This window comes from Opisthocomus hoazin, chromosome 7, assembly GCF_030867145.1.
Source record: "Opisthocomus hoazin isolate bOpiHoa1 chromosome 7, bOpiHoa1.hap1, whole genome shotgun sequence".
Lineage (NCBI taxonomy): Eukaryota > Metazoa > Chordata > Aves > Opisthocomiformes > Opisthocomidae > Opisthocomus > Opisthocomus hoazin.
This window is the reverse complement of record NC_134420.1, coordinates 71593065-71661595: the sequence shown is the minus strand read 5'-3', so window position 1 is coordinate 71661595 and position 68531 is coordinate 71593065. Positions and strand designations below refer to the sequence as shown.

The 68531-nt window shown below is 48.5% G+C and overlaps 4 protein-coding genes across 7 annotated transcripts in view; 2 read left to right on the top strand and 2 right to left on the bottom strand.

Annotated features, from left to right (window-relative positions):
* ERO1A (endoplasmic reticulum oxidoreductase 1 alpha) overlaps positions 1–14629 on the bottom strand; it is a 22515-nt gene extending 7886 nt beyond the window's left edge. Inside the window, exons 1-9 of the mRNA XM_075427190.1 lie at positions 14519–14629; positions 7299–7418; positions 5407–5490; positions 3373–3411; positions 2808–2884; positions 2645–2718; positions 2050–2170; positions 1244–1281; positions 10–21 (exon numbers count right to left, since the gene is read on the bottom strand). Of these exons, the coding sequence (XP_075283305.1) occupies positions 10–21; positions 1244–1281; positions 2050–2170; positions 2645–2718; positions 2808–2884; positions 3373–3411; positions 5407–5490; positions 7299–7418; positions 14519–14629 (676 nt within the window). The remainder of the gene's footprint in view (positions 1–9; positions 22–1243; positions 1282–2049; positions 2171–2644; positions 2719–2807; positions 2885–3372; positions 3412–5406; positions 5491–7298; positions 7419–14518) is intronic.
* Positions 14630–16508: 1879 nt separating this feature from the next.
* Positions 16509–30356, top strand: PSMC6 (proteasome 26S subunit, ATPase 6). The gene is made up of 14 exons (XM_075427186.1): positions 16509–16648; positions 17373–17452; positions 17792–17831; positions 18038–18090; positions 22903–22970; positions 23387–23501; positions 24445–24532; positions 24703–24764; positions 24862–24985; positions 25337–25398; positions 26430–26550; positions 26641–26721; positions 28715–28786; positions 29880–30356. Exons 1-14 carry the CDS (start codon positions 16522–16524, stop codon positions 29996–29998), a joined length of 1212 nt encoding a protein of 403 aa, XP_075283301.1. The 5' UTR covers positions 16509–16521; the 3' UTR covers positions 29999–30356.
* A 3421-nt stretch (positions 30357–33777) lies between these two features.
* On the top strand, positions 33778–53561 carry STYX (serine/threonine/tyrosine interacting protein). 3 transcript variants are annotated; one of them, XM_075427187.1, is made up of 12 exons: positions 34853–34980; positions 35122–35164; positions 44720–44752; positions 45604–45657; positions 46778–46875; positions 47559–47619; positions 48985–49021; positions 49565–49604; positions 49693–49743; positions 51206–51278; positions 52265–52358; positions 53074–53561. In XM_075427187.1, exons 1-12 carry the CDS (start codon positions 34946–34948, stop codon positions 53145–53147), a joined length of 693 nt encoding a protein of 230 aa, XP_075283302.1. In that variant the 5' UTR covers positions 34853–34945; the 3' UTR covers positions 53148–53561. The 3 variants fall into 3 exon arrangements, with proteins under 3 accessions (XP_075283303.1, XP_075283302.1, XP_075283304.1); XM_075427188.1 differs by lacking the exons at positions 34853–34980; positions 35122–35164 and adding an exon at positions 33778–34034 and having other exon boundaries at positions 53074–53560; XM_075427189.1 differs by lacking the exons at positions 34853–34980; positions 35122–35164 and adding an exon at positions 34990–35061.
* Positions 53562–57979: 4418 nt separating this feature from the next.
* On the bottom strand, positions 57980–65874 carry GNPNAT1 (glucosamine-phosphate N-acetyltransferase 1). Of its 2 annotated transcripts, none has more exons than XM_075427185.1 (6): positions 65792–65874; positions 62009–62196; positions 61240–61302; positions 60448–60575; positions 59910–59971; positions 57980–59475 (listed from the first exon to the last, which is right to left on the bottom strand). In XM_075427185.1, the coding sequence occupies exons 2-6, from the start codon at positions 62178–62180 to the stop codon at positions 59328–59330; spliced, it is 573 nt and encodes a 190-aa protein (XP_075283300.1). In that variant the 5' UTR covers positions 62181–62196; positions 65792–65874; the 3' UTR covers positions 57980–59327. The 2 variants fall into 2 exon arrangements, with proteins under 2 accessions (XP_075283300.1, XP_075283299.1); XM_075427184.1 differs by lacking the exon at positions 65792–65874 and adding an exon at positions 62986–65686.
* Between the last annotated feature and the right edge of the window lie 2657 nt (positions 65875–68531).

Here is a 68531-nt window from a genome sequence, read left to right as displayed (position 1 = left end):
GCCACTCACCTCCATCGTCTCCTGATGAAAAAAAAAAGCACGAGTGGTGGAGGGAGAGAAAAGAGGAGATAAAAATTACACATGACCAAAATTAAACTCCAAAACACAAGCATTAAGATTACTCTGTTAATCTGCTCTGACAAGAGAACGAGCCTCTCCAGGGAGGTTTAGAAATGTTCTGAACACAGAAAACATCATCTCAAACCGCAGCAGTGAACACGCCAGACGAGCAATGCTCCTGCATACCCTGACCAACACAGGAGGGATTAATACTTGCCAAGGAAGTAAAACCACCAAACAAGTTGAAGCAGAAACCAGAAAACATGGGACATAAATGCCTACCTCTGGCAGAGATCTCCTGTAGGACCTCTGACAGGATACTCAAAGACCCCATCCCTGCTGCTTGCAGTTTATTAGTCACTCGCAACAACTCTTGCAGGTATCAGGTCAGACCCTCTATTTTCATGTCCTCCTGCTTCCTCATCTGCAAAACAGCAGTCCTCCCCTCTCCCCTCAACATACCTGTGTTATTTCATTCTGCTCCTGCCCTAAACAACAGAGGTGGTCACGGGAAGCACCGATATTATAAAGGACGTTGCACATTTCCTTCACCGGTGCTGCTCCTGAGGTGCCACTCCTTTGCACGAGGGTCAAGGGAGGGGGAAAGCACCTACACAGCTCAGGGAAAACCAGGAGATCACTCCAGAGCGTACTGCTGGAGCGGTGTTCGGGTCAAACAGAGGGAGTGAGGCTGATGAAGTTCTAGATGTCTGAGCAAGATGGGGCATCAGGAGACAGGGGCTCTGTTCTTCAGCAAGAAGCTCTTACGCTTCCAAAACACTTCCCTACTTTCATTTACACTGTCTAGCCTCTAGGGCAGTCTCTCAGTGGAAACCACACAGTAAGAGGATCCCAGCCAGGTTCTCATTTCAGTCCATCACAGATGGTTTGGCATTGCCGAGTACAGTAACCAGGGACCTGGGAAGAGCTCAGGGTTCAGTCCTGCTCCCAGGCCCTCCAAAGCTCACATTTCTTCCAGGAGTGGAGGATCAGACTTCCTTTCTCCATGATGGAAGCTAGCAAACCACACTTCCAGGTGCCCTTGCGTTAGCCATAAAATTCTACACTGGATCAAGAGCTACAACCTATTTCTCATTCAGTAGAAGTAGCTCGGAGAGCGTTTACTGTTCCTGGAGCTAGGATCAGTACACTACTAAACCACTTAGTGAGATAAATGACTCACCTCTACCAGATGCCAAAGGCCTTTTTACATTCTGAGGCCTAAGAAGAAAAGAAAAAACATTTAAGTAAGATATGTAAATAAGTGACTGTCTCCTTGCTGTGCAGAAGCACAGCGCAGCAGCAGCAGTTACTTCTCTGCAGTCAAATAGCCTAAGGAGTTCTTAGATCTCTTCAGTGCTTTAGCTTTGCTCAGACAGAGAAGACGTAGAGCAAAATGTAGCTTTCTCTTTTTTCTTTTTTCCTCTTCTTTCTTTAGACAGCACACCTAGGAAAACCCAAGTGTCTACACAGGTACCAGTGGACATTATCCCACAGCCTTGGTGTAACGCAACACACTGGTATGAATGGAGAGGAAATCCCTAAAGAGATCACAGTAGGCAACACTACAGACCAGTGCCTTCCAGTACTGTGCATCAGCCCCAGGGGCACCCACAGCAGAGTTCAAATCAGCACACAGACTGGGGAGAGAGCTCACATCGCCTGCACCATGGCCAGGGAGGACAGGACTGCCTGCCCAGGACCACATCACAAGAGAGATACGCCCCCCCTGCCAGGCAGCTGCTGTCTCACCACGCTGCAGGGCTTGCATTGGGAGCCTGCCCTGGGGCAAGCTGTGGTCCAAAAAACAGCCACGGTGGGCTCGCGGGGCAGCCACATGGCTTGTCCCCTCCTCTGACAGCCCGCTCTGCACAAGCATTGCGGCAATGACAGGAGGATGAGGATTAACGGAGCAGTTAAAGCACATGAAGCCCCTCCGCAAAAACCAGTGCCTGCAGCCTTGTGGAACCTGTCTCCCAAAGCACCTACTTGAAGCAGTTTTCTTCATAAATACTGTTCCAAATTTTCCAGGCATCCGGTCCTTTGTAGCCCGTATAGCGTTCAGGATTCAGGAGTAAATCCACGTACTCCGCATCAGGAGAATAGATGTCTGCAAAGCAGAGTGCTGGGTCAGTGACAAACACTTCTGAAGGAAAATGACATCTTCCAAGGCTGATCCAGCCACCCCTTGGCATACTGAACAGCCTGGCCAGCACAGAGACCAGCTCATCCCTCTCCGGAGAGGCAGGCACATGCTATTTGCTACGCATCAAACCACTGCAGCGGGGCAAAGCTCTCCGGCCTTCAGAGCTATCGGAGAGCAATGCCACTGATGGCAAAGCAAACTCTGAACGTGCTGCATCCAAGCTGCTAACTTGCCAAACACAGCAAGACCCTGACCAGCAATGCAGCTTTGTCAAAAATATTTGCATCACATTATTTTTCAAAATACTGAGGACAGGGAGGGTGGAAAAAAGAAGAAACGCTACATATACTCCAGGCTCGCTGAAATATTACACATTGGCCTGAAAGCTCTGCACAGGTGCTAAAAATCCCATCACAAGCCTTGTCAGATCAAACATACCATCAGCTTCGCAAAAGCTGTCTGAAGAGTCATCGTGCCGTGTCCACTGAAGCACTGCCTGCTGGGTTTCCTTGCTGCAAAGACAGTGGAAAACTATCACAAAGAGCACTGATACTAGGTTTCCTTCAAGACAAGTAAGGATTGTGGAAAAGAGAAGTCAAACCTCAAAGAGCCATCAACAGCTCCGAGTCTCTTGGCTTCTTCACATTCTTCAGCAAGGTTACTGGCTTCTTCTGAATACTGGGTTGAAAAGCAAAGGGGTGGGGAGAGAGGAGGATTAAAAAGCAGTTTTTCTGCTGTTATAATTCTGCTTTTAATGCACTAACCAGTTTAAGCATCACAAACACTTTTGTGATTCATCCCACCCTGTATTTCCACAGGATGCCTGCAGATATCCAGCAGCTTATGCAATTGTGATGACTGCTGCAGGGACTCACAGCAGCCTCTGGCACTGCTGTAGGAGCATTTTGTGTCTGATGACACCTGCTCTTGGAGAAGCCTCCTGCAGAAGGAGGAACTGCTCTACCTTAGTGGAGGGGAATACCCGACTTCAGGACAGCCACCTCAAAGGCTCTACAGCACGCCAAACACTTGAAGAGGGTAAAAATTCAGCCACAAAGTGCATCCCGACAAATACCACCCATCTGATTCAGGCACCTTTTGTCAGCTGCAGTGGCATGAAACCGGTCCTATCAGCAGCGTAATTTTGTGCACGCAGGCACACCTACCTTGTAACTTCCAGATCTGATTCCACCAGGAACTTCGTCCTGAAAGACAAAATTGAGCATGTGCTACATGTGGAGCTGTTGTGGCCTTTCAGCCTAATCCTGGAGACGGATTAGGAAGGGTACCACAGTTTCTAGAAGTTCGCAGAGTAATCAAAGCGCTCAGCTTGGCTGACAACACACCCAATTTGTGGCTCCTCCACAGACTAAGGTTAAGCAATGTTCTTGTCTTTTATTTTGATTTTTTCGCAAGACTCCTCAAAAGGTCAGCCGCCTTTCACAGGTGCTCTGTCAGGTTATGTTTTGCTTACCCAAGCATGCGGTTGGGGAAGCCAGTATGAACTTCAGAGGAGCTGGAGTTGTGTCTCCTCAGCCGATGTCTGGCATCCCACCTCCCGGTGATGCCGGTGCTCCTGGCAGGAGCCCCGGCACCTCCTCAGATATTGCATCTACCAGCCCCTGATACACGTCATCCAAAAACTTCTCTTTTACCACTCCATCACATGATGTCAGGCTTGCCAGCCCCAAACAACCCGAGCAGCAACCACAAGACAATCAGACCCTAAATTCTCCTGAACTTCCATTTCCTCCATCAGTAGGAAGGCAGTAAAACCACTGCTACGCTGCAGGAGCGAATACTGTGATGGCAAGCAGCACAGGCAGAGAAAAATTAAGCAATGAATAAGAATCATTTTTGTTGCTTTCAGAATTAAATGGACCCAAATCAAAATAATTTAAAACAGCAGTGACACAGTCAGTTCTTAAAATAAGAACAACTTCTAGCTACTACTAATGTAATCGTGACATTACTCCTTCACATTGGTCATATTCACTACCAAAACCATCCTTTTTAAGGAAAAAAGTATTTAAACAAAATTTAGGGTTATTTTGAGGAGAAAAAAAAAAAATCATTAATCCATTTTGGGTCCATAATAGGTGCTTTTTGAAAACTAGGGAAGGAAAGGACACTTCCTTGAGGGACAGGGTAGCTGCTGAGAAGACAAATGAATTTAACACACATATCAGAACTTACATAACAAGTGACGTCCACACACTCCCCCACACTAGATTGCTTAAAGGTGTCATATCTGCTTAGGTACTTATTTCAGCCAACAGCTACACTACATCAGGTTACCACAGAGTCACCAGATGACGGGGACAGACACCTGCTTCACTGCAGCATACTTTAAATTGTACATGAAAGCAAACCAGCGTGTTGGAAAAACGCATGCGGGCAGGGTCAGGAAGCCCCTCTCGCTGAGAGCACTCATCGCACCGTCGGCATGGCAGACCCCTGCGCACCATCGGCATGCAAACTGCTCTGGAGACCCAGGAACGAGAGTGCCAGACAGCCTGTTGCTGGCTGCCAACCCACAACGCCAGGCTGGATGGCATTTTCACCACCTCTACCAACCCAGCAACCAAGTTCCGATTCACTCGCTTTCTCATCGCCTTCTTTTCAGGCAGACACCTGCAGTCAAGGTGATTTCTTTTAGCTCCACAAATAAAGCGCTTTTGTCCAGGATACAGGGACAAGAGTGTTTGCTTTTGTACTGGGAAACAGAGGACTCTGAAAGAGCCATTTCACGTAAAAAGAGAGGGCTGGAAAGGGCCTAGTCAAATGCATCAGCCAAAACTGCAACTCACAGTGTAGCTCCTGGGCCAACAGGGTGAATATCCCAGCAATTAACACAAGAGGCATTTCTTGTAACAACAGTGGATTTCCCCCAAAACCATCTCACTACTACCAGAAATAAAGAGGGACCAGGACAAGCTTTTGGCCATTCATGGAGGGTCAGCTAGTAAAAGTCTAGCCTTGCTTGAAACTTTCAGAATGTAGCCTTTTGGCCTTTCTCATGGATACCAGCATTACTGCCCCTAAGAAAGCTCCATCAGAGCCACAGTCCTGCTGTAGCTGCCATAATGAGAAGAGTAGAGTACGTCATAAGAGAAAAGTATGTCATTTGCCCACTTCTTCCTCTAGGTCTGCAAAGGCCAACTATAGAAAAGAGAGAAAAGAATGGATTTGGTACTTACAGATGGGCAGGGCTTTACGGCACAGTCTCTTATTCCACAGTGACTGCTGTCATTCCAGAAAGGACAAGGTTTGTTTAGGTTTACCTGCAAATAACATATTATCCTATTACACATTTCCTCCATGCAACCAAGCCAACCTTCCACACCACAGATTACCAACACACACCTTCCGCGCTGCAGTGTGAGACTTCAGATAACCAAACTCAGGGCACAGTGAAAGTGGAAACAGACGGCGTTATTCACCTTACACAAAGCTGCTCACGCGCGTCCATTTGCCTCTCACATGAGACGTGTGTGCCCGTGCAGCCTGGCCAGGACTGTTTGTGGTAACACAGAAGATGGGACACATCAGCCACCGATTCCTAACCACGTGCTGAGGCTCCTGTTGAGCTATGACAAACCGGCTTTGGGCCACGTCCTTTGCTGGCTCCTTTAGGAGCCAGCAGTGACTATGGGACAAGCTCTGGCCTTGCAATATTGCTCACTATATTCTCCGTGAATCTCAGGGGAAGTTTGCTCCCCGTTGATTTTGTTTCCTTGTTTTGGGCATCTTACGACTATAGCCTGCCAGTTGGTCAGATAAGCACGGAGAGACTGGGCCTTGCTGCCATCCTCCTGCGGCCAGAGCGCAGGTCTTCTGCTGTCAAGTCATCTGCGTTCTGGACTTGGTGGTGTTCAAGCCTTCTGGGCTTGATGGGAACAAATAATTCCTTGGTGTTTACATGCTTGACCGCTATCGCTCGTGTCCTTGTTATCAGTACAGGTTATTCTTTTAATCCTTGCTTTGCTGTTTCTCCTGATACCTTCACACACAGACATCTCTGTTCACACTTCATTCACACCAATCTTAATATTTCTGTTACGAATCCCAACACCAGTAGGGGAAAGGACATTAACTTCTTTAACAAATCCTAGCCTTTCTTTTCTGTGAGTTGGTATCAAGTATCATCCTTCCAAAACAATTAACATTTAACAAGATTTTGTGAGTTTGGTAGAGAGGGAGAGCAGGGAAAGGCAGCTCTATCCCACTGATTTCATGTACAGGCCAGTTCTAGTTCACAGCGCAGTGAAGCCGGGAACTTTTTAAATGGTTCTTACAGAAAAGCGAATACTTGTTTTGTCTGTGGAAACAATCAGGCAACAGTCACTGTTGAGTATCTGTATTCGACAGGTGAAATACTGCCCCATAGCCCAAGCACACTCAAACAAACCCCACATTTACTCCTGCAGTGTCACTGACTGGGAGCAGAATCCATCTAATAACGATGGTCTGGCAGCAACAGCCACCAACTCACCTGACTGCTTGGTAACTAAACCAGGCTTTCCACGTCGATGGGGAGACACTAAGAATACTCTCACTATGCAGTATGGATCCCCAGTCATTGATATTTGAGACCCGGCTCAACAAAATAAGTCATTTCAATGGTCTACTGCATAAGTTCTTAAGAGGGAAAAATGCATAAGAAAATATTAGGAAATTAAGCATTTCTTTACCAAGAAGGTCAAACACTGCACCAGGCTTCCCGGAGAGGTGGCCAATGCCTGTCAGTGTTTAAGAGACATTTGGACAATGCCCTTAAAGACATGCTTGAACTTTTGGGTCAGCCCTGAAGTGGTCAGGTAGTTGGGCTAGATGATCACTGTAGGTCCATTCCAACTGGAACGATTCTATTCTCTATCTTTATAAACAAGCAATTTATTTCAGAAGCGTGTTGTATCATATGAAGATTCTCCTGACAACAGAGTCACACTGACTGCATTGCTAAAAATCAGGATTAAAATGGAGGTATCTCATTTTAAAAGGACCAGCAATAACTTCAAAGAATATTTTTTTTAAATAAGAAGCAGCAACGTACAAAATTAATGCAATAATTCTTGTATGATAAAATTACCTTGTAGTATCTAAAATAGTCACTTTCCAGAAGTTTGTTCAGTCTAGGAAAAAGCTTGTAGTTGTTGAAGGCATCAATGGTTTCTATATCACAGGTGCAGTCATCTAAATGACCAGTAACCTGTTGGATAAAAAGAAAGAAACAACCAAATATGAACAACTTAGCCAGTACTTTTTAACACTGCAGACAATAAAACAATTCACAATTTTATTTATTTCTACCAGAGAGTCAAATAGTTAAGTTTAACCAGAATTAAACAACATTAAACCTGACTGTGCTGAACTGGCAGAGAACTTCTGAAGCACCTGTTAGGATGTGTCCTGTACTTGCTGCCTGGGGATGGGCAGTTTTATTTGGAAGCACTTTTCCTCTAACACATATTGCTATACTAGAAATCACTGATGTCAGGTAATGGCATCAGATGGACACTTTCATCTCTTTGAAAAGCAGAGATGACAGACACATTCAGCCAGACTGCATCACACACACATACAAAAACCACACAGCCCTTGTCCACGCATCAGTCAGTCACACACACGTTTCAAATCCCGCAAGACACTGGATGTCGGGTGCTGTGACAGCCGTGAGCCGCACACGCGGCCAGCTCAGGCTCCCGTTTGAGACCAGACTTCTCAGTGCATCGCTCCTGTAGGATGGCATACAGCTGAGAGCTGGCGTTTGCATAAGGGACCAGTTAGGCAACAATAATGCCACCGAAGATCACAGAACTCCAAGAAAGTCCTTGTCATTACCAACTGCACTGCAGCCATTTGTTTGGCTTCATCAAAACCACAGCAACTGCAACAGTCTCCCTCCTCGCCTCAGAGAGCCATTTGGCAAGAAAACATTTGGTCTAAATCTGATGTAGAAAGCCAACACTTCTTGCATCATCCTGAACAACTCAACAAGCTGTGTGCAAGCCCTGAAGAAAAAAAAAAAAAAAAGAAAAACAATGTAGCACTAATTCAGCTATGGCTTTCTGACACGTAGATTACTGTCTGGATGACAGAATTGCACAACACAGCAGTAGCTTTGCTTCCCCCACGCCCCCTGACGAGTATGTGGGGAAATCACCCTGGCCAAAACCATTACTACTCATTCGTTCTCAACAGCACACGGCGGGGATCTTTCCTGGATGTTGATGTAGCAATGCAAACACCTGGCAAGCTGCCATTACCCAGTATCAGATAAATTCAGGGTGTTAAGATCAGGCAGTTGTTTTAAATCAATATTGTTAATTTACGAAGCAAAGAATGGGATGTTTGCCACAGATCACGATAAGAAACCCTCTTGTCACTTCTGTTCCAGAAAGCCTACGAACTCCTGGTAGCAGCACAGAAACGATGCAGCCCACGCTACTGTTCGAGGGGGTTATGTCCAATCTCTGTCTTCGCTCTGTGCACGAGCAAGCTGGAAGCGGGGACAAGCAGAACAAGCCTGGAAACATCGGCATCGGCAGCTCCCGTGGAGTGTGACAGAGTGCATTGCCGAGCGGTGCCATAAAAGCTCCCCACGACAGGCCAGGAACCAACAGGCAGATGGGGAATGCCCGAGACCTACGAAGACGCTGGATTGTGTTTAAGCAGCTCCTCCTTTTCGTACTTTTAAAGCACTCAACCAGCCTAAGCGCTGCCGAACACTGTGGGACAGCAAACAGAAGCAGCTATCACCCCTCCTGCAGGAAAGGCAGCAGATGACCAAAGTCACAAGCACCTCGGCAGTCAGACCCAGGAAAGTGAGTAAAAATCTGCAAGCCTCGAGAAAAAACCTCCCTGAATCCAAAGCAAAGGTGCTACTCCAGCCTTCGCAAAGGGGCAAGACTTCTGATGTACGGAGAGAAAAGAGAGCACCACGTGAGAAACGTGAGCCACCTGCCTTGACGCATTTCCGGGGAGCCCTCTGATAACTCAGCAAGAGCTACACATCAACTGAAACAGAACCACTATAATTACTACTGTGGAAATGAAGCTCCCTGCCCTCCTTCTGAGGGGGAAGGCAGAAGTGGAGCACTTGTCCTCAGAGCGCACAGTCAGACACAACGGAGAAGAGGGGAGGAAAAATAGCCTGGATTAAGCACAGAGCACCTTAAAGGCAAGAGCAAGTTTCTTCCTGCCACCCTGGACAGAGGGGGAAGGAATTCCGGCTCTGGACGCAGACCACTCCATAGCAGGAACTGGTACTTTGGAAACAGCTTTTTTCAAAAGGGCTTTGATATTTCCAACTCAGTCACGCTGACCTAAGGGGGAGTGAAGGGAAATTCATTAGAGCGTGTTAGAATGGCCAACTCCACTTGAGCAAACCATTTTTGTTAAGGCACCGCAATCTGGAGGCTCACTTCTACATCCAGTGTTCACACCGAAGCCCGCTGCCTCATCCTCACACATGCACTGTATTCTGTCAGGCATTTTGCATGGTAATGAAGATGAACAGCACAGCAATTAAGCTTTCCACTAGCCTGAATCACCCCTGTAAAAAGACAGCAGCAATTTGCTAATCCAGTTACCCAATTTAAAGCTGTTTCAAAAAAATGTTTTTAACAAAAGCAAACCAAACAAACCACAACAAAAACTTAACAAACCACAACTTTTATTTCCTGGAAACCTGGCATCCTATCGATTGGGTCTCAAAGCGGCCTACGAAAAGATTTGTGGATACAGCTGCCCTCTGTATCCACGCAAGACAAACAAGCCATTCCAAGGGAATGACATCCCTGTAAGAGGTGACATCAAAGCACCCAGCCAGCCCTCAGCTAACAGCGCGCACCACGTGCGCCAGGCCTGTCCTCGCTACGTCTAGCGACCAACTGAAGCCAGAACCAACCGGTCAAAATGTCATCCTGAAAACGATCCTGGGTGAAGCACCGCAGACGCTGCCACAATTTTCAGGAGTAGATGGGGGTCATGCTTTGGAGATCTCAAAATATCCGCTGCTTGGTTTAGAAGAGCTCTGGTGGGAACATCAGCCGCAACACCACCAAGAAGATGCCTGTTGGGGTAGCACAGGCAAAGGGGAAGCGCATGGATAAACCTGAGCTCTGCTCAAGTCAGAGGGAAAACTCCTTCTTCCTCCAAGAATTTCAGTCAGACTGTGCAGAAACGGGCAATCTCCCTAGCGGGCACACGGCCAACGAGGTACCGCTGGCCTGCTCACCTCCCTGCTCTGCCTCCCGAGCCTCCAGGCTGCTGAGAAAGCAAGCTCAGCCAGGCCTGGTGGCACCACCTGTACGCACCCAGCCTACCAAAGGGGTACAGAAGACAGCATCAAAAGCCAAGTCTCCTCAGAGCCCAAGATGAAAGCCCCCATGATGCTACCACCAAACAGCACTGACCCACTTTAAGACACAGTGAAGTATCAGACCACCTGGCAGGGCATGGTCTTCATCCCAGAAGCTCCCACTTGCTCCGTGACCGCCTGCCACCCCAGAACCTGTTTCTTTCAGCCCTGTATGCAGCCAGAGACTCACTTGTTTTGGACTTCAATTCCTGCTGTCGAAGCAGTTGAGTTACAGCATGTGTCAAACATGCCCTGCAATGGGTGGTGCCTTAAAACACTTTCCCCCCACCTCCCCACAGCATTTATCTAAATCTTCAGCCTGTAATAATTAGAACAGTTAAGATGAAACATAAACTGATCCAGCCCCAAACATGTGCCATGTGCTTGCTGGCACCTGTGAATCACCGAGCTGAGCGGCAGCAACGGGTTGCACTCCACCCAGCAAGGGCGTGAGACTGTCGGGCAGGGCTGGGTTTTCCCCGTGTGAAGCGATGCAACGGAGCCGCCGGGACAGACGCGGCACAAGTGGCTCCGGCTGTTGAGTAAGCACGGAGGAAGGCGTTCGGCTGGCCCTGCACAACAGCCGCTCTCAATCCCTTAACGCTGATGTACCTGCCTTGTGTACGTAACACAACTTGAAGTGCCACCACACGCAGACTCAGCATAATCCTTGGGTCTGGCCTTTGCTTCATCTTCCTTCACCTCCATCCCAGGCCCCTGTCAGTCTGCTCTCTCCACCTCTTTCTGCTTCCCCCAGCGTCAGAGAAACATCCTTTGGACAGTGGATTTAGGGCTTTCTTCTGTTGCTATGGGCTCCATCCCAGACCCATACACCACCATCTACTGCACAGCTGGGCAGGAAAGAAGGCAAACTCTTCTCTGCATATCCCACTTGCAGCGACAATAGGGCACAGGGCAGGGAACACTACAGTGGCTGAGGAGTTTCTTTCAGCCTGTACCAACCTCACTGGCAGCTGCCTTCTCTTGCAGAGAAGCCACACCAGTCCCAGGCTGATGGCAAGCTGATGCTCTCCCTGCAGCCCTCACAGAAGCTTCCGGCAGTCGCCCTGCACAAGTCATTTGTGGCTCTGCCCGCCTGTGGCACTCAGTCCAGCTAGGTCTCCCTTCCACCCTCACCAGCGCACTGGGAGCGGGTACTGGCAGCCAGGCGAGAACAGTCGTGCCCAGTATCTGCCCAGGAAGCAGTATATACCCCCCCAGGTGCTTTTTTCACCCCCATCTTTTGCCCAGAAAACAAGGACTGGGGCTTCCGGAGCTCATGCAGAAGCAAACCTCACATGGGAGCCTCCGGATGGGGTTAAACCACAGAGGCTGAAGTGCTGTCAGATGGCACCTCCAAGCACCTGCTAGCAAGGAAGGAGCTGCAGCTGCTCTGCACTTGGAAGCTGCCTCCCAAATCATTGCACAGGGATTAGGAACTGTGCTAGGTACAAATTCCTGCCCCGAAGGCTGGTGGGTGAACACCACTTCAGTAAGAACACAAAAGAGGCTTGAAAGTCTGTGGAGGTAACAGTGAGGTAACTCAGAGCCAGCCTCCCTCCTAATGACAACGTACTGACCACAGAAATGCCCATGAAGGAAACCAGCCCTCTACCAGACCAGAAACCTAGCCAAAATCCTGGTCTGCCAAACACCTGCAGCACCAGTCTGTAAAAAGTAAACAAGCACTAATTACTAGGAATACAGATAACTGATTCATGGCTGACTAAAGCATTAATGCAAACATTAATGTCTGGGCGGAGGACAAGTTGTAAAGTTTGAAGGAACTCTGATATTGAAATGTTATTCAGCGCTAATGAGACAGACTGGAAAGCCTGTCCAGAATTACGGCCTGCTTAAGTCAGCGTTTGAAATCGTGCTACAGCAAGTGCTCTCAAAAGCAGCCCTGTCCCAACACGGGCTGATAGACAAGTCAAAGCTCTTCCATTCACCCTGCGTCAAGTTTCTTGATCTGACAAGCCGATGAGACTGCAAGAGACGGTTCACAGGAAGAAACCAAAAGCTATGCCCAGACCTTCAAGTATATAAACAAAGGAGGGTAAAACATACCATTTAAGGCTTGCCCTATATTTTACTTGGTGGCAAATAAAAACCACCAGACCAGTTCTGCACAAGATGATCAGTAGATTATTTTTTGCAAAAAGAGAAGGCAGCCCTCGGGTGTGTTTTTAAACGGTTAAGCGGTTATTAAGGCTAAGAAATGCTGCCCTACATAACAGCTTTCCCAAAGGCAATAAAGTCTGGAAAAATCCTGAACCTGGACATTTGCACTGAAAACTAAACCAAACCATACACTACTCCATAAACAAGAAGCATGTTGCAACAAACTAAGAGTGTACAAAGTACATCAGTTCCTCCTAGTCAAGGTAAAAAAGCCTGCAAGCCATTACTTTGCCAGAATGCCAGTTCGTTTAGTGGTTCGGGCTTCTTATTCCACACTACACTCCTGACTCCGACTTCACTCCTTAGGAGACAAACTTCACTGCTAAGCAGGAAGCATACAAGCAAAAACCCTACAGAGATAGGGAACTGAAATGTGTGCTTTTTGATTCTTTATCAGCATAGCCTGTAGTCACCATTTCCACATGAAAATGAAGCGTCAAGAGCCACCCAGAAGCCAAATGCACAATTGCATTTGTCTTTTTTCTCCACTCCCAGCTTCTGACTCAAACTTATGCACTGCATTTTTAATACAGCAAGAACATGCTCTACAACAGCTTCCTTTTTTTTTTTTTTAAAGGCAACAAAACCAAAGCACTAAATACATTCTACTATCTTCACTCCTTGATCTCGCAAATGTGCTTGTGCAAAGTTAAGTCAACAGGAATACACATAGCGACCGTTCCCCCAAACCCAGCTGCCTGGATTCATTTCTTGGTTGACCATCCCCAGTTCTCCCATTACTGCACATCAACAGCGGGTGCACCAAGTGCCAGACGGTAACACACGTGGCAGATGAGCAAGGCGAATTAACCCTGGAAAAGCTTGAACGAGCTAGGCAGCCCAGCTCACCCCCGGGCAGGGCAGGGTACGGCAGCAGGTGCCACATTTTCCCGGGAGTTGCAACAACAGCAAGGCAGACCTTCAGGAGAGGTCAAGGCCAGGTTGGATGGAGCTCTGAGCAACCTGGTCTAGTGGAAGATGTCACAGAATCACAGAATGTTAAGGGTTGGAAGGGACCTCTGCGGGTCACCCAGTCCAACCCCTCTGCCGAAGTAGGGTCACCCAGAGCAGGCTGCGCAGGACCTTGTCCAGGCAGGTCTTGAACCAGAGAAGGAGACTCCACAACCTCCCTGGGCAGCCTGTTCCAGCTCACGGCAGGGGGGTTGGAACCAGCTGATCTTTAAAGTCCCTTCCAACCCTGACCATTCTATGATTCTATGAGAGGGGACGAGGCACCTCCCAGACATTACAGTCACACACATCCCACGAGAGGCACGTGTGGGCTCAGGGAAGAACTGGTCCCCTAGCTGAATCACAGAATGGTGAGGGCTGGAAGGGACCTCTGTGGCTCACCCAGTCCAACCCCCTGCCGAAGCAGGGTCACCTACAGCAGGCTGCACAGCACCGCGTCCAGGCAGGTCTGGAATATCTCCAGAGAAGGAGACTCCACAGCCTCCCTGGGCAGCCTGGGCCAGTGCTCCGTCACCCTCAGAGGGAAGAGGTTCTTCCTCATGTTCAGACGGAACTTCCTCTGCTTCAGCTTGTGCCCATTGCCCCTAGCTGAAACGCTCACCTTTCCTGCTCGGGGCAGGGAGAGCAGAGAGTTAGGCAGACAAGGAAGCGGGCAGAAGCCACCCTCCGAGTCCCTTCACTCTAACCACCCCCCAGCAGATTTCCCGACGCCCGCAGCCGAGGGCACGGGAGGGTCTGCCCACCCCAACCCACGCAGAGGAACCGCCGTCCCCCCCCCCTGCAGAGCCCACCTGGCAGAAGCAGCGTCTCTCGGCCGCGCCGGGCGGCCCGCGGGGCACCACCGGCAGCAGGAGGGCGGCGAGCCCCAGCGCCCGCAGCAGCGTCCCGCAGCCCGCCGCCATCTCCCCTCGGCTCCCCGCAGCCCCGCCGCCGCCGCCGCCGCCGCCTGAAGAAGCCGCGCACCGCCCCTCGCCGGGGGCGCGGCCGCCGGGCTACGAGCCGCCCCGCACGCAGCCCGGCCCCGGGAGGAGCGGCCGGTTCCTCGCCGGGTAGCGGCCGGGTTCTCGGCCGCCGTGACTCACCGGGGCCCACGTCCGCGGAGGGGGGAGAGCCAGGGGGGCTCTGACGCCGGGGAAAGCCGGAGTTACACGCCTGATGCTGCGACTGTTGGGCTGACCCCTGCTTCTACTTAGGAACGTACTGGGTGTATGTAGATATGTTTAAGTCATTAGGCAAAATAATTAAAGCCAAAGCAAGGCTTGCTCCTTAGTGGATAATTAGGATAGCTGTAGGATAAGAGGCTCCTAAGTAATTCTCCTCTGGACAGCTCAGCCTTGGGAGGGCAGATGCACCAAGAGGGCAACAAGACCTGAGCAAAACAACCTGGAAGGACACGGCATACAGGATCTTAGAACTGGGTTTGCACAGAAACAAAGGTCAACCAGCGGACACCGTGATCAAGAGGATAAGCCTTCATCTGAAGATCCCTGACAACCACCCAGAGCCACCAACAGACACACGATATTAACATATGCTAATTAGTTCTTGGAAAAGCCATGAATATGCTAAACATTTCTCAGAAATATAATGAATATGTATATTGTGATTGTATTTAACCTGAAATGAAAAGGTGTTTGACACACACAATTGGAGGAGAGACCCCCTGTGTGTCCAGCGCTGCAATAAAAGAATCAGAGAATGGTCAGGGTTGGAAGAGACCTTAAAACTCATCTGGTTCCAACCCCCCTTCCATGAGCAGGGACATCTTCCACCAGACCAGGGTGCTCAGAGCTCCATCCAACCTGGCCTTGAACACTGCCAGGGAGGGGGCAGCCACAGCTTCTCTGGGCAGCCTGGGCCAGGGCCTCACCACCCTCATGGGGAAAAATTTCTTCTCAATATCTCATCTAAATCTGCGCTCTAAGAGCATATATATATGCCCTTAATGTAATAGAATACCTGCTTAATCATCTTCTGACTATTGAGTCTTTAACTTCGGTTTTTCCTGGCGTCACGTCTCCAGCAGCCAGGCTCTGTGGCCCGAGTTCTGCCTCCTGCGCCAGCACAGCAAGCGGCCCGGGGGAGAGAGGGGCCGGGTCCGCTGGCAGAGCCCCAGGTGTCCCTGGCCTGCTCCGGGGCAGGTGCCGGGTCACGGGCACCCTCCTTCCCTGTCAGGGGGTGCAGAGAAGGGCCCCCAGCCTGTCGTGACCTCCGCTCGTCCCCCGTCCCCTCATGGACCCACAGGCCCTGTCCCGGAGGCGCGTCCAGGTTCTCCCGTGCCCGCAGGCCGCTCCTCAAGCCATGAGCTCCTATCAGCCAGCACCGAAACCAAACCCTTGCCGGTTCAGTCAGCGGGGTTTGTAACCCGGCTGTAAATAATCTAGTGGTTTGTCCTTTGCTTTGCGAGCTCGCCGACGGCCCGAGCCCGGGGGAGCTGCCTCTGACAGGAGCCCTGGCACGAGCCCTGAGGAGCGGAGCCGCGGGGGGGGACTCCTGAGGCGGCTCGGCTGGGCCGCTCTCCGTGCCAGACACCGTGCTGCACGGCCACACGCACCTATAGAGCCGTATAGAGCCGTATAGACACTTACAGACAAACACGGGCACGGCCTTCGGACGCGGGGCGGGCGGGCCCGCACGACGCCCAGCGCTCGGCCGGCCGTTCCCGCCTGCGGCAACGCGCATGCGCGCCGCTCGGCCCGCGGGCTCCCTCCGCGGCGGCAGGGGGCGCTGCGGAGAGCGCGGGCGCGCGCGGGGGGCGGGGCGGGGCGGGCGCGCGGCCCTGCCCCCGGCGGCCATGGCCCTTCCCGGCATTCCCTATGAGCGGCGGCTGCTCATCATGGCGGACCCGAGAGACAAGGCGCTGCAGGACTACCGCAAGAAGCTGCTGGAGCACAAGGAGATCGACGGCCGCCTCAAGGAGTGTGAGCGCCCAGACGGGGGGTGGGAGGGCCGCTCTCCGCCGAGGGATCGCCGCCGCCCAGCGATCCGGGGAGCCCTGAGGGGAGCCCGGCGACAGCCGCGCCGCTGCCCCGAGCTTCGTCATGGGCCTGACCGGGCCCCACGGGGCAGCGCCGGCGGGCCGGGCTGAGGGGAGGGCGGGCGGGCGGGGGCCGGGCCTGGGCCCCGGCGGTCGCGGCGGCCGCGGGCAGCGCCGTGGCTGTTCCCCTTTCCCCTGGGGAGAGCCCCGCGGGGCAGCCCGGGCCCCCGCCTTGCGCTGGGGCGGGCGGGAGGGTCAGGCCCTGCCGCCTCCGCGCCCAGCCGGGCCGTTCTTCCTCGACCGCTTCCCCCGTGGGGTTTTTCTGCCAGCTTTTTATCTCCCTGTCGCAAACGGCCGCTGTTACATCGCTCTGGCGGTAGCATGTGGCCGCCGTATGAAAGTCAGTGCTCTACAGAGGCATTGGTAACTTTAAATTTGGGCTTTCTGAAGGTTTTTAGACGCTTTCCGCAGAATGTTTTCACTCATGGGAGAGGCCGCTGCGTTGAGGGTGTGCAGGCTGCGGGGTTGCTGAGCAGGGCTCCGCTCTGCTTGGGGAAGGTGACGCTGCGGGTGCGGAGCTCCCACCGCTGCTCTTCCGCTGGAAAACGGCCTGCTCCCCAGTTCACGGGGGATCGACAGCAAAACCCTGTGTGTCTTTCCTCTTCTAGTAAGAGAACAGCTGAAAGAGCTCACCAAGCAATATGAAAAATCAGAAAACGACCTCAAGGCCTTGCAGAGTGTTGGGCAGGTACGTAAGAGAAACGAGGTCGTACATCCCGTGGTGGTGGCTGACGGTGAACTTGCTGGGAAGTAGCGTTTAAGTCCATTTTTTGTGTCGAGAAAGAGTAAGTGGGAATGGTACAGCTAACAGAAACAGGTGCCTTACCGTCAGGAACAGACACACCAAGCATACAGGTTAGAGAGGTTTTCTGTGCTTGTCCTGGCTGACAGAGATGTGCTAAAGAAATAGAAGTGCTGGCAAACAGCGTGAAGCGGGAGAAAGAATTTCAATGTCCCAAGACATGTTAAATGTTGTTTTGCAATGGTAAGTCATCTGTAGGCTAATAGTGCGTTTATTCTTTTTCAGATTGTTGGTGAGGTTCTCAAACAGCTCACGGAAGAGAAATGTAAGTACGCTGGACTGCTGCATCCTTTGAAATCTTGACAATAAGCTTTTGTAGTTAAAATCTAGCTGAAGATTTGGGGGAGTAAAGAATTAGAGTATTGGTGATCTGAGTGTTGGCAGAAAAATATAATAGGTAGTTCAGAAGCATAATTCAGATCGGTAAATCAAGTAAATTTCTTTTTTTTTTCTTTGATCTTCTCTCTCCAGTCATTGTGAAGGCTACAAATGGACCAAGATATGTTGTTGGCTGTCGTCGTCAGGTAGCTGATCTGTGTGAATATTTGTTAGAAGTTTGCTTTGGTCTTGAATATTAGCCTTGCTTTTCATAAGCTGGGTCCTTGGTGGGATGAAGCATTTTCTTCTTTGAGGTGTATATGACTATTTTATGCTGTTATCCACTTGCCCTCTCCCTTCGTAGCTGGTAGGAGCGTAACTTGCTAGTAAAGACAAAGCAGTCCAAAATGTTCCTGGACCCTTGCACGTGTTCTGTTCTTTTCATTGGGTGAAACTCTGGCTTTCTGCCTGATTTTGAACTCTCTGAAAATTAATCATCGCTATGAAAATTAATCAACTATCTAAGGTCTCCCTTGCTCTGTTGTGAACACAGCATATGACCTTTGCTATCATAGTGCTGAGCTTTAGATTTAATGTTGTTTAACTATATATCTTTATGTATTGTTTTCTAATGCTTTTACACTCCAGTAAATAATTATGGTAGGCAGGGCTGCTGCTCTAAATGTTCTGAGGGATTTTTATTTGTCCTTAATGATCTTAAAAAAAGCCTTGTCACTTCTGGTCTATGAGACAACAGCTTTTTTAGCTACACCAGCTTCTGTAGAAGTCAGACACTTTAATACAGAACCTTGCTTATAGCTTGATCCATCTCCTGCTGTAGTCAGCAAGAACCACTTAGGTACTCTTTGCTTTTTATTTTTTTACAGAAGTATAAGGAGTGTAGTGCAGATGTGGTTTAAAAACTGCTTGTTGGTTAGCTGAGCACTGAATGTGACCCACTTACAGTAATTAAAACCCGTGGATTGGCTGTTCCCTACCAAAGCTGCCTGTTAGGTAGGAACCACCATACTCAGTGAAAGTGTTCTGCGACTGCGGAGCCGTCGGGAGAGCAAAACCGAATCTTTAGTTAGATTTTATTACACTTATGCCTAACTTTTAAAAATGAAGCAAAGAAGAATATGCATGAAATGTGAGACTGTAGGAGATCTCTGAAAAGAGAAAAGCGATGCCTGGGAAGGATCATGTATCCTGAGAAGGCAGCAGCGTTTTACTTAGTTGTTTTAATGCACAAGTAAGTGTGAGGTCTTTTAATAGCTGTGACCTCTCGGTGCATCTTGAACTGATTTCTTCATGGTGGATAAAGGTAACTCCTGTTGAGCTTTTAACACATCATGATCGTAGTGTGTTCTCCTGTATTATGGAAATTGTGGTAAGTAGAAATTCTTTCCGTAAAAGGGGCACAAGTGTAGTATTGATGTTGGAGGTGGCTTTTCTTTCTCTTTCTGAAGAGAAACCGATGTTCATTACAGATTTTTGAACTCTTACTCATTCTATGTAAAGAAAGAAAATGTGTTTGCAAGACTGACATGCAAATGCTTTGCGTACCCAGAATCTCTGGATTATCTTGAGGTTTGCACGTGGAAGTTAAACTGAAGAACTCCAACATACAGAAGTTAACCAACTCTGTTTAGATTATTGATCCTGAATGGTGCTGTGGTGGCTGTAGGAGCTGAGAGGCAACAAGCAAGTGGCAGAGCGGGGAGCCTCCTGTACTTTGAAGGATTTAAGAAGAGGGGGGGAGGGGGGTGTCTACCTGTCAGGAGTTCCTGATGAAGGCCCACAATTAACAATACTTAGCAGTAAGCAGTGAGCAAAATTCTGCTTGAGGGTAGGAAGGCTCTGCAGAGGGATCTGGACAGGCTGGATCAATGGGCCCAGGCCAACTCCATGAGGTTCAACAAGGCCAAGTGCTGGGTCCTGCCCTTGGGTCACAACAACCCCAGGCAGCGCTGCAGGCTTGGGAAGGAGTGGCTGGAGAGCTGCCCGGCGGAAAAGGACCTGGGGGTGCTGGTCGACAGCCGGCTGACCATGAGCCAGCAGTGTGCCCAGGTGGCCAAGAAGGCCAACGGCATCCTGGCTTGGATCAGGAATGGTGTGGCCAGCAGGAGCAGGGAGGGGATCGTGCCCCTGGACTCGGCACTGGTGAGGCTGCACCTCGAGTGCTGTGTTCAGCATTGGGCCCCTCACTCCAAGAAGGACATTGAGGGGCTGGAGCGTGTCCAGAGAAAGGCAGCGAGGCTGGGGAGGGGTCTGGAGATCAAGTCTGATGAGGAGCGGCTGAGGGAGCTGGGGCTGTTCAGTCTGGAGAAGAGGAGGCTGAGGGGGTACCTTCTCGCTCTCTACAGCTCCCTGAAAGGAGGTTGGAGTGAGGTGGGTGTTGGTCTCTTCTCCCAGGTAACCAGTGATAGGACGAGAGGCAATGGCCTCAAGTTGTGTCAGGGGAGGTTTAGATTGGATATCGGGAAAAATTTCATTACTGAAAGAGTGGTCAGGCATTGGACCAGGCTGCCCAGGGCAGTGGTGGAGTCCCCATCCCTGGCGTTTAAAAAACATGTCGACGTGGCATCTGGGGACATGGTTTAGCAGGCATGGTGGTGTTGGATGGATGGTTGGACTTGATCTTAGAGGTCTTTTCCAACCTATGATTCTTGCAGTAAATATTCTCCTATGGTGTTGACACTGTTAATGATTTGTGTATGTCTCAGTAAGGGTAGACCTGTTACAGAATCACAGAATGGCAGGGGTTGGAAGGGACCTCTGGGGGTCACCCAGTCCAACCCTCCTGCCTAAGCAGGGTCACCTACAGTAGGTTGTAGAGGACCTTGTCCAGGTGGGGCTGGAATATCTCCAGAGAAGGAGACTCCACAACCTCCCTGGGCAGCCTGGGCCAGGGCTCCATCACCCTCAGAGGGAAGAAGTTCTTCCTCGTGTTCAGACGGAACTTCCTCTGCCTCAGTTTGTGCCCATTGCCCCTTGTCCTGTTGCTGGGCACCACTGAAAAGAGCTTGGCCCCATGTTCTCCTTTTAGACACAAACTGTTTGGGAAATGTGGGTGTTGGTAAGTGTGTTTGTTCACATAGTATATATACAGATATGCTTGACTTTCCTTGTACCAGTGTGATATATTTTTGCTTGCATAAAACAGCTGCAGGAGCTGCTAGTATTGAAAAGCTCTTGAAACACGTAATTTTAAGATTCATCCCTTTCAAGATGTTATGATGTGAACTCGCTATTTTCTTTCACCATAGTGAACGAAATGTTTTTCTGGAACATAAGTATACTCAATTCTGCTTTGGGGTGCGTGAGGTAGTTGTGAGAGGTTCTGTGTTTAAAGAAGAGATAAATGCTAAGGCATAGGTTGTGCTTGGATGAGCCTGGCGTTGCAGCATGTACTTTCAAGTTTATTCTTCAGTAAAAACACTCTTTGATCTTAAAAGATCCTTGATTGATAGCAGAAACTAAAAAACCATACCCATGATTGTTTTCAAATTGTCAAAGTATCAAGGCAGATAATTTCCCATGGAGTGTTTCACGGACTAGAAGAGCTAGTTTTTGGTCAAAGTCCTTGTGGCTGCGCTGTGCTGCTGAGGAAGGGGAGCGATGCTGTTTAGATTGAAACAAAATTACTTCCCTGTCTAAAGTGCATTTCCTGAGGAATTGAAGGTCGAGTGGTTTCTCTTTGTTTTCTTCCCCCTGTAGAAGAACTTAAATCTCTTGGGCAGTGTTGAATCTGATAGAATTTCAAGCTTTTACAGATTGCTTAAGATTAGGCAGCTGGTAATTAGGTCTTATGAGTGACCCCAGTAATGGAGGAGTGACAGCTTGATCCTGAATGCTGCTGAAGAGCCCATGTGGGCAAGGGACCTTGCTAATCCCCCAGCAGGGGTGATGGGAAGCTTCAGGCAGTGCTTGCAAGCAGTTGTCGAATTTCCTGTTGCTGTGTTGGTAAATCTCAGAATAAATAGGTTTCATAGTCTTCAAATTTAAAAAAAAATAAAAGAAAAAAGAAGAAATTAGAGTGGTGAGGTAATCTCTGTGATCGTTGTTCAAGGTTGTGTTGTGCGAGAGGTGGGACTGCTCCCCTAGACCGGGTTTCTTAGTGAGGAACGCAAGTTAGTAGTTTTAATTCCAGCAGAAATTAGCAGGTGGAACTGGAATAGAACAGCTGATGTATTTTAAAATCTCATAAAAACAGAGTAAGCAGACAAAAACTGCTGAGGCAGATGACTAGGGCATCTGAGGTAAAGGATAGCAAAAGAATAACAACAACTGGAACTGGCTGACTTTGAAGACGGGAGCATATAACTAGATACGTGAAAATATGCAAATGGTGGAGGGCTTGCAGAAAACAAGTTAGGAACATCTGATCACCCTTTCTGGCAGTCCAGAAATGGGAAAGCAATTGAGCAGAAGGGTGTCAAGTTCAGACTCAAATGGGCAGGCTGCTCTGGGTGTCCTTAAGGGAGGATTGCTTACTTGTTCTGAAACACCTGATTCTGCCCTGTGTCTAGCAGAGGGGAGGATCGGATCTCTCGCTAACCCAGTCAGATTGACAGCAGTGAAAAAAAAAATTAATCATGGTCTAGAAAATAGTATTTATTTTCAAAAGTGGCGGAGGTAAGGTAATGGCTTGCTGCTCAAGATCTCTTTCAGGGTTAAAGAAAATTCTTCCCGTGGTGTGGTTTAGATTTGCTGGTGTCCAGTTGTGACAACGAAACAGGTTCACTGGCCTAGGTCAGCTCCTAAATAGCTTCTCCCAAAAATCGTGTTCTCATGAAACAGTGGGCCAGCTTTTTCCCAGGCTAAAAGCATTCCCAGAAATGGTGGTGATGAGGATGTGGTGCTTACTAAATGATCTGCTTGGCATGTAGCTCGGTAGCCTTTTATTCTTCCTTTGTGCGATTGAGCAAAGAGTGCAAGCTACAGTGAACGTCTTGGCTAAAACCAAACATTGTTTTGGAGCGTGGTTCTAACAGAAATACCTTCTTTGTGACTAGCTTGACAAAAGTAAGCTGAAGCCGGGGACAAGAGTTGCTCTGGACATGACCACTCTAACTATTATGAGGTAGGTTTCTGCTCATCATGTAAAGGGGGAAAAATAGTGATCTAAGTAGATTACACAAAGGTTTGAATAGTCAATTCTGTAGTAGTTTGTAAATGTTTTCTGCAAAGCGATGCTTAAGTAAGAGCAATTACTTTGAGAGAAGACTTATGTGTCTATTATATATGGTTTAAAAAGAAACTGATTGTTCTTTAAAAAAAATCAGTTACAAATTGGCATTTTTAGCAGTTTTTCAAGCTTTTGTTTGGTTTAAAACTTGAAAAAGTTTGCTAGGGTTTATTCTATTTTTTCAGCAAATACACTTGTCTTGTTATAAAGGTGGGAGGAGAAGAAATCATTTTCATACTTGCTCTAAAATTTAGTTCAGTAACTTTGTAAATGTGTCTGCAGAATGATAAATGTCTGCTCGACTCTTCCAGATATTTGCCAAGGGAAGTGGATCCACTGGTTTATAATATGTCCCATGAAGATCCAGGGGATGTTTCGTATTCTGAGATTGGAGGGTTGTCGGAACAAATCAGAGAGCTGCGAGAGGTATGCAGTGTCTCAGAAACACTTATCAAATTGTGGGATGCCTTCTGAGCAAAGTTTCTCGGTGCAAAAATGTCTTGGTGCTGTTTGTCCTAAAATATCATGAGAGAGGAGGTTAAAGGATCCTATCAGATGAGTGATTTCTGTGTTTTATTAACTTAAGACTACATTTTCCTGTACTGGAAGATAACTTCAGAAGCGTTTAAATGTTTTCCAGCTTTGAGATTGTCTTTGTGGCAAACAGCAGTGTGGTTGTGGGCGCTGGTGCGCTCATACAGAAGTAACCCTGTTAGTTTGGGTCTCTGTGCGAGCCTGCCCAGGGATGCGGGTGTTTGAAGGCGAGCTCCGGCTGCTGCGAACCAGCTGACTGTAACGGAGGTCGCTTGTGCGCTGTGCGCACACCTTGCAGTAGCAGAGAGAGGTTATTCTAAACACCAAAGCCCAGTTCTCAAACTGGGTTATAAATTATCTCTACTGTTACGGGAGCTTGCATTGAGATTCAAATGAATAAAATCCCCTGAATAAGAGGATTTGAAGGACGCAAGACCCTTTAGGCTAAGGGAGTGCCAGAAAGTCAAGTGGAAGTGCGTAACTGGAATTGACAACCAACAAACCAAACTTGAATTTTGCACAAAAATGAAACTACTAGAGTGGCTCTGAGTAGTTGTATCACGACAGTAGCAGAACATGGTTTGAGCAAAGAGTGTCAAGAGAAACAAGCCACTGCTGAGCTGAAGGCTGAACAGCAAGGGCAGGATTGTGGATCGATCTGTTAGATCAACCTGATGTTTTCTTACTTAATCGTTTCTCATACAAAATGTGCTGCACAGATAAATAAGAATACAGGTATTGGGAAAATGGGCTGGTAAGTGTGCCATTAGCTTCCAGGGGTTGGTGATCTATTTTGAAACTCGGAGTGTCAGTGTGTTTGTCTGTCTCTTCACAGGTAATAGAATTGCCGCTTACAAACCCAGAATTATTCCAGCGTGTGGGAATTATACCTCCAAAAGGCTGCTTGCTCTACGGCCCCCCTGGTGAGTCTCATGAAAGGGCAATGAATGCTTGGTTGTCACTTTCAGACTGTGCCAATAGCGTTGTTTGTTTCCTTTTTTCTTCTTTTATTTTTTCTCCTTTTTTTTTTTATAGTTGCTAGCGTGCAGGGTTGGGTTACTAGTTAAACAGCTTCAATCTCTTGTCCGTCCAGGTACAGGGAAAACACTTTTGGCGAGAGCTGTTGCTAGCCAGCTTGATTGCAACTTCCTAAAGGTAGTGTAATTTTACTCTTGCCCTCATAGACGAGCACACATGCTGAATTTCTTTGCACCCTGGTCTCTTCATTCATGTGTCTTTTGCCTTTCAAAAGGTGGTGTCAAGTTCGATAGTGGACAAGTACATTGGTGAAAGTGCTCGTCTGATCAGAGAGATGTTCAATTATGCCAGAGATCATCAGCCGTGTATCATTTTCATGGATGAGATAGATGCTATTGGTAAGGCTGATGGCATGGAGGATGGCTAGGGTCTCCTTTTAATGTTGAAAGTAGCTATAAAGCCACCGTTTGTCTTCCTGAGAGTGTGCATGCATGTTTGTTCAGAAGAAACCTAACGGACAAGTGGTTCATTTTCCTCCTGGAGCTACTGCAGCTAGCTTAGAACCATACCGGTTCGTATCTGGCTTGAGTATTTTCGACTGTATGAAAAAACATTTTAAAATATGTGCATTGAACTCTTTAAACACCCTCGCTTTCCCCCATTTCAAAAGGGATACCTAATTTTATTCAGACTTAGTATTATATGGAGGTGAAAATAAAGCACTAACTTAGGAGTTTGGTATGCTGCAGGTGGTCGCCGTTTTTCTGAAGGCACCTCAGCTGATAGAGAAATTCAGAGGACTCTGATGGAGGTGAGTGTCTAAACCCCAAGTATGTACTGCACAGTGCACATTAAATAATACTACAGGTGTGAGTTGTTACACTGTGATCCGACTTGGTAGAACTCTAAGTTAAGAACCTTAAGCTAAAGGTGAACTAGATGCTGCTTTTACAAAAGACAGCTGCACGTCCGGAGAACTCAGCCATGAATTGAACTTGGAGACTAATTGAAAGAATCTTTAACATTGCTAAAATTATTTGGGCTATTTTCTCTTTTTACTGTGACTTGACTTTGCTGCTGCTTACTGCGTCTTCTGTGGAGGTTTGGAGGGCTCCCTCCTTCTTAAAGCGGGGAAAATGGAGCTTGTCTCTTAGTCCTGAAGTGTCTTGCTCTAGAAAATATTAGAACCATTACAGTTCGAGTTGTAAAAACTAGAAGGAGAAGTAGTTGTACGTCTTTGTTTCTGTACTAATTGCTCTGGTAAACCAGGTTGTGTGAAGAGAATTTTAAAAACACTGCTGACAATTAAGAATTCTGAAGCGAATGGGAAACTTCATTGGCCTGTGTTTGCAAACAGTTTCCCCGGTTTAAAGGAGCGAGTCTGGCTTACAGAATTAAATCACTGTGATCAGAGAGCAAGTACTTTGCATCTTCACAATGAAACGTCTTTGTATGTGTGTGTGGGTATTCCCAAGGCTGTTCTGCAAGTCCTGGGCTTAGTGCAATGCAATCAAAATGCGTCCACCAGCCATTGGCTCCTTTAGTACTTGCGCTGTTTTCGTTGCCGTGTTGTTTTAGCCAAGTCTTTCATGTTTGAGCTCTGCTTTGCTCAGTGTCTTTTTTTCCGGGCAAAGCATTTTCAGTGTCTCTCTGAAGCTCTCCTTTACTGCTTATAGAACATGCAGGGAGCTGTGGCCTTTCATTAGGCGGCTTGTAGCATTTTTTTCCTGATTCTTCTCTACCGCTTTTATATCTTGGTGAAAATACTTACGCAGAAAATAAGTACAATAAATCGTGCTGAGAGGGTTTTGGTTTGTTTAAAACCTTCTGTTTTTCTGTTAGCTGTTGAATCAGATGGATGGATTTGATACTCTGCACAGAGTTAAAATGATCATGGCTACTAACAGACCAGACACGCTGGATCCTGCGCTTCTGCGGCCTGGAAGACTTGATAGAAAAATCCGTGAGTTACTGCTTCACAGTGGCTGGAAGGAGGATAATATCCATATGAATTGTGGGTTTTGAGTTTTATTAAAAATGTAATTCTTTCTAGATATTGATCTACCAAATGAACAAGCCAGACTAGACATTTTGAAGATTCATGCAGGTCCTATCACTAAGCATGGTGAAATAGGTAAGTAGGAAGCTACCTGGACACCCTTCCTACTTCTGTTTGTAAAAATGTGAAGAGGGCGAGTTGTTACGATGGCTCTGCCCTTCTAATTCCTACCCTTGCGCTGGCCACGCAACTTCCCCCCTCTCAGAATTCTGCTTTTTTTTAATGCATCCTAATTGAGTTGTTACAAAGTCTCCCTTTGTAAAGGAAAACTGAATAGAAACCCCATGAGCACAGTTTTAAACTGGAAAATCAACATGATTCTCAGCAGGTAGTTTCGTGTTTCTAAAGGAATAGCTCAGTGCAGGTAAACAGCATCTTTGTTAGCCCACCAAACAAAGAAAGAGTGCTACTGCAGCAGTCTGAAAACAATAAAGAATCTTTAAAAGTCACGGTGAAACTTACTGTGGAGTTTGGAGATGGCGTAAGGAAAACCTTTTTACCTGAAACAAGGCTTGTCTTTGGTTAAGTGCTGTAGAGAGCTCTCTCCAGAGCACAAGGGGGAGAAGTACCTATCAGATAAAATGGGGAAGGTTTATTTAATGACTGTGTTACTCTAAGCTGACCAGAGTCTTAGTTTCACAGTGACACTTCAGAGCTTGCCTCAAGAAAATTGTGATTTGCCTTTAAAATGACATCAGCCGCCTTTTATTCCAGTAAGGCCCCACAGACCCTGCCTGCTTGATCCCAGCCCGTGCAGCCGGCCCCCGGCTCTTTGCTGACACGAGCTATTCCTGCAGCACGGCCTGCGTAGTGGAACTGAGCGCGTTCACCATCTGGCTGCATAAACAGCTGCGGCTCAGTAGAGGGGGTGGCTCGGGAGCAGGAATGAGCTAGGGGCGGCAGGAGGGATGAGGATTGCCTTTCTTAGCAGCAGTGTTGGCTTAAACATACAGGTGACTGTAGTCTAACGTAGAGATGGAGCTGCAAAGCAAATCATGAACCTGAGGTGAAGTGCTTCATGCTTTTCTCATCTCTGTGGGCACTGGAGTGGAGGCAGGGTAGGATCATTCCTTTACACCTTTTAGCAAGGTGAGGTGGCGTATAGGTACTAGCTACATTTTTGAACGTGATGTGGGAAGACTGTGATGCTCAGCTTTGAGATCCTGAGAGCAAGTCCAGAACTTACTGGCAAGGTGGGGTGTGAATTGCATTCAAATTTTAAGATTGCGACCTGTTCCAGGTTCCAGCATGAGATTCTCCTGCTCTAGTACTGGTGTCTGCTGAAGACTCTAAACTGCCCAATCCTTGCAGTGTTTGACATTGCTTTTTTTCTTTTTTTTACCTTCCGATTATGGGGAGACTTGTTTATAGCACAGTGTGCTACGTGGAATTAAAATAAAGTTGAAGAATTTCTAATCTCTAGGGGTTTTTTGATTCTTAAGATAAAAACTTTCAGGTCAAATGTTTTGAATTTCATACAGAAGGTAAAGTGTTTTGAAAAGTTTTGCAGAAAGTTGATGGTTTTTTTCTTTAATAAGAAGCCTTGCAAAAATCAGAACTTGCTGGAGGCTCAACAGACAGAGTGTTTTAGAAATTGATTATGGAAACTGTAACCATAGCCACTTTTTTAGTAAATATATGTGCATAAAATACCAGGCTTAATATATCAAGACATTAAATACCTGTAATAGATGCAGTTGTTATAAGCAGAAAGAGACTGAGTTATGACCACTTGAAGATAAGTTTTCTGTTTTTTTACATCACCTACATGATGATTAGAACATTGCCTTGATGTATCTTTTCTTGTATTTCATGGTGATGCTTGTAGCCACAATTTAGTAACTTTGGGATTTAATTACATAATAGGAGCTTTTGGCTGCAGTACAGTTCTGCTGTAATGAAAGGGGTAATACAGCTGATGATTTCAGTTAATTTAATTTATCAGTTTAGCGGACAGCTATCTATTTGCACTGAAAGTGTTTCTTTGTTAGCCGGAGATGTATTTTGTTGGCATCCATAATGGGAAGTGTGAATTTATTTCTAACTGGCATTCATGTTTTATGAATAGATTATGAAGCAATTGTGAAGCTTTCAGATGGCTTTAATGGAGCAGACTTGAGAAATGTCTGTACTGAAGCAGGTATTTTCTTAACTCTTAATTTTGATGTGCTAAGTCTTGGTCAATGCTAAACATCTGAGCTGTTTTCTGATACCTCTGTGAATGGATTAAAATCAGGAGGTCAAAACTGTTCTGCTGGAACACAGCTCTTGTTCACTGATGCTCGCTTTTTGTATCCCTTAAGGGCTAGATAGCTTTTACTGAATGGAAATATTAGCACCTGGGCAGTGGAAAAATGCCAAACCAGTTGCCTATTTTACAGCATGCCACGTGTGTCTGGACTGTTGAGCATAAGCAGCAGCGTGGTGATATGCACTGAAGCTTGGTGGAGCAACTTGAACAAAAATCTCTTTTCTTTTTTCCACATTTCCTTGTGATCTATACAGTCATGCAGAACTTGATTCTTTACATCATTCCTCTAAGGTTACAGACAAGTCACTTACTGGGTCTGCGGCTAAACCAGCAAGGCGTACAGATAGCCCAGCTGATCCGTGTGGATCTGCTGCCGGTTAGGAGCAGTAGCACTGCATTCCTGTGACATCGCGCCCGCCAATACCCCCTACTGTACAGAGTTGTGTGGATTTGGGCACTACCGTGTTCTAAAAGATCTCTGTAGCTCAGGTTCAGCACGATGGGAGGAAAAAACCAGCCATGCCGTTTCTGAGCTGGCCTCTGGCCGCTTGCTGGCTGAGTATCGTGACGTCTGTCATGCTGTCTCATAAGAACTAGATACGTTCCTGAAATCGCGATGGTACCCAGTTGTCTCCTTTTTGCAGAACGTGGAAGCCTCTTAGTAACTGGGTGACTGGAGAGTTAATACTGTTTTATGCTTTGTCCACATTATAAATTCATTGTATGCTTAGGGTGGGCCTACATGGGGAGACTGAGTAACACAGTAAATTGTAGTTTAAAACAAGTTATACATTTCTTAGCGATCACCTAGTTAGAAAGGGTACTCCTCTTCCCAGCATCCAAGAGTTGCCTGTGAAAGTCTACATGCAGACAGTGTAACTTGGATCCGTTTTCACCCTAATTTGAGTCAACCTTTACGTACTGTCTTCTCTGTGCTGTTGCTGCGAGGGGCTTATTCTCGCTGTTGAATTATTCTTCACAGGTATGTTTGCGATCCGTGCCGATCATGACTTTGTAGTTCAGGAAGACTTCATGAAAGCAGTTAGAAAAGTGGCTGATTCGAAGAAGCTGGAGTCCAAGCTTGACTACAAACCTGTTTAAATTAACCGTGTAATTTGTGACTGACTGCACACATCACATGGGTTTAATGTATAAAAAGAGAGAAATAATGTACCTCTTGATTATTATTGTAAGGTGTTTGTGTAACGTGTAGCTAGTAATTTGATAACACTAGTTGCAAGCTGGGTACAGAATTGTGTTTTCTGTACAACTCCGAAATACAATATTCGTTACAGCCCAGGTTAAGTAAAGTGTTCTCTTAGCAATTATGGTGTGAATTTATAAATGTGCCTGAACAGGTTAGCGGACTTTGAGAAAGTCAGTTCATTTCTGGACTCTTTTTATATCAGTACATTTCCTTCCCCCAAAACAGTTTATGAATAAAACTTGTTTAAATCTGCTTATCCTGGTGTACCTGCTCTGTAACCCTGGGAGAGAGTTGAACTATGCGTCTTCAGAATTTGAAGAGCACTTTTCTCCGGCGTAAGGACTGCGCTGGAGTGCTCTGCCTTAGGTACCAAGTGGAGGCAGCCTTTCCCTCGGATGCAGGAAGGACGAGTGGTATTTATTTACTCCTTTGCTGCTGAAGTCCAGGAAAAGGATGTAGCTAAGCTAGCATTTAATTATGGCAAGAAGTAAGCAAGTCTTTAAAAATGTTTGCTGCCTTCCCTTACGGTAACTCCTACCCCCAATGGCAGTTTGTAGACAAAAGCACCTAAGTGGAGGTGGGGAAACTGGTAGCAGTTTGACATATAGAAGTTTTGATGCCAGCTTTTGGGGTGGTGGGGGAGAGCTGCAAGATGGATTTCCTTTCCAAGCTCCCATTTCAGCTGCTCTATACAGCCAGGAACTGTTCGGTATACATTGAACCTGGGCTGCTTTAGGCTTGCTGAGTGACGTACCTGATTCTTCTGGAGCTATGAACAGGGCTTTGCCGTGCACCTTACGCGGCTGGAATATGGCCGTGCGGGGGTTGCCTTTGTGCTCCCTGGAGCTGACTGCTGCAGCTGCTGGAGTAATCACTGAGCAGAAATAAAACCGTGGAGGCTAAGGTGTTGGTTTTCTTAAGGGCATCTGTCGCTGTGCTTTATTTTTCTTTTCCAGTCAGTCCCAAGCTGAGGGCTGTGCGTGCAGGTTGCCAAGAAGGCCAGTGGGATCCTGGGGTGCATCAAGAGGAGTGTGGCCAGCAGGGCGAGGGAGGTTCTCCTCCCCCTCTACTCTGCCCTGGTGAGGCCCCATCTGCAGTGCTGTGTCCAGTGCTGGGCTCCCCAGTTCAAGAAAGATGAGGAGCTACTGGAGAGAGTCCAGCGGAGGGCTACGAGGATGAGGAGGGGACTGGAGCATCTCTCCTACGAGGAGAGGCTGAGGGAGCTGAGCTTGTTCAGCCTGGAGAAGAGAAGGCTGCGAGGGGACCTTAGAAATGCCTCTAAATATCTGCAGGGTGGGTGTCAGGAGGATGGGGCCAGACTCTTTCCAGTGGTGCCCAGCGACAGGACAAGGGGCAATGGGCACAAACTGAAGCAGAGGAAGCTCCAGCTGAAGATGAGGAAGAACTTCTTCCCTCTGAGGGTGACGGAGCCCTGGCCCAGGCTGCCCAGGGAGGCTGTGGAGTCTCCTTCTCTGGAGATATTCCAGCCCCGCCTGGACGCGGTGCTGTGCAGCCTGCTCTGGGTGACCCTGCTTGGGCAGGGGGTTGGGCTGGGTGACCCACAGAGGTCGCTTCCAACCCCCACCATGCTGGGATTCTGTGACTGACTGCGCTGTGCAGCTTATCTGAATGTTGGACTGGAACAGCACTGTACTAGGCTGTACTTCTGGCTACTTCTAATTAGTCTAACTGGATTGCTCTGGGCATGCTCAGCTGACAGACAAGTACACTGGATTAACTCTAAACATACCAGGAAACACAGCGCTTAACAGCATCTCCCTGGCAGCTTTAATAGCTGTGGCTGGATGTCTTTCCCTGTCTCTATGAGGCAAAACAGGTAGTGGGAGGTGTAAAACAGTTAACAACAGGACAGGCAAAAACATTTTCATGATTATATGGCTAATGGTTGTTACTGACCTTTTTTTCTGGTTAGTATGAAAACTTGCTATTGTGACTGTGACAGGAGTGCAAAGATGCAGATCTCAGTTTACCGTAATCCTTCTGAGTGCAGCTCGTACAGAGCTGCTGGGTCAGGGTGCTACAGCCAGCATGCTCGGAACAATTAGAAAATGCAATCAAAGACCATTTTTGAGTGCTACAGTGTTGTAAACAGTGAGCTGAGCTCCTGGCATTATCATGGAGAAGGGTAAAAGATGGCAAACTGTTTCCTGAAGCCCCGGGAATGGTCAGAGCTCATTTTTGAAGTTTGGGCTGTAAGGGATGGCACCAATCGCTGCTCCTGTTCTCGACGGCAGCTGGAGGAGGGAGCTTCGCTTTTGCTGTTATAGAATCATAGAATGGTCAGAGTTGGAAGGGACCTTAAAGCTCATCTGGTTCCACCCCCCTGCCATCAGCAGGGACATCTTCCACCAGCCGAGGGTGCTCAGAGCTCCATCCAACCTGGCCTTGAGCACTGCCAGGGAGGGGGCAGTCACAGCTTCTCTGGGCAACCTGGGCCAGGGCCTCACCACCCTCATGGGGAAGAATTTCTTACTAATCTCTAATCTAAATCTGCCCTCTTTTAGTTCACAGCCGTTCCCCCTTGTCCTATCCCTGCACACCCCTGTGAAAAGCCCCTCTCCATCCTTCCTGTCGGCCCCTCCAGGCACTGGCAGCTGCTCTAAGGTCACCCCGCAGCCTTCTCTTCTCCAGGCTGAACAGCCCCAGCTCCCTCAGCCTGCCCTCGTAGGAGAGGTGCTCCAGCCCTCGGATCATCTCCGTGGCCTCCTCTGGCCCCACTCCAACACACCCATGTCCTTCCTATGCTGGGGGCTCCAGAGCTGGACACAGGACTCCAGGTGGGGTCTCAGGAGAGTGGAGTAAAGGGGCAGAATCCCCTCCCTCACCCTGCTGCCCACGCTGCTCTGGATGCAGCCCAGGACACGGTTGGGTTTCTGGGCTGCCAGCGCACATCGCCGGCTCATGTTGAGCTTCTCATCCAGCAGCACCCCCAGGTCCTTCTCCTCAGGGCTGTTGCTTTGTCCTTTGCCGTTTCATTTTTCGTCTTTCACTAGAAGGAAATTGCAGTGCTGAAGGAACACTTGCTGAATCGTGATCGTCAAAGGTTTCTCGAGGAGGAAAACAAGCAAAACGTTCAAACAGTTTGGGGTGAGATCTCCAAGTCCAGCAGAGCGTGGGGCAGGGGGACCCCAAGAAGCAGAATAGATTCCTGCCCCAAGACCGGTGTGTCAGCCGGCGCTGAAAACGGCCCCGGTTGCAGCATCGAGGTTAAAATCTGAGGGGCAGGCTAAAATCTGACGCTGGGTACGAAATGGAGGTGGTTTGCCCTGCGTGCGAGGAGGGAGAGGTGGCAGGCGCCCGGCAGAAGGGCTCTGGCTGGAGCGTTAATGGCCGCCGCCTCACGGCCGGGAGCGCGCCCGGGCGTGAGGCGCCGGGCGGAGAACCCGCACCTCGATCGCTCCGGCGGGCTGAGCAAGCGCTAATTGGGGGTTGCGAGGAGTTAATTAACGCGCTCGGGGCAGCTCGCGGCGCTTGGCGGGGGCTGTGAAGAGCCCCGGGGGCGGTGAGGAGCCGGGGGGGGGGCTGTGAGGAGATGGGGGTGGGGGTGGCGAGCGGGAAGCCGCTGAGGGCGGAGCGGTGGTGGCGGGGCGGGAGCGGAGGCGGTGCTGCTGCGGGGCCCGGGGGCGGGCGGCGGAAGGGAGGGGGAGCGGCGGCGGCAGGAGGAGGAGGAGGAGGAGGAGGGAGGGAAGAGGTGGCAGCGGCAGCAGCAGCATGGCGGCCGGGCGCGAGCGGCTGAGCGCGCCGCCGCCTCCTCCGCCTCCTCCCGCCGCCGCTCCCGAGCCGGAGCCCGCGGCCCCGCTGCCCAAATAACCGCCCTGCCCGGGTCCTGCCCCGCCCGGAGAGCGCCCGGCCATGGAGCTCGCCAAGCCGGCCTTCCCCGCGCTGCCGCAGGCCAAAGAGGACTCTGAGGTGAGGGGGGGGGGGGAGCTGCCAGGCCCCGCCGCCCCGGCCCCGCCGCCCCGGCCCCGCCTGAGGGGAGCCGCCCGCCTCCTGCGTGCCGGGCCCCGGCGCGGGCCCCGTCCCCCCTCGGCCTCCCCGCCGTGGGGTGTCCGCCCTCCCCGCTCCCCCCGCGCCTAGGCCTCGCTGACCGCCGCCGGGGCCGTACTGCTGAGACCCTCGGGGGGGTCTCTCAGCCCTGTGCCCCCCCCCCCGCCTCCACGGGCCCGCCGACCGCATCCTCCGGTCCTGCCCGTTGTCCTCGGCCTCCTGCCATGGCAGCCCCGCTTCCCTCCCGCTTCTCCCCTGCTTGGGGGGCTGGCACAGCACAGCCCCCTCACCCCGGTTCCTCTGGCCTGACCTCGCTCCCTCGGCTCTCGCCCTCCCATGGTGGCCTTCGCTGTCTGGGGTGTCCCCTCTTCCTCGCTTGGCCTCTTCGCCGCCCTTTTGCTCCGCGCTGTGTGGGTCGCTCCCGCTCTCTACGGTTGCCAGCCCGTCCGTCTGCCGCCGTCTTGCCCCTTGGTTTTGTTCCACGCAGAAGGGTGGCGAGCCGCTAGCAGCGAGTACCCGCGCGTCCCCTTCCAGTTGGTGTCTGCTAGCTCGCAGATACTCGAGAAGCGAGCTGGCACCCGGGTGAGTCTGTCGGGGAGGCGTTTTGACGGCGTCCGAGAACCGAACCAAGACAGGTGGCAACGTCTGCCGAGGCTGAGCTGCACCCTGCCCGGCGTCGGAGGAGTCGGGTCGGCGCGGTGTCTGATTTCTGGGCTTGGCTCAGCTCCTCCGTTGGGACCCTGGATATTGGCGGGGTGTTTGTGTGGCACAGACAGCCCTCAGCGTCCCGCTTGGGTAGCGTCAGGTGCTTAATCCAAAATGTCACAGCGTTCATGTGGGAAGCCGATGGTGTCCGAGCTCCTCGGAGGTCTGTAGATTGTTGCGTGCTTTGTAATCATCAGCATTTATTTCTGTTTTAATGGAGTTGTTGCTGAGTGCTGTTATTGTGGTAAGTTACCTGAAAGGCAGACGTTCTTATGCTTTTTTTTTTTTTGGTTTTGTTGCCCAGATTGAATACCCTCTTCACTTCAGAGCTGCGGAGGTGTTTACAAGTAAGCTTGGTTGGTTTCAGAAAGTTGTGATCAGTTTGTGTCTAAACATGAATTATATACCACCCTGTGAGGTTTACAGTTTGTTTGTTTTTTAAATATCTCTTCTTTCTGGAGAAACCAATCCTGTTGTCTACAGTTACTTCTGAAAATGGTTAACTAAATTACGCTGGGTGGCTTTTCTAACCAGTTTATAACTAGAATGGCTAAAACGGAGTGTGCGGTTAAAATAGTTTTAAAAACAGAGGTCACTGCCAGTCTAACAACTCTCAGCTGATGAAAAGTGAAGTTATAATACAGTGTCCTTTGGAGTGGCTTCTATTTTTTGGTTTTTTTTCCATGCTCACATCATGATTCTATGACTAGCATAATGTATAGAATGTTAGAACTTCACGTGGAGAATTTCAAGGACTGTTTTTAAAAAATTTAATTTTTTTTCAGCACCTTACGTTTGTGTCTGACTTGATCTAAATACGCTACAGTTAGAATATCTGGGAGAAACAGAAAAATTAAAGCCAGTGAGAATGTCGGAGTTCTTGTGGAGCTAACTTAAGCAAAGAGTGAGAGACTTCAGTCTTGGGCCTTCAGCCCAGTCCTTAGGAAGACGCTTTGGAAAAGAAAACTAAGTAAACTAAAATCATTCAGCCCACGAAATGTAGTTATTCATGGAAAGCTGAAGATCATCTCCTGTGTGTTATTGTGAGGAGGCTCTTTAATGAGGAGCACTCTCTCACATTAATTCAGGAAGTTGGTTGTGTGTGTTTTAATGCTGTCTTGGTAGATTTGATTTCAAGATATTATGGGGGGGGGGGGGGAGGAGAGAGAACCTGGGGAATCCGTGGTTTACTTCATGATGTAGGCTGCTCAGGAGTAAGTGCAACTTAGTGGTCGTTTTTAGGCAATCTAACTGCCATCCCCCAGCTCCCTTCTCCCAGCTGACACTAGTAACCATGCAATCGCTTAAATAATAATAATTAAAAAAAAAAAAAAGCCAAGTCAGTGAGCTGATCTGGTGGACTGCACAACTTCACGCTCCCTAGTGCTGGCACAAGGGGAAGTCAGAGAGCGGGCAAGGCTATGTGTTGAGGGGGTTGGGTTGACTTAGGCAGGGCGCAGAAATGCGCTCTAGACAAATAGCTCCGTTTTCTGGCCTGTAGATTGTTTGCAATGTCCCTAATCTGTCCAAAGTATTGAAAATTGCTGGATTTTTAAACTACTTTGCTGTGGGTTCGTTTTGGAGCTTGTGAAATGCTGCGTTAAGGAATGCTGGTGATATTTATCTGCTGGAGAGAGCTGTGCCTGCTCTGTGTTCCCACTCCAATACCATCTCAGGAACTGGGGGACCAGAAGTTCATTCTCCTGAGTACTCTTTGTGACATGTGTCACCTTTTTTTCTTCACCCCCCCTGCAGTTTGTGTATAGTTAAAGTTCGTTCAGGTGGTGAAGCTGTGTTTGTTATAGGTCAAGCACAGGCGGGTATTCGCAGGCGTCTGCCGCGCTTCGGTACCCGGCTGTGTCAGTGCTGCCTCCAGTCCGCTCCCCTGTGCCGGCTGCGGGCTGGGTGAGTTGTCCAGTTCTGCAGGATGAGCTCACACGGTCTGGGATAAACCAGCTGCCGTCTTTCGCTGGTGAGACTATGGCAGTTAAAGGTGAACTGCTTTTTACAGGTCCTTATGCCGGCTGAGCGTTTTCTGCTTTGAATTTTTGGATGGTCAACATGTAACTCGCCACTTGTGGAAAGCTTTTCTGGTATCTGCCTTCAAAGTCTGTAAACTCTACCTGTTCTTTTACAGGCTGGTGGGAGTGAATATGTCAAAGTCTTCTGAGTAATAGTGATCGTACATGGCACGGAAACCATTTCTAAGCTTAGATTTTTATGGTTTGTTTTTCTAAAATTGGCACATTTTCCAAGATGAGGTCTCAAACTTCCTTAATTTTGAGATGTGCTGGGTTTGTTTTTTTTCTCCAGTAGAAACATGTGTGGCTAAAGACCTGTTAACAACAGTTAGTGTGTGCTGGCATGTTAGTGCAGAGACATCCTGGCACTTTTGGAAAGATGGTGACCAAAGACTGGAATAATTCAAGGAATTTAATGGGAATTATTTTCCTATTAAATTTTAAACAAACAAAAAAAGAATAGCACTAGGGTGTATGTAATAGCAGCACAGCAATAGTTACTGTTTCATGTTTTTGTTAAAACATTAGCATATTTACTTGCCAGCAGGCTGAGTTTATTAGTATTCATGATGTATTTAGATTTTTTTTTAGGACTCTCCATGGTTCTTGTAATAGAATTATCGGCTTATTGACTAAGCAATCATATTTGCCTTTTTATTATGTGTGTAAAAACTGAGCTGTCTTTACCACGTGATTTTTGAAGCAGTGTGCATTTCTTGACAGCTATATTTAGTCTGAAATGCTAATGTATTTTTGACTGGTTTTTAAACTACGCAGTAGTGCAGTCCATCTAAAGTTGGAACAAATTTCTTGAGCTTTTTTACTCTTACTTTTGATAGGAAACACAAATAACCCAACCCCCCTTAACAAATGTAGTGATTCCCCTCCTTTGCAGACTTCATAAAATAAGTAGGAAGCCTGCATTATAATATTTATTTTACCTGCCCACATAATAGAGCAAAAGAAATTTAAACCAAATGCGATGTCATGCTGGGAAATGTAAATCAGGTGCCAGATTCTGATCCTGACTCCGTGGGACACTACCAGGCCACTCTGCGTGTATCAGAAGCGCTCTGTGGCAGCGGGAGCTGAGCAGCCGTGTCGGGTGTGATCGCCTGGCAGCCGTGGGGAGGCTGTTGGGGTGCACGGGCATCCGCACAGGCGAGAAGGGGGCTCACGACTGGAGCAGCTTGTAGAGCTGGGGACTTCAAGCACGGGGGTTTTATCTGAAGGAGGTTTTTGAAGAGACCTCTGTGGTCCTTGGCTCTCTCTATGTGGCCCAACTCCATAGGCTGTAGTTAAAATGAAAGGGGGGGTGTGGGAGGGCATGAAAAAGGACATACTTTTACCATTATAAACAATTATCATCATAATCTGAATTTTTTCCCTACCAGTTACTGGTAAAACTTGTTCATTAGTGCACATTCTACAAATTCTTCATAAGAGGTGAATCATCAAGACTTTTCCTTGTAGTGGGTCAAATAGCTGTGGGGTGAATGCAGGAGAGATACTACTACGACAAAATTCAGAGGAGTCTCAGCTTCTGTGCAAATCTGTCTGAAAGGAAATAATACAAAACGTGTGGCAGTCTCACCACTTGGTTATGTGCTTCGTACGAGCTGAAGAATCCTGCCTTCACTGCGTTGTAGTGCTTTAATGGAAGGCAGTGCTGACGAACCTGTGTGCTAATTGGTGTTTAATGAGCTGGTAGGGGTAGCTTTTGAACCAAAGTTACAGAATGGGATGAAGAAGAAACATTTATTTCTGATCTATATTATGTTTCTAGTTTCTGTTTAGTTGCCTTAGTCTACCTTTTATCCTTGTCCTGGACTGGTGTTTCTCTTTGCCAAAATAACCTTGATTTTCCCGTTGTCCGCTTCTTCCTTCCTCTGTGCGCTCTGCCGTTCCCACCTGCTGTTGTTTTCCCTCTCCTCCTTCCTGCTTTTGTGTTCCTTTGTATTTTGAAAATCAAAAATGTCTGTATGGCGAGGACTTCCCGTTGTCTGAGCACCCTACAAATACACAGAAAACGCTGTTAAACGCCGCTTCCCAGCCCACGTTTGCCACTGTGGAGACTGACCGGAGTGGGATCTGGGACCGAGGGGGCACTTGCTGTGACGGCACAGCCCGGCTAAGAGCTGGCTTTGTCAAAAAGCGGCTTCACCTCTGCTTCCAGCCGTCCAGCGTTGTCACCATTTTTGTCCTGGTGCTTGTCTGACCTGTGGTGACCTGGAGCAGGGAGCTTACTTGGTAGACAACCAGCTTTGCTAAAAAAGCTGCTAGTTTGGGGCCATTATAGCATGGTGACCGTAGGATTAGCTGACCGTGCGAGGGTGGGGATGTAACCTCACCCTCCAACCAGCTGCTGCTGGCGTAGCCGGGCTGTCCAAGCTGTCCTCACCCTGTCAGTATAGCTCTGTTCTCGTTAGTGGGATGCTGGAGTGAACAAATAGACTAGGCTTAATTTTTTTTTTTGTTTTATATGCTTGCACTAGGACTTCTACCTGGAAAAAAAATAAATTTAGCCCTGAAGTGGTCGGGCAGTTGGACTAAATGATCATTGTAAGTCCCTTCCAAGCGAAATGACTCTGTTTTGTTGTGCTGGTTTTGACTGGGGCAGAGTGAATTTTCTGTACAGCCGCTCCTGTGGGGCTGTGTTTGGATTTGTGCTGGAAGCAGCGTTGATAACGCAGCGACGTTTTCATTATCGCTGAGCAGTGCTTACGCACGGTCCAGGCATTTTCTGTTCCTCGCCCCACCAGCCAGCGGGCTGGGGCTGCAGGGGAAGCTGGGAGGCGACGCAGCCGGGACAGCTGACCTCAGCTGGCCAATGGGATGCCCCATACCGTGTGACGTCATGCGCGGTATATAAAGCTGGGGGCAGGTTGGCGAGGGGGCCGCTGCTCGGGGACGGGCTGGTGGGGAGCAGTTGTTCTCGTTTGCATCAGTTGTCTGTCTTGGGTTTGATTTCTCTCCCTTTGTTATTTTCCTTTTCATTACAATTTATTAATATTTTATTTCAATGATGAAACTGTTCTTCTCTCAGCCCACCAGTTTTCTCACTTTTACCCTTCCAATTCTCTCCCCCGTCCTGCTGAGGGGAGCGAGCGAGCATCTGTGTGGTGCTTTAACCCCAGCCAGCAGCTGAGCACAACATATATATATATATATATATAAAAATTTATATATATTAAAAAAACCTGCTTCTGACTGGAATAGCTAGCCAAGATCATGAAGCATGACTGAAACTGAAGACAGAGCCTTTCATTTCATTCTCGCTTGTAACTAATTTTGAGGCCCTTAAAGTAGCGTGCTTCACAGTGATAGACATGACAGGGTTCAGTAAAACGCAAATATTTTTCTTGAATATATTTTCAGTACTTCATTTGTTTTCTGATGAAAAGATGGTAAATGACTCTGTTACTGCTTTACTATTTCATTATTTCTTTTTACAATTGTTTGTTCCATTTTACAAAGTCCATTGGTGTAATTAGCTTTATTTTCATGCAAGTCTTTAAAGATAAAGTCTCCTCTCCTCCTGTTTTGGTAGGCTGTATCAGCTGGGAGATTTTTTCCTCAAAATATTGTCCAGAATGCTTTCAAAACTGAGATGTGAGCTTGTTTAATTTTGTAAATTAGCCTTAAAACTGCCTCAGAATTAAGCCTAAAACTCTCGTGTCAAGGTAATTGTTAGGGGATCAGGACCCATCCACAATCTAAGCTGCAGCCTGGTAAGGGGGGGTGATAGTCGTGTTGGCGGTTCATATAATCATGCCCTCTGACTGTTCTGATATAACACTGTTTGGCTGTAACTTTAATTTACTCTGCAGAGTTATAAGCAAGAGATCAGCTGGCCAGAGCAGATGAAGGAACTGAAGCAGGTCAGCAGGATGCGTGGCTGTCGTTGCCGTAACAGTTGTCTTTGGCTTTGATTTCACAGCTTGTGGAAGAGTGTTGTACCGGCTTTGGAGGAGAGACTTGAGTGTTACAGCTTGTATGAATATTACTCTAGACAGGGAAACGAGTTTAGCGAAGAGGGTTCTGACAGCCCGAGATTTTTGAGGCACACGAGGAACGATCAATCGTGCAGAAGTGTTGCTGTGATTAATTGTGATGGGGAGAGAAATCTCTACAGAGGGGTAAGTGATGCCATTAATCAGCAACAAAAGAGCTGTCTGAGCCTTGGAAAAGGGTCAGAAACCTGGAGTGGTCAGGAAGGTTTTACTGGGAGTTGTGTGCAGCTCTTCAAAAGGACCTTTAGTAATGGTCTTGAAGGCAAGGAGGGGGTCATTGCAGGTGGTGGTAATGGCCAGTGATCTGAGCAGATCAGGGGCAGCAGCTAGAAGTCAAGTGAAGATGCTCCTTGATGTTGGATTCTCCTTCTGTAAACTACTGCTATGATTTATTTTACTGGTGGTATTTTCAGCACCTTTGAGAGCTTCTTGCTTCATCAAGGGTAGTTTGTGGTTTGCAGGCTCTACTAATTACAAGGCAGCGGCAGTTTACCATAATAATGAAAGTGCAGCAGTGCAGATTGCCTTTCAACCAAAGCTGAGCTGCGGCAAAGACTGGCCAGGCTGTACCTTTCCGTGTGAACGTTAGATGGGTCTTCAGACGCGAGCTGTCAGGTGGGGACCAGGTAAGCGATGGCACTGTGTGTCCGGCTCACTGCATTCCTGCTGGTGAGGCATACGCAGATGGCACGGGGTACGTTGTGTTTCAAACCATGGTCTTTGTTGTTGTGCAGATCTTGAGCATAGATGAGTCTCAGTGCCAGGGCTGTTAATACAAAATTCATATTGTCAATTTTTTAATTAGTTGAAGTCCTAGCCAAGGTCACTCTTTCAGGACAAAGTCCCTCTGCGTGTGCATTTGCATGTGTCAGTGTAAGGTGGCGTGTTTTTTGCCAATAAACTGTTCTTCTAAAGATGAATAGGTGTAGCAATGGCAAAATATTGGTAAAATATTGACAAGATAACTGTTGGCAGAGTAATTCTTGGTGTAGTTTGGATACTGGTTACCATGAAGCGCTTTGTAGTGTAGGCAAGTCTCGCCTATTCATTCATATCTTCAGTTTATTTCAGCTAGAGTTTGGCTGTAGGTGGGGAAGGGGAGGCTTTGAAATGTGCTTTATTCCCTTTTCCCTTGCTGGTGGCTCCATTCTGGGGCAGTAGTTGAAGTGCTTAGGTAGTGCTTTAAAAATTTGGGATTCTGAGTGGGGTTGTTTTTGCATTCCTTCTCTTCACTTTTGTGTGTTCTGAGTATTGAAGATAACCTCTTCCAGTGTTTTCACTTTTTGTAGAACCTACCAACTACTGAGCAGCCAGGAAAGCTGTTGGTCTGTCCAGCTCTGGCATCATCAGCTGTTTTCTTAGAAAAATTCCTCTATCTGGTCTGATAAAAAAGAGAAATTTTCAGTCGTTATTACTCTGTGGGTGCTTCAGACAGTGTGGAAAACATGGTTGATGAGACCTCTGCCTGGGTTCAGTCTACAGTAATATATACGTATATTTAGATATTTTTGCATAACACTTGAATAATCTTGTGTTGTTAGCTTTAAAAGCCTTGAAGGGCTGTCAGGAGACCACCAGAATGACTGTTTCTGTAACTTGTGTACTTGTCTTGGGTTAAATGTTTTCTTTATACATCATCTTTCAGATATTTATTTTGCAGACTGAATCCCACTGGAAACTCTACCTTTTGGTCTTCTTGGCTCCAGATATCGGCCTTCAGTGTTCTCCAATACTGACATTTTTTTTTTCTCGTTCAGAACATCTGTGGCATCTGTTGTCTTTTGGGTTTTGGTTTCCTTTGGACTGCATCTTGCTAAATTCTTGCCTGCTGATTTTGCACAGCTTACAGCTGTTGTGCCTAACCCAGTTTCCCGCTTCTAATGCGTTTGAAAGGAATATTTGTAATGTATTGTTAAATCCCCTTGACCAAAGTACTGATGAATTTGTGTTTTCATTATGCTCCAGATTAAGGCTTTTAAATGCTACAAGTATATGGATGGAGTAATAAACCCACTTAAGCGCTTGTATACTCTTAGAGTATAGCTTAAGCTTTTCAGAGTTTATTGCTCCTAATATTGTTTTTGTACTTGCACAGAACTGGGTTTTTCTTGCTTTTTGATGAATGAATTGTGGTTTTGGATATGCAGTGAGAAAACAGGGCTATGCTAAAACGCTCTTAGGTCAGCCTTCAAAGGGTACAGTTCTGCAAACATCATCCTTTTGTCACAGGATTTCTGCTTTCCACTACCGGGAGCTTTTATTATTACAGCTGGAACAAACAGAAATAACTTAGCTACCTCTCTGTGCCTTTAGCAAAGACCATTTCGGTGCATTTGATTTCCCTGTTTGTACTACCATTTTAGGTAGCATTCAAAGAATTGTTCTGGGTGGCTTAATGGTTTGTTTGCTTCTTCAGAAATGCTGTCCCAAATTCAGTTCAGGTGGTTTTCAGAATAACCTTACTGATACTAAAACCCTTTCGAATTCCACTACCAAGACCTAGCAAAACCTCCCTGTGTAACTGTGTGTGGCTGGGGAAAGCCCTGGGTTTTTCTTGTGTGTTGTAGTAAAAAAGAAAGTTAATGTAAAATCAGTGTTACCGGTACAACCGCAGGTGCTAAGGTAGACACTGCTGCAGTTGAAGGGCCTGGATCTATCTTGGTGTAATCCTGATCTCCCTTCAGAGGTGGAAGATTTAGAGTTTAACGGTCTTGTAGTTTCGAGGAGATTGGAACATAACAAGACAGACATATGGCAAAGCTTTTTCTTAGCTGCCGGTGTGTGGAGCAACCACCAAAGTTATGTAAATAAATGTATGCGGTCTGGTTACTTGGATAGGTTTGACTGTTTCCTTTTTTTTTTCCTCCAGCTGGTAACTGTGAGCTCAGATACAACTCCTTCGTGTGTGAGGGTCAAAGGATGAGTAAGAGCCTGTTAATAGAGGACGGTGGGAGTTGTAAAGAAGGAGAGCCAGGAATAGAGTCAGCCTGAGCGTTCTGCTGTTCAGCTTTGGCAGCTCTGTAAAATGGAGCAACGGTGGAAGTGTTGATCTTGGCGTTTGCTCTGGATGGTTGTGATGGGTTGGGTTGGATGCCAGCGAATAGCCAGCTGGGAAGGGCTGGTTCCCCAGCGGGGAAGGGCTCCGCGATCCGGCGGAAGGGTGCGATGTGCTCGCTGTGCGTCAGCCAGCGAGGAGCGTCGTGTCCTTGTGCCTGGACACCGGCACGCGTTCGCTGTGCAAGGATCCTGCCCGGGGTGACTGCCCGGGGTGGAGACAAGCGGAAGCTCACTTGCATGGCGTGCTGCGTTCGTGGAGAAGGCAAGTTTCTGGAATTGTTGAAGCTAAATCCCGAATATTCAAAATATAGTTCGACTGTATTGGGTGAGGCAGTGTAGATTTTAAGGGAGTTACCTGCTGTGCTTGTTATCTTCTAACTGGTTTTGCAGTAGCTGTAGGAATGTAGCCATCCAGGGATTTTTTTTTTTGCTTCTGTGGCTAGTGTGGAATGGTCTAAAACTTTTTTCCTTTTTCATTTTTTAACCCCCACTCTAGAGGGAAGCTTCTGAGCAGAAAGCTGAGGTGTGGACGCACAACACACCGGCTGTTCTGCACAGGCTTCTCGCTGGTGACGTAGAGTACTTGAGGTTTCTTCGCGTTGCCTTGCCGAATAGTGTTGCACTGGAGCGTTGCTGGTGTCCACGGGGGGAGTTAGCAGCAAGCATAATGTGCCTGTTGTGTAGCAGGTAGCTTCTACAATCTGCAGAAAGTAGATTTTGATTCTTTTATATAACATGCACCTACAGATCTCTGCCGGAATGTGTTTTTCCCTTTGTGTATGTAATTTTTTTTTTAAATTTCGTTTTTCAGGATTGGACCTATCCCATGAGGAGAGAGATGCAGGTAGGACACTCACTTACCATTTGAGTCAAAACCCACTGTGCATTCCGCAGGAAGCAGAAAGGGCCTTGCAGAAGAGCTGGTATCCAAATCAGCTCCAGGGGTGAGGGGTCGGGCAGCGCTGCGGATGGGATGCGTGAGGATTGCCAGCTGAGAGGGGAGCTGTGCTTGGATCCTGGGTGTGCGAGTGCTAACAAAAAAGTAAAGTAATTTTTCCCCTTTCTTCAGAATCCCCCAAATACTGCGCTTTTGTCTTTGTGAATATTTTTAGGAGATGGTTGCTAAAAATGTATCAGAACTTTGCTTTTTTAACTTAGATTTGGTTAGAAATAAGTGTTTTCAAGCAGGATGGACAATTAAAATTTATCTACCGTGGTGTCAGCCAATTCTTTGCACAAGATGAGGTCTACAGACCTACGTGTCTTTATTGGGGGGGAGATAAATGGTTAAAAATTGATATTTTCCTACTACTAGGCCAAAGCTAGATGACTTGCCATGTGTGTATCTTTTTGCATGAGAGCGATTTGGAATTAATTACAAGACACGATTGTATACCAAGTTAGAGTTCCCTTCATTTGATCTGGGGCTGGGTAAGATGCAGTAATCAAGCTGGAACTTAGTCCAAATAAAGGACTTGATTCCCGTTCCAAAACAAGATCTCCTGCGCAAAGATCATGTTTCTCCTGTTCTGCCAAACCTATTTTTTTCCCTTGTCCTGTTATAAATGACACTTAACAACGCATCTCTCTAATATGTAAATTACTTGTTTCCGTGACCGTAGTCTGAGTTGAGTGCACTGTATTATTTCAAATAATTTGGAGTTGGCATTAAATGTCTGTTTTTCTGCCCCCTAGGAAATTTTACCTGGGTTATTTTTAGGCCCGTATTCTTCAGCTATGAAAAGCAAGGTATGATTTTCAGAATGGTGTCTCGTAAGGGAAGTTTGCTGTGGTAATTTGTTACTGTGGCGATAAGTGCAAGCACTATCTATGTATAGGTGTGAATTTGGTTGCAATCCTGAACTGGAACATGAAGGATGCTGGAGCAGAAGTAAGACACGGTGTGTTTATGGGATGGTCCTTTTAGCCTGCAGGATTATCTGACTGGGGCCGGTGTCGGTGCCTCCCCTTCGCAGAGAGCATCTGAACGACCGCCTCGGGCACCTGCTGGGGCGGTTGGTACTTAGAAGACTGTGTTTTCCTTAACAGCCTTGGGAGCTGAAGGGTTATGGCAGGAGAAAAATGGAAAAAATTAAAACTGTTTAAATTTTTTCCTGTGGCTTGAAGTTCTGCAGGCATTTGTACCCACACACGTGCATGGTCTCTTAATTCAGCTGGTCGGCTTTACCTACTCCTTCCGAACCAGAGCAAAGTGTGAGTTTGAAGTGACTTGCACACTGATTGCAGTAAGCATTCATGTGTGAGCTTTTTGTATTAAAATGGAGTCTTATAGTTAAGCTTGAATATCATTTTTCTTAGAAAAAGGTAAAGCATCTGAGACTTGCACGTTACCGAGCAGGGAATCCTTTTCCTTTGCTTTGCACAAATCGGAACTGGGAGCTCACACGTACGCAGTAGAAGGTAAATTGCATCTGCAGTGAGGTCAGGCACTGCTAAGGCAGAGCTTGGGTCTGCAGACTTACCTGGTGATTCAAGGGATCGTACTTCCAGCGGTCTGACTCCGGCAGGAATCCACTGCTAGCTGGGAATTGCGACGTCACGCAGGGACTTGCAGCTTGAGGGAAAGGTGGGCAGAGAGGAACAAGTTCATTGAATGCCTCCTGTACTGCCTGGGCTTTTTATCATTGCTGGGAACGCTTGTGCCTGCAGCTCCTGATGGTTCTGTTTTGTCTCTTTGAGAGACAGAATTTTTCACGCTGTGCTTTGAGTATTAGAAAACTAGCTCGGATTTGCCTTGAGGACATGATATAGCCCTGTTGTGTATTTAAGTATGGCTTTTCTTTTTACTGCTGTGCACTAGATGGATTCAGTAATTTAAACAAAATCTGTTTTTTTTCTTTTTCCACAGCTACCTATACTTCAGAAACATGGAATAACCCATGTAATATGCATACGGCAAAACATTGAAGCAAATTTTATTAAACCAAACTTCCAACAGTTATTTAGGTGAGAAATGATGACATGCAGAACTGCAAACAATGAAAGACCTTACTTTCTATCACCTTATTCTGTATTAACGAGGTTTTTTGTGTGTGTGTTGGTGTTTTTTCCAAATAGTTTAACGTTGTCAAAAGTATTTGAAAAATGTGTTACGGTGTAGAAAGACTCTTAAATCCAAATGTTGAAGTTTATTCATCCATTGAGCTCTAGAGACAGACAACACCGCAAGTGAGAAGCATCCGTTAGATCTGAATTTCTTCCGCTCAGAGAGGAGGTGTTGTCAGGGGCTGTTGGAGGGGGTTCCTCCCTCGCTCCCTTGTGAGGACGGCCCCGGAGGCTGCTTGTCTGTCGCGTTCTGATCTCAGACCAGAAAGTGAAGCTGGGAGGGCAGTGCTGGCTGCCTTCTGCACGCTGGAGCAGAGCAGCGGGGTTGAATCCGCTGAGGGTGACGGAGCACTGGAACAGGCTGCCCAGGGAGGTTGTGGAGTCTCCTTCTCTGGAGATATTCAAGACCCGCCTGGACAAGGTCCTGTGCAGCCTGCTGTAGGTGACCCTGCTTCGGCAGGGGGGTTGGACTAGATGACCCACAAGAGGTCCCTTCCAACCCCTACGATTCTGTGATTCTGTGCGTGTGCCGGTGGCAGCAACTCGGTGTTACCGTGTACTCACAGCAGCTGTTTTCGTTGTAGGTATTTAGTCTTGGATATTGCTGATAATCCAGTTGAGAACATAATACGATTTTTCCCTATGGTAAGTATTTGTGCGTTAATGTGAACGGAGTGGGAATGGAGCTGCCCAGTGAGAATTTTCTGAACTGACAGATGCCAAATTTCCAATCTGGGATACCCAGCCTGAGGCACCTGGAAGGGCTGAGAACTCTTAAGTGACCTTTACTATAGCCGCTTTAGTAAGCGTAATTAACTCCTTTTTACAAGTGTAGAAACTGAGGCAGAGCTGTAAGAGCTAGGTCTTATTACGGTCTCAGAGAGGGGTGGGGGGGAAGGCTGGTCTCGGAGAAATTGGGTCGGGGGGGATGCTCATGCACGGGGGATTGCTGGAGAACTTGGCCTGCAGGAAACTTAATTCTTGGAGCCCAAGAGTATTTACATCTCTTGTACCAAATATTAAATTCAAGAGAAAATAGTACCTAGCTGGTGTGACTAAGTTTTACAGCATCTTGAAACATGTTTACTGTGGAGGAATCAAAAAGTAACTCTAAGGTAAACAGTACCTGTTACACACGGACCTTTGGAAATAGAATAAACCCTTAGTTTTGAGCTATGGTTTTGTATCTTTATTTTAGGCTAGTTTGCAACAGAATTTTGTTCTTCCCCCACCCCCAAAAAAACCCCAACTACCAAAAAGCTCTTCTGGCTTCCCTCGTGTGGCAGAGGCAGTCACGTTTTTGCAGAACACGGCGGTGAATCAGTTGCTGGCTTGCGGCTTTCCTGAAGCCCAGCGCCTTCCGATCACATTTTGATCATCGCCTGTGTGAACCTCACAGTTACTGACATCTCGGTAGCTCTGGGTCGGCGTGTTTTGGTTATTAAACCAAACAATAAATTATTTCCATTTTGGTTTTTCAGCTAATGAGCTGTTTCAACCAGGCAGTACTCCACAGGCCTCACTACGTCACGTCTTGCCTTATGGATGGATTAGAGCTATTTTTACAACTGCAGATACCACTGGAGAACTTCTAGGAAGGCTCAAGGGTCAGCAGAGCGGCCCAAGCCATACTGGTGCTGTGAGGTGTGGGTTTGGGGTTTGGGGTTTTTTTCCCCCCAGCTGTTCAGCACAGGAGTTTGGAAGTGACTTTTTGTTACAGCAGCATAATGTGACGTAGTGATTGTAGAAGGCACACGTACTGGATTCTTAGGCATTTTTGTTTCTGACTTCACACTTCAGTTTTTGACAGACAATTTTATGGATAGTTAAAAGTACAGAAGAAGTAGAAGTGTCCAGCTGAAGTGATGTCTGAGTCTCTATAGACAGAGTGCGTTCTTGTCCCTGTATATAAAGACTGATACAAAAATTCTACCAAATATAAATGCAAAGTGCTGTAACATCTAAAATAATCTGAAACTTTGAGTCGTGTAACTTTTTTTTCCTTTTTAGACTAAAGAATTTATTGATGGAAGTTTACAAAGTGGAGGTAAAAATCATATTAACTTTTTTCCTTCATTTATTAATACGTTGTTGTTAAAGCTTTAAAACTAATTCAGTGGTGCGTATTAGAGGCTCTTAAGGAAGAGGTTTCCTTAAATTTGGTGTTTTATTGTGCTTGACTTGAACTAAATCATACAAGTTCACAGCAAAGTGTTCCCCTTTCCTTTTGCCTCTCACTAGAAAACAAACCTCTTTGTGTATCTGGGTGGGGGTTTTTTCGCTTTAAACATGACTGGGTTATGTGCATGAGGGTTTTCTTGTCCCTTCTCTAAGGTAGGGCCTTAAATGTGCACTGTGGTCCCGGAATGCAGATTCTGTTACTCAGCACCCTTGGAGGAGCAGGAGTCTGTGCTTTGGTATCCAGGGCAGGAATGGACAGAGTGTAGTTAGTAATCTGAAGCGAGACACACCTATTATTCTTAGGATGTACCTTGCTGCTGGGTAGTTCTCTGTAATAAGGAAAAACTAAATTTCAAAGAATTTTCTTCAGTCTCTAAAAGTATGGGTGTTTTTTTTTTTCCCTTCTCAGGAAAAGTTCTTGTCCATGGAAATGCAGGGATTTCTAGAAGGTAGGAAACTACCCATCCTGCTTATTAAATTTTTTTTTTTCAGACCATGGAAATATATTTTACTAATTTTTTTTCTGTTCCTTTTCAGTGCTGCCTTAGTTATTGCATACATAATGGAAACATTTGGGGTGAAGTACAGGTAAGAACAGAGCGTGGTCGTGCAGGTAACCATTTGTCCGAAAAGGCTGAAGTGAGAGAGTACTTTAGTGCAGGTAAGAAGTCCAGTACGTCTGTAGGTATTCATCTTTTAATTTGTGGAGTACGTGAATAATAATATTGGAGGGAAAATGAACAGTCATGACACCAAACTGGGAGGAGTGGTAGATACACCGCCAGGCTGTGCTGCCATTCAGCGAGACCTGGACAGGCTGGAGAGTTGGGCAGAAAAGAACCTGATGAGGTTCAAAAAGGGCAAATGCGGGGTCCTGCACCTGGGGAGGAACAACCCCAGGCACCAGTACAGGCTGGAGTGGACCTGCTGGAGAGCAGCTCTGCGGAGAGGGACCTGGGTGTCCTGGTGGACGACAGGGTGACCATGAGCCAGCAGTGTGCCCTGGCTGCCAAGAAGGCCAATGGGATCCTGGGGTGCATCAAGAGGAGTGTGGGCAGCAGGGCGAGGGAGGTTCTCCTCCCCCTCTGCACTGCCCTGGTGAGGCCCCATCTGCAGTGCTGTGTCCAGTTCTGGGCTCCCCAGTTCCAGAAGGATGAGGAGCTACTGGAGAGAGTGCAGGGGAGGGCTACGAGGATGCTGAGGGGCCTGGAGCATCTCTCCTATGAGGAGAGGCTGAGGGAGCTGGGCTTGTTCAGCCTGGAGAAGAGAAGGCTGAGAGGGGACCTTAGAAATGCCTCTAAATATCTGCAGGGTGGGGGTCAGGAGGACGGGGCCAGACTCTTTCCAGTGGTGCCCAGCGACAGGACAAGGGGCAATGGGCACAAACTGAAGCAGAGGAAGCTCCAGCTGAAGATGAGGAAGAACTTCTTCCCTCTGAGGGTGATGGAGCCCTGGCCCAGGCTGCCCAGGGAGGCTGTGGAGTCTCCTTCTCTGGAGATATTCCAGCCCTGCCTGGACGCGGTGCTGTGCAGCCTGCTCTGGGTGACCCTGCTTGGGCAGGGGGTTGGGCTGGGTGACCCACAGAGGTCCCTGCCAACCCCTGCCATGCTGGGATTCTGTGATGCATAGGCCAGTCGTACCTACGGACTGAAGGCTTTACATGGGGCAGATTATTGCATTTCACTCCACCGCAGGTTTGTTTGCATCCCTCCTTTAAGAAGCAGGTACCTGCTGCTAACGGGAGCAGGATGCCAGCTGACGCAGATTGACGCCTCGCTGCAAAGCTGTAGGAGAGGCCCCAAGAGCCTGTTGTAAGCAGCGTGTTGCAAACAGCAAGCTGAGGACTGGAGGTGGGGGCAGGCAGACAGCGTGTTACGCCTCCTGCTTCCGATTTTGCCCAAACAATTGGAGTTGTACAACCCAGTTCTGAGGAGCGTTTGGAGGCTGTGTATTTCCTAAGAGTTGGTAATAGGAAGAAGTCCTGAAAACCACGGAGATTTTTGTCACGGTCTGCCTGCCACTGAAGTATTTTCTCTCTCCTCTTGTTAAGGGATGCATTTACGTACGTTCAAGAAAGACGATTCTGTATTAATCCTAATGCTGGATTTGTCCATCAACTTCAGGTGACTTTTTTTCTTCTTTTTTTCTGGTTATAACTCCAAAGTGATTTGATGAATTGGCTTCCTGCAAAACAGCTGTTTCTACTTTGCCTTAACATTTACTGTGTAAGCATGCTTCAGGTGAATGTCAGAAGCCATAGCAGAGCTTGGGAGGAAGAAGAGTGGCTACCCTAGCTCGTTAGACTTGAGCTTTAGACAAGCGAATCTGGGAATGGAGGAGAAATAAACCCCCTGTTTTGTGCAGTAAGAGGCTCTGGAACAGCTTAGCTGGTGGCTAAGGAAACTGCCAAGTGAGTGCTGCAGCACACGTCGGTGATGCTTCTTGCTTGCGTTCATAGGGAACGACATTCACCAGTCTGCCTGAAGTCTCCTGACCAAACTGCGGGAGCCTGTTGGGTGAATGGTGGGCAGACGTCAGGAACGTGCGTTGAAACGCTCTCGCAGCATCTCTGCGATTACTTAGGTGGCTGGCAGCAAGATGGCTGAATAGCTCCTCCGTTTGGTTTTCTCGTTTGTGTGTGGTCTTTTGTGTTTTTGTGTTGTTTTTTTTTTTAATTTAAAGTAGCTCCTGTGAGGAGTCGCTGTGTAGCACTGAGCATGACAGGTCACTAGAACGCAGCTTCAAGGCCGCGTGTGGTTTGTCCTTGTCACAGATCTCTGAAGCTGCTGTATCCTCGGTGTGGGTTGTCTGAACAGCCTTCTGGAAACAAGGAGTTCTCTGAACAGCCTCACAGAATTTTTTTTTTTAAGGAAAGTTTACTCTTTCTTAAAGCCATTTCTTGCCTTCCTTTAAGTTTCCTTTTGCTCTGTCTTCCTGACAGTTTTGTCGTTCACGCCACAGCAACAGAGCGCACTCCTCCTCCAAAAGCTCTGCCTGACTAGAAGATACTCTCTAGCCCGTCCTAGTGAGCTCCCTGAATTAGTCCTCCTCATCCTTACAAAGCGTTATGCCAAGTTAATAGCAACATGTATTATTAAACTTTTTTCAGGAATATGAAGCCATCTATCTAGCAAAATTAACCATCCAGATGATGTCACCACTGCAGCTGGAGAGATCCCTCTCAGTTCCACCTGGCACTACAGGTCAGAAGCCTCTCCTGCCGTGGGTGATGCCGCCCTTCTTACCTGCCCTTGCGAGGTGACTTTCGCACTCCCTGAGCAAACCCCCAGCAGCAGTGGGTCTCAGACGCTTGGGAAGCAGGCGGCTGCAGCTGGTGTGCAGGCTATGTCCAGACTTCAGAATGCAGCACTTGAATATTCTGGTGTCCTACGGTTGAACTTCCCTGTGGAAGCTCTGGGCTTCCATGACGTACTGGAGAAGGGCCCTGCCTCTCCCCGGCCTACAAAAACCCCGAGTTCCTTAGGGGAATCGAGTGTCAGGCTGAGAGCAGCCAGTGTTCACGGCACAATTGCTGCCCTTAAAATTAAGGCAGTTGCTCTGAAAAAATGTTATGCTGTGCCCTTAAACAGATAACAAGGGATGAGGGCATGTAAAAATTCTTACCTTAATCAGATCGAGGTGTGCCAGTAGCAACCCCTGTAAAGATCAGTGAAAATGGATCTGGGGGGAGGTGTAAAGAGAGTGCAGAAAATGGTGGGCTCAAGGCAAGTTCTCGTCTGTGGAGAAGCGCAAGGGAAGAAGAGTGCTGTCAGCAGCTGGCTGTCCAGGAGCTGGAGGTCTTCAAAGGGTGGGCTCCCTGCAGGAAGGTGACCACAGCTGCCCTGCTCGCGGCTGGCTGGTGTTAGAGCTGGTCCGTTCGGGTGCATCCTCCTTCCTCCTTCTTCTTGCCTTTTGCAGGAAGTTTAAAGCGAATGCATGAAGAGGACGAAGAACTCGGAACCATGCAAGTGGCAGCGGCACAGAACGGATGATCTCCGGGGACGGCACTGTTTGTATTGTGAATTCCTGCCGAGAAAGGTGAAGACGGCTAGGGAAAAAGGATCAGTAACGCAAAAGGATGAACGCGCCCAGAGCTTCTTTTCAATTACACGTTGCTTTCGGATGTAAATCTGCCTCTGCAACACACTAAGCATCATTTTTAAGATGTTGGACTTCTTGAATGAATAGATGGCACTGATTGTTTTACTCCTTTTTTACACTTTACAGTTTTATTCTAAACCAAGATTTTTGGACTTGCAAAGAGGTATTATTGCAATAATGCACTTTTCATACTTGAAATTTCTTTATTTGTATGATATAAAGTTATTACTTTAAAGAAAATGCAAGCTGGGGGGATTTGTTTATAAAGTTATTTGTGTAATTTATAACAAGAGACTTTAGTAAAGAAAAAGTTTGCTAAAACTCACCTTGTTCTCAGTATATGTTATGGTCCTGCTTATAGAAATGTGCTTTACGAACTGCACTATGCTCTGCTGCTGGCAGCGGAGCAACAGCAGGGATCTGATCAGTATTAACTCTTTACCTCAGTGTAAAACCTCATTATATACTGAATTATTTTGAGCCTGACACTCTGAGACCAATTTAAGACAAAATAATGTTCTAAAAATCTCTACTTGTTTTATGTAAGTTAAACTTTTAACAGACTGCTGATTCATCACTTCATAAAATAGCCACGTGCTCAATTAATACAGAGGGCAGCTACCAATTTTAGACACATCAAGGCTGAATTCTTTCAGCTAGCATTAAAAAGCTGCCTGTTAAATTAGTTACAGGTGCATTTAGCAAGTTGAAGGAGCCAGTGTGGTCCATCTGCCCACTAGAATGGCGCGTATTCAGACTGGTACTTAGGGAGTGGTTCCCTTTGTAAGACAATAGTTGCATCGTTTGAGGTAAAAATGGGGTTGATGTTTGAAAGTTAAGGCCCAAAGCACTGGCCAGAATCATATCAAGACCTAAAGGATTCACCTCAGATCTTCTAAAGCCTTAGAGTCGTTAAGGCCACGCACTCCTTGGTGCTTTGAAGTTTTCAGATTGGGAATTGCCAAGGCAGTGCACACAGCTTTAACTCTTCTCCTAGCTCTCTGCCTCTGCTTTATCTGCCCATTGGCCCATGGCACAGAGGATACGAATGAAAGGATGGCTCCTTGCGAGCACTGTGGTGACTGAGCAAATTAGAAAGCTGCTAGAAGAACTTGTGTACTTGGGAAATCTGATTAGATCAGTAACTAGATGATATTTTAACAGGGAACAGGTGGGCTCGGGGGAGTTGCATCAGTATAAGAGATGTTTTGGGGTCTGCACATCCAGCTGTCTGCCTGCACTGTGCTGCCTGTGAATGGCAAATGTCCTCTGTTGGCCTCAGAATGAGCAACCTCTGTTGAGGGCAGAGATCTCTGAAGGCACGAAGCTGTTTTGTGCTGCGAGGATCTCTGCTGCTGCTGCCTTTTGCCGGAGATTCATCCGGCAGCTTGTTTGCTTTGTAGGAGTGTGGCCTTGCTTTGTGTGTTCCAGGCAAGCTGACCACGCCTGTGGCTTGCTGAACTTTGCTTAGTCCCTGAGCGGCCTTGTCCTGCAGCTCCTCAGGCGGCTTGCGGAGGGGCAAGGCTGGGCTCTTGGCCTGTGTCAGGGCTGTTCCATCTAGTTGGCAGATGCTGGTTGGAAAACTACTGCCTGGCTTAAAGCTTGCTGCTGGAACAGAAGTTGGTGCCACCTGAGGAGGAAATCCTCCTGCAGGAAGGCAGGGCTTTAGCTGTGCCAGGACACCTGGGTGAGGCTTTACAGCCCAATAACATCTCCTCTGGTGGAAGGTGAAGGCCCTGGAGTGCTGTGCAGGGGTGGGTTCACAGCATCAGCGGAGCCAAAGCAGTGTTAAGCAATACTTTACTGCTCCCCGTCCTCTGCCACCTGCATCGGTGACGGAGCAGCACAAAGAGAGTCCAGCGCAGGGCTACGAGGATGAGGAGGGGACTGGAGCATCTCACCTATGAGGAGAGGCTGAGGGAGCTGGGCTTGTTCAGCCTGGAGAAGAGAAGGCTGCGAGGGGACCTTAGAAATGCCTCTAAATATCTGCAGGGTGGGGGTCAGGAGGATGGGGCCAGACTCTTTCCAGTGGTGCCCAGCGACAGGACAAGGGGCAACGGGCACAAACTGAAGCAGAGGAAGCTCCAGCTGAAGATGAGGAAGAACTTCTTCCCTCTGAGGGTGACCGAGCCCAGGCTGCCCAAGGAGGCTGTGGAGTCTCCTTCTCTGGAGATATTCCAGACCCGCCTGGACGCGGTGCTGTGCAGCCTGCTCTGGGTGACCCTGCTTGGGCAGGGGGTTGGGCTGGGTGACCCACAGAGGTCCCTGCCAACCCCCACCATGCTGTGATTCTGTGAAATCCTTCAGGGAAAAAATCTTTAAGAAACATATGCTGCTTTAGCTAGTAACACTTTTTCAAGCTGAAAATGTCCTGTTATCTCCTTAAGAGCTACAACTTGGCAGCGTGAAGCTGACGGGCTAAGCACGCAGTGCTGGTTTTACAGTTGTAGGGCTTATTCTGGGCTGTTCACTGACTCCCTCTAAAAGCATGTTTCGGGGGCTGCTGGGAAATACGTTCTCAGATGTTTCGCCACTCGGCCTCGCGGGGTACCACATGGCTGCAGGGGCGGTTGTGGATGTCTGTCTGTCGTGCCGCTCACCACACGCTGCCAGCTGCAAGCTCCTGCTGAAACAAGGATGGGAATGGGAACTTCTGCATGAAACTGCTTTCTGTTTCAGCTCCCTTGGGGAGGGGCAGAGATGAAGCGCAGATGGAAGAACGCTGTTGATTCAGCCAGCCGTCCCCTGCCAGAGAGGCTTGTTCATGTGCAGTCTGGGGCTGTTACCTCACTGGAGTCCTGGAGACACTATTTCACAAACTAACAAACTTCATGACTGAGGTTTTTCCACCAATCTTTTTTTTTTTTTCCCATGCTGTTAGCCCCTGTTGATGCCTTCTACAGTCATTCTGGTCTGTCAGCCTGCAGCCTTGCAGCTAACAGCCTCTCACATCCTAAGGGATTCTGAGATTAGTTCTCCTCATATATCTATTATTAAGCCTTTTATTTAAAACTTCTTGACATCCATCTCATTTAGCTTACTGCCCTGGGGGTTAAACCCAAGGTGGTAGTCAGCAGCAGGGCTCCCTCACTGGGGCCTTAGGGTAGCAGTAGGTGTTGAATTTTCTCCCTTCCCCAGGTTCAGACACAAAGCTGCAGGACCCAGATCCTTGGGGATCCACAGCTGTACATTAAGGTGCTGAAGTTCCCTTTCCAGCAGAGTGAAGGAGCTGGAGATCTCCTGGGGAGAGAGCTGCTGCCCAAAAACTGAAATCCTGAGGAGGTAACGCTAAACCTCTGGAGAAGCTGGTAGCTCTGCTATGGTTGGCTTCTGACAAGATCCTCAGCTCCTTTTCTTCCCAGGGAGGTAGGGGTCTTGCTCTTCCCCATTGAGGCAATGGTAGCATAGATGATTAACAGGGCTGCTTCAGTTTAGGAGACACATCATGTTTTAATACCACTTGTTGCTGTTGAATGCTGTTGTTTGTGGCATTTTCCTGGTTTAAGACACACGTACCCATGTACAGGGTGTGCTTCCAGCTGGCTGGGGCTTGCCTGCATCTCTAAGTCCCCAGTCCAGGCAGTATCAGCTCTGCAGCATCCTCCTGCCCTCTGCAGAGATGTTCCTGGGTGCTGGCCGTGTGTTCCGTGCCTTTTCCAGCCAACACTTCAGGGCCTCTGCTGGGACCAGGCCAGGCCCTGCCTGCAGCTCTCCCACAGCCCTTTCCTTGTGTAAAAACACTACACAGAGCCCAGCCCTCCTCCTCGGAGTTCCTGACAGCCCAGTCACTACCCAGGTGGGACGCAGCAGGTGACAGCACCTTTCCTCTCACCACAGAGCTGCTGGAACAGCTGCTTCCACGGCTGGGAATGGCACCTCTGGTGCCGAACAAAGAGCTCCTTGCAGCTGAAGGGGAGTGCTGCTGAGCTGGAGCCTGCCCAGCAGAGGCAGTGCCAGGCAGCCACAAAACCAAGCTTTCCACCTCATTCTTTTTACAACCATTGAAGCTGGGTACACAGTCACCTGCTCCTCACTTGCACTAATCTTTTCATTAACTCTTAATGAGGGCCTGGAGCGATTTAAATAGTGTAGATATCATGGAATTTAAATAATCCACTTTAAATGAATGGAAATTCAGAATTAATTAAAACTGCAAAAGGCAAGAAAATCCACCTCAGTTGTCTGGGCCCAGCAGAAGTCAGTAGCTGATTTTATGCAGTTAGCTCAGAGTTGGGGCCCCAGCCACTTCGCTGTTCTGTCAGCAGAGCACAGCCAGGAGAAGCCCACCCCTAGGAAAATGCAGGCCTGCTGCGGGGAGCAGGGGCAGGAGGGAGTCAGGACCGAAGTTCGAGGTCTTTTCTCAGCCGTCCTGGCAGCCCCAGGCTGGTGTCCGTGTCCCTGAGCCAGCGAGCTGCTCAGGTGCACACCTCTGGTCGCAGGAGAGCTGCCCCGGCTGGGGTTCCTGCCTGCAGGCAGAGGCTCCACCACCAGAACAAGCTTTGGAGACTTGTTTCTTACTTGCAGAGATGCAAACGCGGATCAGATAGAGGCTTAAGATCAATGTGGAGTCCCAAAAAGCGTTCTTTTCAGGCCAGGGAAAGGAAAACAAATGCATTTGCAGCAGGCAGCACTGCTCTGAAGGACAACAGGTACGCTCCTGCTCTGGATACCCACCGCTAGGCACAACGCAGCAATGTCAAAACCAGACCAGATACATTTGGCAGTCTTCATTTATTCAGCTTAAAGTTGTTTTTTTTTTAAAAATAATCAATAAATAAAACAGACATCACCAAGGAAACACTATATTGAGTGGAGTACCATCAGGAACATTAAATAGAACCCCCCCCACAGCTTAAAGTAGCTCTCCACACCACAATGAAAGAACGTTTTGTAAGGCCTGACTTCACAAACAAGACTGGCTGTTCTGTACGAACCTTCACGGATTCATAATGCCCTATTCATAGATGTACCATTTGTCACTCTCTTTGCACAAGACACTACTGTTGAAACTGGGGCTTTGTACATTATTTGCTTGCCATCACTGGCAAAAGTGCTAACATCATTTATCCAATCTCACAGCAAGAGGGATGCTCCAAAGCAGCAACGATCCCTCGGGACCCGGATGGGGATTTCCCTGCCGGTTCGCTATGCCCTGATCGGCAGAACCGCAGCCCGGCTGGCCCCCAGGGAGTTCAAACACAGCGACTCGGGCGGGTGCGCTCGGCGAGGCCGAAGGCAGCACTGCCAAACCCAAGTCACACTCCCACCGAGCACCAGCCAGAGCCCTGCTAGGGATGGGGTGCGTTCTGTCAGACATTCCAGTTTCCCAGTTACCTTCGCCCTGTCGCAAAGTTACTGTGTCAGAAAACAAGCAATTATCCTGAAAACAAAGGAAGTTATCAGCTAAAGTGCAGTGAGAAGCACACATCCATTTTTAGACTCTGAACGTCAGCTTTAGCATAACCCACGAGGATTCTCCCCCACCCGCACAAGTAACAACAAATTTCGTTTTTGGAAAATAGTGCCTACAAATTTTAGGCACGCTGACACCAACAGCACTTCAGTGAGGTTTCACGGAAAGAACAGAACAAACGCCCGTTCCCTGTCGCTGATTCTGCCCAAGAGAAGCAGCATCCCTACCCGAGCTACGTCATCCTTCCGCGGCGTACAGACAGGAGCGCAACCCCGCCAGCTGTACTTTGGCTGCCAAGAAAAGAAGCGCAAACCTTTAGAAAAATACAATGCAAGAAAAAATTTGAGATAAAAATATATACCTTTGGTTAAAAACCATCCCTTTACCAAGAGTCCGTTGTAACTCAGCTACAACAAAAAAGCTTCACTCGGACTGAACAGTAGTAAAAATTAGTTCTAAGCGCTTATTTCCTAACCCAGAGGACCCTTCTAAAACGTCAGTAATTTTTTTTCCCCGGGATTAACACATTTGATGTTCATTATTTATAGGGATCGTTATATTTGCAGCAATAAACTATATAAATTTTCCACGAAGAGAATGTTTGTAGCACAAGCTCCTCTACCAACAGTCTTTAAAAATAAAAAAAGACTAGAAGTTCTTAATTAAAGAACCGTTGAAACATGTAGTTTTCTTCAGATACCGAATAGCCAAACTTCTTGTAGAAATCCACATTTTTTGGCAGACACTCCAGTGTAATTTTATAACAGTTCAGTCTCTTACTTAGCAACGTCAGGGTGGACGTTAGTCTGAAAAAGACAGAAAACCAGCAGTTAAATGAAACTGCCCCGAAGGCTGGATCGATGAACATTTAATTAGCAGAAATTATCAGACCTACAATCCTGAAGTTTTACAGCACTCTGCATTTTCCTTCACTGCGCAGGATAGTTGCTACCCCAAGAAAAAAAAAACCCAACAAAGTACCAGTGTCTTCAAACAGTTTTACGTTACTGTTGTAAGAACCTCCGCTTGCGCTCTGCCAGCTCGCGATACCTTCTGGCTCAACGCTTCCAGGCTGCCCGGCTGGGGAGGGTCTGCCCTGCAGAGCTAAAATCCTGCTCGCCGAGCTCTGCTGAGCTGGTTTACGGACACCAGCAGCGTGGCAAGGTGGGGGACAGAAACCAGCCGGGCGAGGGCTTGCTGCCTGCCTGCTGCTGAATGGCAAAGGTGGTGAAATACTCACAGTTTACCAAGCTGCTTCCCTCTGCACTCTCTGCTTACTACGACGTCTTCTATCCTTCCTCTCTGTGAAAACACAGGCAAGCGTTAGTGGAACAGAACACTGCTGTGTGACTTTCCCTACTGCGCAACGTTTCACGCTTGGATTATGTTTAGATACAACTCCTCCAGTGGCCGAGCTGCAGCCCCAGTGCAGCCCTTCCCTGCCGAGGGATTCGTATCTCTCCAGCTCCCTGTTTTCACACCTCTAGCTGGGACTCCACAACAGAGATATCCTCAGCCATCTGCTCCGTCAGAACCACGCTTGACACGTTCAAAAGCGCACTGGGTGGGAGAAGGGGACAGCCATCAAATTGCTCTTTTTCCTTTGGAAAAGCCAAAGCTTCCCTTTACCATTTAGCTGAGCACCCAAGGACGGGAGATATTTTTAAAGTGCTTTTGTCACTGACTCAGCAGAAGATACTTCATCACACAGTAACACCATAAAAATAACATGGACGGGATCTTTTCCCTCACTTCACAGCTGCAGCGAGAGCATATACCTTTGCACAGGAGTGAGTGAATTTATGTTCTATCACCAGCGTTGCCGTAGCAACAATCTGTCCGAGAGTTGTGTCTTCCACAACAGTGACGTAGTAATCTCCAGATCTCTTCATGTGCTCGAAGGTTTCTGTGGGAGCAGACAGACAGCGGAACAGCCGCCGTTAATCTCAGGCTGAATTGCTGTGAAGCCCAACACTTGCAACAGATTCTGAACGCAGACCACTGCGGGGTTCAGGATCACAAGGAAGATGCGCCCAGAACCCGAAAGCCCCGGGGTCAGACTAACCCAGAGACAGAGCCAGGAAAAAGCAGAAATGAAACAAATGACTTTTTCTCAGCTGCCAAGAGAACCTTCCCTCCCCAGCGTCTCTGCAGATGGGCACTACAACGAAGGTGGCAGCACCTCCTCTAAGTTTTCTTCCATCTCAGTCAAACAGTGATGCAAGCTCCAGACACTGTTGAGCTACGACCAAAGGCAAGCCTCTGCCCTGCTGCTGCAACAGCTCAGCCAAAACAAGCCATCACCCAGCAGTGCCTTTGCCAGGTGCTTAAAGCTCAGCCTCAAAAGCAGGTACAGAGTTTAGGGCTGTCCAGCCAAGAAGGCCTTCGGGATAGCTGCAACAGGATCCAGCGCTGAGCGCCAAAGGCTGCTCCAGGGGAGCTGAGCTAATCAACCCCTCCGGCCTCAGGCAGTCGGGAGCCTCGCACCCAAGTAGCTTTGCTGTCAGCATCTGTATCCTCTGCTTCCCAGCAACCTCTGTGGAAGTGCCAGGAAATAATGATATACTCACTGATAAACTGCTCTGGGGTTGCAACTCCAGTTTCAGTCAGCTGGCCCAGGACCTTAAAAAAGCCTGTCATAAAAGAAAGGAAAAAAACCCAAAGCCTCAGTGAGGGACAGAGACACAAAGTCAGCTCCAAAGAGCACAGAACAACCCGATATGGCTGTCTGGAGAGTTAACACCCCCATGGCACCATCCAGTTCAGTCGTATGTAAAGGCGTGCGCTCTGCCTATTACAAAACCAGACTGTAACCTTAAAATCAAACTCCCACCTTGAGCAGTGCTGAAGGATCAGCTAATGCATCAGCAGCAAACTGCAGAAGGTGCACACATTCAAGAAAACAAAGCATAAACCTGAAATTAGGCGATACTAAGCTGCAGGTTCAGAACAACCTTTTTAGCCAAGTTACAGGACTGAGGAAGTCCCCATGCACTAAGAATAACATACTGTTTCACATTACTTTTATATTACAGGAACAGTAGGAACAGCTGTCCTGCCTCTCTAAAGCTGCGGTGAATAGGAAGCTCTGGATTATTTGAAAGATTTTACTTGAATTTTAAGATTGTTTTTGAGGTTATTAAAACAGTAAATCCCATTTTGGAGGTCACCCAACACAGCACCAATACATGGTGCCAAGTGCTCATATTCCTTACTGATAAAAATAACCCAAATCAGACAAATCAAGCAATGCTAATCTATTGAGAAATCACACAGAAATACATATTATCTAGTTCAGCACCCAGCTTTCATTGGTGATGTCATTAAACAGGATTCTACCTCGATTTACATCAGCTGTGCAAAGCGGTCTCAAAACTAGGCCATCTCCTGGATCTAAAGGAGAAATAGCAGGAGAAAAAGTCGTCGTGTTCTCGCTCCAGTCAAGTTCATGCAGAATATTTGGGTCAAACATCGGTGTGTCGTCAGGCATCACGGTTCCAACAGGCATCATGGCTGCAACAGGTTTTCTGGAACAGAATGCACACGGGTAAGGAACATTTTGGTTTGCTCTTGGTTTAATCTCCAAGTATGCTGTTTGCTCTGGTTATATCATGCCATGTGCTGTTCCACAGAGACGTAAGGAAAGGTGAATGAAACCAGAACTACTGTTCACTTTATCTGCAATTGAAGCTCCTCAGCCTTCACCGGACGAGGGTGCTGGGTTAAACAAAGAGCACATGTTATCTAAAGTCAACACACGGCACTTCTGTGTTCATCTGGGAAGCTTTCTCTCTTGGGGAGAAAAAACAGCTAGGACGTCAATCAGGATATTTAACCTCTATAGCTCTCTGAAAAGCATCTCACAGCCTCGAGAAACCTCCCTAACATACAGTTTACCGAGTACAGGGGAGATCATTTCTGTCAGTGTTCCTCCCGGTTACACCTGGTGGTAGGCACAGGACACTTTGCAAGCAGTCCCATCACATCCATATTTAGTACCTCAGCCAAGAGGCACTACGTCACACGTACGAAAACACAGATGATACAACAGCCTGCACGCACGCTTACAGCCCGTGCTGCGTTTCTCACGCAGTCATGTTTGCTCTGTGTATTTACAAAACCTAATGCCATCTCAGCCGTAAAGCGCAGAGCCTCATTGTCCATTAAGAGGTAAAACGTGGAAATGCCAAGATGACGGTGAGACACCTGTTAATGATTAAAGAGATGTGGGAATTGTGTATTATCCAGAATTACAGATAAGAGGAAGCAAAGGGATATATTTCCTTAATCACTAGATATAGGAAAATAATTCTTACTTTGTCACCTGCGGAACACCTGGTCAGGTTTCTGGCATGAACGGGGCATATCAGGGGAACTTCTCCTGAGACTAAGTTCTTTACACATCTGCACCATAAAATGCAAGGTAGTCGCACGCTGTTGGAAAGGCCAAATAAACACCAGAAAGAAAAATGTGTTTGGGATAAATGATTTTCAAAATAAGACACCTTACAGCCCTGTTAAGCTGCCCAGAGAAAGCACAGAGGATGGTAGCTAAGAAGCACCGCAGCATAACTGCAGCATGTGAGCCTTGAAACTGAAGGTGGCTCTGGAAACCCAACTGAAAAAGTTTCTTTCAAAAAAAAAAACCAACCACAAAATCTTTTTTTATGCCACCTGCTGGTATACACTGGCCTTTAAATCCCCATTCTCATCTCAATCTTGTACACAAAAGTAACAAACATTTCTGTTATAGCAATTAAACAGCAACACAAATGCTCACTCCACATGAACTGTCACAATGAAACAGTGGGAAAAATGAAGTGCAAAGACAAACATTTCCATAGATGTTTTGGTTTGGCCTGGATGAATACCAGGTGCCCACCAAAACCGCTCTGTCACTCCCCATCCTTGGCTGGGAAATACGATGAAAGGCTCGAGGGCTGACATAAGGACAGGGAGAGATCACTCAGCAATTACTGTCATGGACAAAACAGGCTGAAATTGGGGAGAAAAGGGAAGTTTATCACCAATCAAATCAGAGTAGGATAATGAGAAAATAAAACTAAATCTTAAGACATCTTCCCCCCACCCCTCCCTTCTTCCCGGGCTCGGCTTCACTCCCGTTTCTCTCCCTCCTCCCCCCAACGATGCAGGGGATGAGGAATGGAGGTTATGGTCAGTTCCTCACACATTGGCTCTGCCGCTCCTTCCTCCTCAGGGGAGGACTCCTCACACTCTGCCCCTGCTCCAGCGTGAGGTCCCTCTCACAGGAGACAGTTCTCCACAAACTCCTCCAACGTGACTCCTTCCCATGGGCTGCAGCTCTTCACACACTGCCCCAGCGTGGGTCCTTCCCACAGGGTGCAGTCCTTCAGGAACAGGCTGCTCCAGCGTGGGTCCCCCATGGGGTCAGAAGCCCTGCCAGCAAACCTGCTCCGGCGTGGGCTCCTCTCTCCACAGGTCCTGGCAGGAGCCTGCTCCAGCACGGGCTCCTCACAGGGTCACAGCTTCCTTCAGGCATCCACCTGCTCTGGCCTGAGGTCCCTTCCACGGACTACAGGTGGAGATCTGCTCCACTGTGGACCTCCATGGACTGCAGGGGAACAACCTGCCTCACCATGGTCTTCATCACGGGTTGCAAGGGAAGACTCTCTGCTCCAGCATCTCAAGCACCTCCTCCCCCTCCTTCTTCGCTGACCTTGATGTCTGCAGAGTTGTTTCTCTCACTTTGTCTCACTCCTCTCTCCTCACTGCCGTTTTACTGAAGTTTCTTCCCCTTCTTAAAATACGTTATCCCAGAGGTGCTACCACCGTTGCTGTCTGGCTTGGTCTTGGGCAGCGGCGGGTCCATCTCAGAGCCAGCTGGCACTGGCTTTATCAGACATGGGGGAAGCTTCTCGCAGCTTCTCACAGAAGCCACCCCTATAGCCCCCCGCTACCCAAACCCTGCCACACAAACCCGTAACAACAGATCAGAGTCAGAAGCGAGAACCCAGGTCTTCCGAGTCCCAGCCCTGAGCTTCAGCAACCAGATCACACCGACATGTGCAGAGGACCACAAGCCCATCATTATCACAGTATGTCACTGCCAAGCAAAACCGGAGTCTCCCTGAACTGAAAGGGATGAAAACTGAAGCAACACATTTGGCATCTGTGTTCCTAATTTTCGATTATTCTAACATTGCCGTTACCCTGTCCCGTTACAAAGCCTTCCTAGAATTTGTGAGTGTTCACACCAACATTCATGTAAGTGTCCTGTACAGAATAAAATAAATCTAATTCATTTCAGCTCAGCGTTACAGAATACCAAGCACACACAGCAGTAGAAAAGCACATGAAGGAAATAAAAATCTTGATGCTTTACAAGCAGTTACTATTTTTTTTTTTAATAAAGTGATAAACTAAGGGTTATTTTTCAAACTACATCCACCAGAGTTGGAGCAGGAAGAACTCCGAAGCTCCACACGTTTTCTGAAGTCAGGGATATGACGTACTCAACAGAAATGCATTGGCCAATTTAAAAAACCAGCATGAGTGTGCGGTGAGGAAGAGCCCGGCCTGTTCCGATGGGTGGCCGGTCTCCCCTCCAGGGCTGACGAGCTTTCTCCCAGACCGGGTGCTGACCCCGGTGCCCACCTGGGTCTCCCCCAGCATGACCCAAGCTGCCCACCCATGTCTCAAGCGGGACGGGGCCGTGCCAGCACCCATGGGACACGTTCGGCCCCTCTCGCCCGTCCCAGTCCGCTCCGGGGAGACAGCACGGTATGGCGGGGGCCCCGGGAGGAGCTGCCTGCTCGAAGGGGGAACCCCCCCGGGACGGGACGGTGGGTGCTCAGCTCCCTCACCTCACACCCGGCCCCCTCGGGGGGCCCCCTCACCCCTTCACCTCACGCAGACCCTCGGGGGGGTGCCCTCACCTCACACCCGGCCCCCTCGGGGGAGGGGGGGGGGGGGGGTCCCCTCATCCCTTCACCTCACACCGGCTCCTCACGAAGGTCCCCTCTCCCCACACCCATCCCCTCGGGGGGGTCCCCCCACTCCCGCCCCTCACACCCGGCCCCTCACGGGGGGAGGTCGCTCCCCGCAACCCCCTCAGGCAGCGCCCGCCCCGCCCGCACTCACCCGCGCACGAGGCCTCGGCGCCAACTGCCGCCCGCCCCGGCTCCGCCGCGGGCGCCGCACGGACGTGGCAGGGGGGCGGAGCCCGGCACGCACGCACTCCAAGCGCGCAGCCAATCGCCGCCCGTCGGCCCCGCCTCGGCTCCGCGCGCCCGGAACTCTGGGCCGCCCCCGCGCCGGCTTTGGGACCTTCGGGAACAGCCCCGCCTCCGAGCGCGGATTGGGCGGTGGGCGTCTTTGCCACGCCCCCTCTTGTCAGACGCCCCGCCCCTCCTGTACGTTACGCTGTAGACCCGGGAGCCGAGGAAAGATGGCGGGGGGCCCTTAGCGGTCGCTGCGCCTGCCTGGTCCGGCTGCCCCTGCCCGGCCTCCTCCCTCCCGCGGAGCCCCCGCCGCCGCCCCCCCGTCCAGGAGGGCCGCTTCACCCCGGCGGCGGCCCCGGTGGGCTCGGTGGGAGGAAGGGTGAGGGCAGCGAGGCCGTGCGGGCCTCAGGCCTTGCCGCCTGGCTGGGCCTCGGAGGCGGGAAGGCTGAGGCGGTTGCCTTGACAGGGTTTTGGCGCGTGGAGGAAAATCCTTCGGTCTCCCAGAGCTAGTGTAACCCCCCCCGAGAGGGAGGCGGGTGGTGGGGGAGCGATTTCTCCTTCGGCGGGGTTCGGGGAGCCCTGCTCCTCACAGCATGGTGGGTTTGCTGGACCACACCTTCCTCTCCATCCTGCCTGCCTTCTCTTGGAGGCTTGACGGGGCTTTTTTTCAGCCAGCTGCCTTTCCCGTAAAGATTTTTCCTATTTTGATTGACTGCGGGACTTTCTCTTGGGGGGAAAGGTAGAACTGAGGGCCAGGCCACGTGAGGTCAGTGAGTATCCGTACAATGCTTTTCAGAAGCTGCGGATCACGGGGCAGCTCGTAGGGTGTAGTTGCTGGCTGCTCTGCTTACGTTTCCCTGCGTTTTCACTGGGATTTGGCCTCCGGAGTTCCTCCGGGAAGCTGCTTGGTGGTTTTGGAGGGCTCCTGTCTTTTATCCGGAGCTGGTCGCAGGTCGGGAGGGGCTCACGGGCACCTGTGGAGGGAAGGCTCAGAGGAAAGGGCTATACAAAGGTTCCCCCACAGCGGCTTTTGCTGTGAAAGCATCACTTGCTTTGATAGTTTTTTGTCTTTGGGGGATTGTTTTTGGAGGCTCCATCATTCCCCTTGGACAAGACCTGCTGGGTCGTGTGCTGGGACGGGCCTTGTTCAGCCTGCAAGGCTGGCAGGGGGCATGAGTGAGGGTTTTTCTTCCTTTTCAATAAAAAACAACTTAAAGATCATCTTCAGAGACTGGTAAGTCGCTGAGGTCGAGGCACGGATATAGCATGGAGCGGGAGGCCTGCTGAACAAGATAATTACACAATGTGCTTCTGAGACATGATTTTCATTTTCCATGTTACTTCCCCCTGTTACTTTACCCTCAGAATGAATCACTCTGTTGCCGTGGAAACAATCAACATTACTCAGTTTTTTACTTTTTCGGGCCCGGAGTGACCAGATGACGGACACTAAAGGGCTCAGGCACACCCAAAGTCTGGGGGCGATGCTCAGCCCAAGCTTGTCCAGGGCTGGGGGCTGCGTGGGTGAATCACCGCGACTCTTAACCTTTTATTGCAAGGGAAAGGCACAAGCGGTGTCAGCTTTCTCCTCCTGTTCCTTCTCTATGTCCTGAGATTGTCTCTTCTCTATGTCCTGAGATACGTCTGAGAGATTAAGAGGAGTGGGAAGGTCCCATCCATGCTAACAAATGAACACCATATTCTGCTTCTGTGCGTGAAAAGAAATGGGGGAGCGCTGCTTTGAGGGGTTAAATGGGGAAACTGGGAGTGCAGACACATTTCCACACAGACGGGGGTTTAGCTTAACTCTCTCCACGGTGCCTTTTCCTAGATGGAAATATTTTACAGGTGTGGGGTAGATTTTGCATTTTACCTAAGCAACTGTGAAAAGTTGAGGCTTTTTAAAAATAAGATTGTGGCATAATGAGGCCGTGACCACATGGGGTCAGCCCAGCTCTCCCCAGCGAGACTCGGAGCAGATGTCCTGGACCTGCACTGGGAACACAGCGCATTTTGGACAAGCCTTATCCAGATACATCCTCCCAGTTTCCGGCAATCGGCCGTGTAGGGACATCCTGACCCAGAAGGCACATCCGTCCCGTGGTATTTAATAGCTGAACGTGCGTGTGTCTCAGCTTCTGACCTCCAGGGCTCCCCCACTGTGCCGCAGCGTAATGTTCCAGAACAAGGGAAAAAGCCTTTGGTTTGGTTAAACCTCTTGCCCTGCTCCAGCATGGCCGTTTTTGTTAGTCCTGGAGACCAGTTCCATCTTATTTACCACCACAGGTACTGACTTCAGCTTGGCTCGAGGACAGAAACCTTTCTGCACATGGATTTTGCAGCAGTGTGAGTCTAAACCAGAGCAGGGAAATGATCCGGATAGAAAAACCTTTCCCAAGGAAAGGTGAATTTGCCAGGCTGTGGGCGGAGGTGGGAACAGCCCCTCTGTGACTGGGCTGGCAAGCTGAGAGCAAAGAAACCGGCCCCAACAAAGGGGCTTCAACTGGACAGTGCCTCTGTCAGCGCCTCCGAAGCCCTCTTCCACTTCAGGAACCCAGAGCCGTTGTGGAGAAGGGCCACCGCTGCGAGGGGATTAACCTCTTACAAAGGCTTGCTCCTTACACCCTCCCAGGGCCCTTCCAAAACCCTCCGGCAAAACC

Coding starts and splice junctions, on each gene's coding strand:
- PSMC6 (XM_075427186.1), top strand. CDS start 16,522: ATGGCCCTTCCCGGCATTCCCTATGAGCGGCGGCTGCTCATCATGGCG. Junction 17,453..17,791: donor CCTTGCAGAGTGTTGGGCAG/GTACGTAAGAGA, acceptor ATTCTTTTTCAG/ATTGTTGGTGAGGTTCTCAA. Junction 24,533..24,702: donor CTTGCTCTACGGCCCCCCTG/GTGAGTCTCATG, acceptor TTGTCCGTCCAG/GTACAGGGAAAACACTTTTG.
- GNPNAT1 (XM_075427185.1), bottom strand. CDS start 62,180: ATGATGCCTGTTGGAACCGTGATGCCTGACGACACACCGATGTTTGAC. Junction 61,303..62,008: donor CACAGCTGATGTAAATCGAG/GTAGAATCCTGT, acceptor CTTTTATGACAG/GCTTTTTTAAGGTCCTGGGC. Junction 59,972..60,447: donor TCACTCACTCCTGTGCAAAG/GTATATGCTCTC, acceptor GTGTTTTCACAG/AGAGGAAGGATAGAAGACGT.
- STYX (XM_075427187.1), top strand. CDS start 34,946: ATGTGGGAAGCCGATGGTGTCCGAGCTCCTCGGAG. Junction 34,981..35,121: donor GGTGTCCGAGCTCCTCGGAG/GTCTGTAGATTG, acceptor TTTGTTGCCCAG/ATTGAATACCCTCTTCACTT. Junction 44,753..45,603: donor CCATGAGGAGAGAGATGCAG/GTAGGACACTCA, acceptor TCTGCCCCCTAG/GAAATTTTACCTGGGTTATT.